Genomic DNA, 58728 nt, shown 5'->3' on the forward strand with positions numbered 1-58728 from the left:
AGAAGTGTGTGTTTGTGGGCTATAGTGAAGAGTCCAAGGCATACAAGCTCTACAACCCACTAACTGGCAAACTAGTGGTTAGTAGAGATGTCATCTTCAGTGAGGAAGAGACATGGAAGTGGAACAACAAAGAAGTCAGTAAAGAGAAGATCGTCTCCACTGATTTTGAAGAACCAGAAGTTGTACCACCTATTGAGCAACAGCCTACTCAAACAATCACAACAACTCTAGTGCACAAAATTGCAAGGAGTGGTCCTACATCTAGTGAGGAAAGCAGCTCCTCAACTCCAGTGAGGTTAAGGAGTCTCACAGAGATTTATGGACAAGAAGAAGAAGAAACCAATTTTTTCTGCTTCTATGCAGACCATGAGCCTCTCTCATTCAATGAAGCTGTGGAAGAAAATTGTTGGAAGAAAGCCATGGAAGAAGAGATCCATGCCATCGAGAAGAATGACACTTGGGAGTTGACAAAGCTTCCACCAAATCAGAAGGCTATTGGTGTTAAGTGGGTGTACAAGATCAAACGCACTGCAGATGGGAGTGTAGATCGGTACAAATCAAGGCTTGTAGCAAAGGGCTACAAACAGAAGTATGGAGTGGACTATGATGAAGTCTATACTCCAGTTGCAAGACTTGACACGGTAAGATTACTAATCTCTCTTGCCACTCAGCATAAATGGAAAATTTATCAATTAGATGTCAAGTCAGCCTTCCTTAATGGAGTTCTTGAGGAAGAAGTGTACGTGGAACAACCGGAAGGCTTGCAAGTACAAGGAGAAGAAGAAAAGGTGTATCGTTTGAAGAAGGCTTTGTATGGCCTCAAGCAAGCACCACGAGCTTGGAACTCAAGGATTGATAACTACCTTCACCAAAATGGATTTCAGAAATGTCCATACGAGCATTCAGTTTACATGAAGAATGGTGCAAAATGGGAGTTCTTAATTATTTGTCTCTATGTAGATGACTTGTTGTTTACAGGAAACAATGAAGCAATGTTCTGTGAGTTCAAGCAATCCATGTTCAGTGAATTCGAGATGACTGACAATGGATTAATGTCATACTTTCTTGGCATAGAAGTGAAGCAAGGAAGTGACGGTATCTACATCTCTCAACAAAAGTACATGAGAGATATATTGGAGAAATTCAATATGGACAAGTGCAACATTGTCAACACTCCAGCTGCAACTGGATTGAAGCTGTCCAAGGAAGGAGAAGGTGAGTTTGTAAACTCAACCGTGTACAAAAGCTTGGTTGGAAGCCTAAGGTACCTTACAATCACAAGACCTGATATAGTTTATGGTGTTGGACTCGTGAGTCGATACATGGAAACACCAAGGGAGTCTCATTGGCTGGCCGCCAAGAGAATTTTGAGGTACATAAGAGGTACTCTAAACTATGGTCTATTTTATAATTTTGGTGAAGATGCAAAATTATTTGGTTATTCAGATAGTGATTGGGGAGGTGACCAAGATGAAAGGAAAAGCACAACTGGCTATGTGTTTTTTCTAGGATCAACAGCTTTCTCATGGACTTCAAAGAAGCAATCAATTGTTGCTTTGTCATCATGTGAAGCCGAGTATGTTGCTGTAGCCTCAACCGTGTGTGAGGCAATTTGGTTAAGAAATCTGTTGAAGTCAGTGCGTCATCCACAAGTGAAATCGACTGTGATTCATGTGGATAACGTGTCTGCAATCAAACTTGCAAAGAATCCTGTTCAACATGGAAGGAGCAAGCACATTGATACCAGGTTCCATTTTCTAAGGGACCATGTGAAGCAAAAGACAATTGAGCTTGTCTATTATCACACAAAGGAACAAGTGGCTGACATCTTCACTAAACCACTACCAGTTGAATCATTCCGGTTATTGCGTGAAATGCTAGGCATGAAGGCGTTTTGATTTGAGGGGGCATGTTGGAAATTCAAATAAAAACAAGTTGTAAAAGGTTGCTTCTAGCTGTTAGTTTCTTTACAGGTTGTATCCACACATGCTGCAACTACAAAGACTAAAGTTTCCTCCATGTGCTAGCTGAAATGGTGATGAAAGACAGCAAGTGTGCTGCCACGTGATGTGCTAGCAGGAAGACAGCAGTGTGCTGCTGTGTATTAGCCGAAAGAGTGTTGATTGCGAGCTGGAAAGATAGCTGCATATGTGTGCTAGACTGTCCAAAGTTCTTGCATGTGTTTTAAAGGGTGTAAAGAAGTTAAACACCCCATTCATTGCATGTGTTGTTGCATTGTTTATCAATTTCTGTTTTGTATAAATAGGCCATCTTGCTAAGCTTAAATCATCCCATCCAAATCCCATTTCCATTCTCATTTTCAGCTTGTAAGCTTTAAGAGTTGTAAACTCTTCTAATATTTCAAAGTGTTTGTTATCACCAAGCTTGCTACTTCTTTCATATATCAAAGTCCAAGTGTTTTACCAAAGCTTGTTGCTTCCCTCCTTTCTCTATTTCTTTGTCCAATTTTATTAAGAGTGAAAGTGAGAGGTGTGATAGAGTTTGTAAACTTATCACCCACATATTTTGGTATTGAGTTAGTAAACTCTTGTGAATACCAACATAACTGGCATCACACCAGCGACGGGCGGGGATGGTAATAGTGTCATTATTTTAGTTCATTGATAAAGAAATTCTGGGATGAAATCTATACAGATGATAAAAGATTGTAAATTGTCTTGTAAGATATTCTGCTCGAAGCTCTGTTGGCATGGTAAAAATCAGAAAAATGATTTAAACTTTTTTTTACCCACATAAAGCTTGATTTCATGGCAAAAGTTTTGACAGCGTTTGAATGTTTTACCGAAAGAAGAGAACAAAGCCTTTCTGACTTTTGTTATTCCTCATTACAGGGAGGGGCTTCTGAAGGTAATCATTTCGCTTTCTACTTTCTTGTATATACTTTGATTTAATGAAAATACTATGAATGACTTGTTCTTTACAGAAGTCTCAGGTACGAAGTTCGCAGTTTTCTACTGTTCTTATTCTTTGGATTTTACACGTAAATTACAATTTGTCAAGAATCTTGTATATATATACTGCTACCTTTCAAATAATCGAAGTCTAGAAACAGCCGTTAATTTTGAATCGGTTTGGTGAAAGGTTAGCCATCGTTTGATGTTTCTTGGAAAACAGAAGAGAAACGTGTAGGTGTTGCCTTCTAAAAGTCAAATCAGCCAGAAAATTTTATTCAACATATGGCCATGAATTCAAACTTAGGATTTGTCGATTATTTAAAGACTGTTGACCTTTTGGTTGCCTTCTGATGGTTAAACAATGACCATTAACTCTACAAAACTAGTTGATTAGTAAGGATAATCTCCCATGAAGCTAGTAGAGATTCATGGAAACGGATTCAGAGCTGCCGAGCGAAATTATTGGCTTTCAGATACTTTCGAGGATATCCGCGAAGTCTCTGATGCGCTTCAAATCCGTATGCAAGTCTTGGTCTTCTCTCATCCGCAGCCCTTCCTTTGTCAATGCCCATCGAAAATTCTACCGCAACAAGCACAGTCACCTCCTCCTCACCACCTGGGACGAATCTGCGAGGCAGCAACACTTCTTTTCTGTACAAATCAACCAAGAAGGAAGTCCAACTCTTGTCACCCACCTTCTAAAACTTCCAACACCGCCAGGTAAGAATGTTGAACGTCTCTACGAAGCACTGAGTATCAACGGCTTAGTCTGTCTTTACCTTTCTGACAACTTGTTTCCCAATCAAACCGATCACAACCATCCTGTTCGAATATTCAATCCGTGCACCCGAGAGTGTATAGTTCTTCCTCATGATTTACCTGCGTACCGCACCATCCGTGTTACGCACCACTTTGGGTTCAGTTCTCACACGAACGAGTATAAGGTCCTTCAGGTGAAAAGGTTTCAGCCTCTAAATTCGACAAGGGACATGAGTTTCATGGTCAAGATTTTCAAACTAGGTACAAGTTCATGGAGACGGATAGAGGCAGACATTCACGATCTCCCATTTGATCCGCTGAAGTGCCAGTTTGAAAGGAGAAGTGTGTGCGTCTATGGAGCCATACATTGGATGCATGACTCAACACAAAATATTATCGCGGTTTTCGACCTTAAAGATGAGAGATTCAGAGCCATCCCACTCCCTGAAGACTACGATTGCAGAATTCATGGTATTAACGATAAGCTTGGGAACATATTTGAAATGGAAGGGTGTTTGGCTCTAATAGGTGACAAACAGTTGAGGCAGATGAATACAATGGAATTATGGATTTTGAAGGACTACCAAAACCAGGTGTGGGTTAAGGAAACTATCACCTTTCCGTTTAGTTGGAGAGAGTTAGTGTACCCTGTTCCTTTCTATACAATTCACACCGGTGAGCTCCTCCTCCTCCAATCTTCAAGATTACTCCGACAAGATTCGTCAGAAGCGAGGGTGCTTTTTTACAATTTGAAGAGTAGAAGTTTTAGAAGTGAAAGTGTTTTTCCAGAATCGATACTTCCTAATGATATTCGGTTGAAGTTACTTGCTCATTATGATGACTGTATTGTCCCTTTAAGGTGAGATGACTTATTTCATCCTCACTTCAATTCAATATTTTTCTTTTGAGTTGCAACTTTGTTCATCTGTTAAAAAGAATGCATTTGAAGAAAAAGAGGACCTAAGGTTCGGTGTTTTAACATTTTGTTCAACAATTGTCGTTTATGAATTATGAATGTAGAACTTCCCAACAAAGTGGAAGCTTTGGTGTCCAATTAGTTAAGATACAGTAACGTAATGGTATTAGAGTTAGCAATTAGACCAAAGCCAAAAATTGAGAGCAAACAAATGCAAAGTAAAATCCATGTGGTTTTCGAATGAACAACTGAACGTTTGTACCGCTGTCATTCTTTAAGCGAGCTCCGCCACTGTGGATGAAAGTATGATTACACACAATATAAAAGGAAATAGGAAAACAGCAAAAATACTACCCGAACATAACCACCCAAAGTTCATTTACGTCGTGGTAATTGGTACAAAACTAACAATTTGCCACCTACGTCTACTCTCATCTAGCTTAAGGTGTAGGTGTTGGTGGAGCAAATGGCTTCTGGTACCCTAGTCGGAAGAAATAACGAGAATATCCTAAACACACCTCTATTCCTTTTTTTTTTTTTTTTCATATGCATCTCCGTCAAGGTTTTTATCGAGACCCATATAAAGGCACCATATCCTCCTGTGTACTTATTCATTCGCTACTTTAATAAATATCGTACTCTTTCTTTTCAAAGAAAAAACAAAAGGAAAGAAAAAATATCTTGATTCATTGGCATCAAATAGAGAATCAGAAGTAGTTTTATATGTTCTTGTTTTACTCTTCAAAGTTTTGAACAATTCAACAAAAATGAAAACATAGCTGAAGTTACATTTTGTTGTCTTTTTTAGAGACAAGCAAACAAACCAAAGCAGCTTACTCTATAGCCTACATTCTCACTTAATTCTTAGTCTTCTTCTGATAAAAACCAGGAGTGTTCCAATTCCCATTCACCATCGATATGCCGATACAAAACTAGCTGCGACTAGTAACATGCAAGGATAACTTGCATCCTAAGAAAGTAGTATAGAATATAGATCAATATGTGAGAATGTGAAGGTAATTAAAGAGTCCCACATTGGTGAAGGAGATGTTGGAAAATTTAATAATAATATTATTATATTAAATTTATTAATTGAATGAAAATTAGAAGTTGAGCCTTTTGGTAGAAAGATGTGTCTACTCAAAATGAAGAGTTGCAACTTTTGACTCTTCATGAATAGTCACATGCTTTCCAAAGAGGTATCTCACATTCTATAAATAGGAAAGCCCCCTATAATCACAAAATAACTTTTCATTGTTTTACATGATCAAACCTATAGTGCACTAAATATTAGAGTGTCTCATTGAGTTAATATGAAAGAGTTTTCAACACAATCGTGGTTCATGGAGCCTTCTGATTTGGAGTGCTACTATTACAAGGACGTAGTCGTTGTATCTTGGGAAACATGTGCCGATCAACGGAGCGTAAACTTGTCTTAAGGACAAAGTATCCAACACTAACCTCGACCGTATTTTCTAGGTTTTCTAATCCATTATGTCATGTTCATTTTGTAAGAATAAACATAGGCTTTATGTTAATATACTTAGCCAAGAACACAAGAATTTACCAACTAAACACAACCAACACATCAAATATGTTCTACATATGCAGATATTGAAGTGATATCTGCAACACATACCTATAGACTGCTTCACGAAGTCTTTCCCATGTGTGCTGTTAGAAGACAGCAGATGGTGCTATTCCATTAAGCCAAAGGACGAGGGGTTTCCGAGATGACTGTCATCGTTGAAAAGCAAATGACCAATGTTGTGATTTTTGGTGACGGTCCAACCATGACCAAGATCAGCGGAAGCAAGAGCCACGCGGATGGTGTCACAACCATGAACACCGCAACCTTTGCTGCACTAGAAAACTATTTTGTTGCCAAAAGGAACTGGGTTCAAGAATACAGTAAGACACGTAAAGCACCAAGCCGTGGCACTACGTGCGCAATCCGAGTTCTCCATCTTCTTCAACTATCACATGGACGCATACCAAGACACCCTCTACACACAACCTTCTCCTCTCTACAAAACTCAATGCTCTCCAAGTTATAGGTATTTGGAACAATAAGAGCGTATCTTTGTGAGAGCAGGGGCTTGTGTTTTTATACTACAAAATCTGGATTACCCTATAATAATCCTACAAGGAATACAAGACCAAATCATTGTACAAGTATGAGTTCTATTCTCAACCCAACAGTAGAGTTTCAATCCAAACGAAAGTTGAATTAACTCTTATAAACACATTAAGACCTCTTTATACCAATCTGAAATAACAATGATTATTACTAAACTGTGAGAATCACACTCATACTCTAACACATTTAGCATTAGTTACTCATGTGCATGCATTACTTTGATATATAATTGCAGAAATTATTTCTTGATTTTTCATGTAATTTAATATAGCAACTAGACCCTATTTTTCCAACAAAAGATACCTCTTTGGAAAGCATGTGACTATTCATGAAGAGTAAAAAGTTGCAACTCTTCATTTGAGTAGACACATCTCTTTACCAAAAGATTTCACTTCTAATTTTCATTCAATTAATAAATTTAATATAATAATATTATTATTAAATTTTCCAACAGGAGAAACATTGCAAGGGGTTATAAGAGGTTGGGTTACTCCTTATATTGCCAATTGGTTTTATGGTGGAACCTCAACTTTCTTCGCAATATAAATGGAATCATCAAGCGGTCCAGAGCTCATCCCCAGCCAAATTACATGCTTCGAGATACTCGCAAGGCAACCATCTAAGTCTTTGATGCGATTCAACTGCGTATGTAAGTCTTGGTCCTCTCTCACCCACAACCCTTCCTTTATTGACACTCATCACCACTTGGGCTTCAACAAGCACACTCACATCCTTCTCACGACCGGGGACAAACCCACAAGGCAGCACACTTCTTCTCCTTACAAATTAACCAACAAGCAAGTCTAACACACGCACCTAGAATAAATGTCTCTACACTGCACAGTGTTTCAACAGTTCGGTCACCTCACCTCCCAATCAAACAGATCTAAACCACCCTGTATGCATATTTAACCCCCGCACACGAGAGTCTATATCTCTTCCCCACACTTCACGCGTGTCCTGCACAGCACATGTTACACTCCATTTCGGGTTCAATCCTCTTACAAATGAGTATAAAGTTCTCCGAGTAAAAAAGCTTATCCCTGCTGTGGGAGATGTGCATTTTATTTTCAAGATATTTAAAATGGGGACAAGTTTATGGAGGCACTTAGAGGCAGACCTTAACGATCTCTCTTTTGAACCTCTTAAATTCCTGTTTCACAAGCGAAGTATGTGCTTAAATGGGGCCATACATTAGATGCACGGGACACAGTCCCATTGTGGCTTTCGACAATGGAGATGAGAATATTGATCCCACTTCCTGAATATTATACTTGTTTTACGCGTAGTGTTAGTTACTGTGGGAAATATAGTTGGGGTGGGTGGATATTTGGGTCTAGTAGGTGGCAGGAGGATGATGAATCATGAAACGATGGGGTTATGGATTTTAAAGGACTACCAAACGCAGGACTGGGTTCATGAGACCATCGTTTTTCCTAGTTGGGCGGAGTCAGAGTACGCTGTTCCTTTTTGTATCATTCACACGGATGAGCTCCTCCTCCAATCTTCACGGTTGAGCAGACAGAACCATATGGGGGTGATTCTATACAATATGAAGAGTGAAAGTTTCAGGAGAAGTGAAATTGTTTTCCACGAATGGGCTCGTTTGGGTTCAAGTAACTTACTAGTTATGAGGATAGCATTGTACCCTTAATAAGATGAGAGTTATGAGCAATAACAAAGCTAGAAAATTTTTACCGGATGGACTAGCTTAAAATTTAAATCTTTATAAATAAAGATATTTGATACCGTATTTTTCATAGTATCAGCTAGCTTAAAAAAATTTCACAAGGTGAGTAAAAAAATTTGTGATTAAACAAATATGTGTTAAAATTAAACAAATCCAAACTTGTACATGTACAAGAAGCGATGAGAAAAATAATTTAAGAAAAAAAAATGGTTTGTAAACTGTATTATATAATTTTATATAGTTAAACCTAGAGAATTTGAATTAGTGACTAAATATATGGTGGGCTACATTCGAAAATCAATCAAAATTACATGTAAAATTTTATTTTTCTCGAGAAGCCACCTGGGCTATAGCCCATGGCAGCCCTTAACCTGGCTCCGCCAGTGGTTATGAGGAGCAATTTGCGTTGCAAGTATGTTTCAATTTTGTGGTTTGGAGTCCATTATTTGTTAGGTTGTCCTCATTATACATTTAAATTTCTCGGTTTCTCTCATCCTTAAAGTTATTAAATTCGATTTAAGCATGGAAGCATATAATTCTTGTAGTACAGCATTTCTTTAGTTCTAAATTTGCGCAAGTCCACCAATACCAGTTAAATTTTAGTTGGTCGAGTGAAAAGTTTTCCAATTTCTTTAATTTAAAGTCTAAACATGTTTAAGCTGCATTGTGCCCTTACTATATGATATAGGTGAGAATTTTTTTAACATTGGATGCATGACTCAACACAAAATATTATCTCAGTTTTCGACCTTAAAGATAAGAGATTCAGAGCCATCCCATCCCACTCCCTGAAGACTACGATTACAGAATTCATGGTATTAACGATAAGCTTGGGAACATATTTGAAATGGAAGGGTGTTTGGCCCTAATAGGTGACAAACAGTTGAGGCAGATGAATACAATGGAATTATGGATTTTGAAGGACTACCAAAACCAGGTGTGGGTTAAGGAAACTAATACCTTTCCGTTTAGTTGGAGGGAGTTAGGGTACCTTGTTCCTTTCTATACAATTCACACCGGTGAGCTCCTCCTCCTCCAATCTTCAAGATTACTCCGGCAAGATTCGTCAGAAGCGAGGGTGCTTTTTTACAATTTGAAGAGTAGAAGTTTTAGAAGTGAAGGTGTTTTTCCAGAATTGATACTTCCTAATGATATTCGGTTGAAGTTACTTGCTCATTATGATGACTGTATTGTCCCTTTAAGGTGAGATGACTATTTCATCCTCAAGCTTCAATTCAATATTTTTCTTTTGAGTTGCAATTTTGTTCATCTGTTAAAAAGAATGCATTTGAAGAAAAAGAGGACCTAAGCTAATTAAGGTTCAGTGTTTTAACATTTTATTCAACAATTGTCGTTTATAAAATATGAATGTAGAACTTCCCAACGAAGTGGAAGCCTTGGTGTCCAATTAGCTAAGATACAGTAAGGAAATGGTATTAGAGTTAGAAAGTAGACAAAGCAAAAAGTTGAGAGCAAACAAATGCAAAGTAAAATCAATGTGTTTTCGAATGAACAACTCAACGTTTGCACCACTGTTTTTCCAGATTCTTTAAGCCAGCTCCGCCACTGTGGATGAATGTATGATTACACACTAACTCACTCAAACTAAATATAGAAGGAAATAGGAAAATTGCAAAAATACTACCCGAACATAACCACCCAAAGTTCATGTATATCGTGGTAATTGGTACAAAACTAACGATTTGCCACCTACATCTACTTTCATCTAGCTTAAGGTGTAGGTGTTGGTGGAGTAAATGGCTTCTGGTACCCTAGTTGCAAGAAATAACGAGAATATCCTAAACATCACCTCTATCCTTTTTTTCATATGCATCCCGGTCAAGGTTTTTATCGAGACCCATATGAAGGCACCATATCCTCCTGTGTACTTATTCATTCACTACTTTAATAAATATCATACTCTTTCTTTTCAAAACAAAAACAAAAGGAAAGAAAGGTAATAATATCTTGATTCATTGGCATCAAATAGAGAACCAGAAGTAGTTTTATCTGTTCTTGTTTTACTCTTCAAAGTTTTGAACAATACAAAAATGAAAACATAACTGAAGTTACATTTTGTTGTCTTTTGTAGAGATAAGCGAACAAACCAAAGCAGCTTACTCTATAGCCTACATTCTCACTTAATTCTTAGTCTTCTTCTGACAAAAACCAGGAGTGTTCCAATTCCCATTCACCATCGATATGCCGATACAAAACTAGCTGCGACTAGTAACCTGCAAGGATAACTTGCATCCTAAGAAAGTAGTATAGAATATAGATCAATATGTGAGAATGTGAAGGTAATTAAAGAGTCTCACATTAGTGAAAGGAGAAACCTTGCAAGGGCTAATAAGAGGTTGGACTACTCCTCATATTGTCAATTGGTTTTATGGTAGAACCTCAACTTTATTCACAATATAAATGGAATCATCAAGCGGTCCAGAGCTCAACCCCAGCCAAATTACATGCTTCGAGATACTCTCAAGGCTACCATCTCTCACCCGCAACCCTTCCTTTATTGACACTCATCACCACTTGAACTTCAACAAGCATACTCACATCCTTCTCACGGCCTGGGACAAATCCACAAGGCAGCACACTTTTTCTCCTTACAAATTAACTAACACAGATTAACCAACAAGGAAGTCTAACGCACGCACCTAGAATAAACATCTCTACACTGCAGAGTGTATCAACAGTTCGGTCACCTCACTCTTACAAATGAGTATAAAGCTCTCCAAGTAAAAAAGCTTATCCCTGCTGTGGGAGATGTGCATTTTGTTTTCAAGATATTTAAAATGGGGACAACTTTGTGGAGGCACATAGAGGTAGCACTTAATGATCTCTCTTTGAACCTCTTAAATTCCTGTTTCACAACCGAGGTATGTGCGTAAATGGGGCCATACATTGGATGCACGGGACACAGTCCCGGTTGGAATTTTTTTAGATCGACGGGGTCGGGGGCTCTACTCTAACAACATCAATAATGTCCCCACATTATCACCTACTTAATCTATCATGTGTGATATTTTATCACAAAATGCCTCGATATTAATTAGAGTGTGGTTTGCCTCGATATTAATTAGAGTGTGGTAATCATATTTAAACCAATTGATACCTGCACAATCCCTCATGTGTGATATTTTATCACAAAATGCCTCGATATTTGATTTCTTTTGCACCCACCAATGTAGGATTTCAACACTCCCATGTAACCCCATTTAGTGGTTCACACAGGGAGATCCACGCGTTTGAAACTCAGATCCACACATTGGCCGGCTATTGAAACTCAAAGGTCGGTTCTATGTTAAGAGTCCAAACTTGTTTTCAATGAAACTCAGAGGCCAACTTTTCAGTCTTGTTTCCTTCTTGGTGACAAACTCATTGGCTTGTATGGGCCCCAACCTTGGCTTTGAAACTATGTTGGAATTTTTTTAAATCGATTGGCCCCACTTCAACAACATTGTCCCCACTTTATCACCTACCCAATTTGTCAAGTGTGAGGTTTTATCGCAAAATGTCTCGATATTAATTATAGTGGAGTAATCATATTTAAACCCATTGTTTTCTTTTGCACCCACCGATGTGGGATTCCAACAGTCCCATTGTGGTGGGGGGGGGGGTTGGTTTGTGTGGGGGGTGTGGATATTTGGGTCTAGTAGGTGGCAGGAGGATGATGAATCATGAAACGATGGGGTTATGGATTTTAAAGGACTACCAAACGCTTTACCAAAAAAAAAAAAAAAAAAAGGACTACCAAACTCAGGACTGGGTTAATGAGACCATCGTTGTTCCTTTTTGTATCATTCACACAGATGAGCTCCTCCTCTAATCTTCACGGTTGAGCGTAGAACCCTGCCTGTGCTTCTATACAATATGAAGAGTGAAAGTTTCAGGAGAAGTGAAACTGTTTTTCACGAACGGGCTCGTTTGGGTTCAATTTACTTATAGCACTGTACCCTTAATAAGATGAGAGTTATGATGAGGAGCAATTTGCGTTGCAAGTATTTTTCAATTTTGTAGTTTGGAGTCCATTATTTGTTAGGTTGTCTCTCTATAAATTTAAATTTCACGGTTTCTCTCATCCTTAAAGTTCTTAAATTCGATTTAAGCATGGAAGCATATAATTCTTGTAGTAGAGCATTTTTGAGTTCTAAATTTGCGCAAGTCCAGCAATACCAGTTAAATTTTAGCTGGTGGAGTGAAAAGTTTACCAATTTGTTTAACCTTTAAAGTCTAAATATGTTTAAGCTGCATAATTAGTTGCATTGTGCCCTTACTATATGATATAGGTGAGAATTGTTATAGCAATGATACTTCATGTTCGTTACAAGAAACGAGTTATTCATTTTCGTCGATCAGCTACAACAACAACAAAAATTCCCTCACACAAGGTTTCTTCTTTTTTCACAAACAAGAAGAATGTTTTTATAGGTGTGAGAAGGGCATGATTGTTAACACGTTATTTGAATGAATGTTGCTTGTTCATATCTCGTTGAATTCATCTCTAACTGGTTTTTTTTTTTTTTTTTTGTTATAATAACAAAATATTTGGATAAATGATCCAAGGGTTTCAATGACGTGAATTTTATAACAAACTAACTGAAATAAAACCAAATAAGATATTGGAGAAAACTAAATGTCTCTCATAAGCAATGTTATTTGGAGTTCAGAAGATTTAGAAATGAAAGGAAATAAATTGCTCTGTGGCTGTCAAGCAATGGTTGTTGTTCTGATTGTATTCATGTTGTATAGGTAAAAGTATTAATATCACAGTTTGACACCAATGATGTGAGTTTTGCTTAACAAACATTTTTGTAGGTTGGATTGCCCAACCAAGATTACAAGGGAATTTGAGAGGGGTAGAATGCAACTAAGGGACAAGAAAGCAGGAGGGTTTCAAAAGCGCTCACAAGTGATATAGTCAAGTGAGGGTATGCATGGTTCGGAACATTTACTGTTTGATGTATGTTACAATTGCATTTTGTACTTGTCTTTGTGATTGTAAATTTGTAAATAGCAATTAATCTAACATAATCTTTGATATATGTTTCAATTGCATGCATACTATACTTGAAACTATAATCATGTTGTTAATTCAATCTAAGCTATTAATTTAGCTGTCTTATCATGATTTCAATAAATTTACCTATAGCTCTTATTGCGTGAGGATAAGTTTATGGAACCTAATCCTTTAGGAAATATTTCATTAAAGTCAGCAGCATAAAATTAACAAGACACGGTTCCATGTACTAATAATTTTCTTCGACATGTTTGAAACCTTGAATTTCCACCTACAATTAAAAATTTTGTTACTTTTTTGTGTAAAAAAAGAAAAAAAAAAAAAAAAAAACCCTAATCTAAAGCAAAATTATCTAGTTTTATTGACATTGATCATTCTAGTCCTATTTGTAATCAAAATTAAACTAAATCTTTTTGTTTTTTATTTTAAGGAAAACTAATGAAAAATGTTTGAAAACTTTCAGTTTTAACAATAAGGACAAAATAAAGGGTAAAGTGAATAGTACATGGATTAATTTTTTAATGTAAAAATGTGGTTTTTCATTAAAGTGAACAATACCAGAAGTTTTTCGTTAAAGTTCCTTTTTTTTTTTTTTAATACAACAATATTACATAAAGAGATGATTGACTTGAGCTAAGCCACAAAATGAACCGGCTATAATAATTTGATATCAAACTTAATCTTTGATTTTATGAGTGTAATTTTGCCAGACAAATAGGTGGACTCATCTCCATAATTTTCTAAATTATCCAATGCCTATTATCATCAATATGGGTTATAGAAATTTGAATACATTGCCTTCTTTACTGACTCATACAACTATACGTAGGTTAAAGAATTTAAGAGATGGAGATTGTGCATAAACAAGGAAGAACATCCAATAATCAACCGAATATCAGCAGTGCGCGACGATGGAATCTTCGAAAAGGTGTTAGATACCCATTATTATCAAATTTGGAATCCAATGTTTTACTTGCAATTTTCGAACAATCTTATCAAGCACTACATGTAAAGGTGAGTTTTGTTAAGGTCAGTTTGTTTCAAACTTTGATAATGATTAATGTAGTTTCAATTAACATTTTGTGTTTATTGCAGCATGTGCTGGTGTAATGAGATATTGATGCTTTTCTGAACGGTTTGTTTTCGTGGAGGTTGAGCCAACCTTTGATCGTTGAATACTAAGAAATTTTGAATATCCTGTAATAAGAAATTTCTTTTGACTCAAAATTTTCATACAAATAGTAAATCAAAATTCTGCAGTAGGTGTAGATAGGACCGTATTCGCTGTGTTTCGCCAGGCCACAAAAGGTATGGCGCCAGATAACAATGGACAAGATACTACGACAAGGCACAATAAAACAGCTTTAAGAAACAATGAGATGAGCCGAAATAAAAAATAAATAAAATATCTCAGCTAAACTTCTTTTATATATATTTTATTGTCACATCCTTCGCGATATCCACTCACAAGAAATAAAACGGCCTATGAAGAATTGTTGCACTTCAATTCTAGTTGGAGGAGCATCTTGGTTGATGTATCTCTTAGTTTATAGTTTTGAGTCACTTATTTGTTAGTCTGCCATTATTATTTTATACTTATTTTTTTAGAGTTGATACGTTGTTTCTGTGTAAGCGAGGAAATATCTAAATCTAGTAGTAATACTTCTTAAATGTGGGGCAGCAAATTTCCATGTCCAGCAATATACAACAATTATTTTGTAATTTTATGTTGGCAGATTTTTTTTTAAGTTCAAAGAATAATAAGCAAATTATAAGAGAACTTGAACTTAATTATTTTGTAATTTGAGGACTTTTTCAAGCTATGAACACAAAATTGTACCTTGTCAATTCTTTGTTAAGACCCCTTCAACAATCAATTAAACTTCGAATCTCAGCAGTGTGCGGTGATTCTTTGTTAAGACCCCTGATGCGCTACAAATGCGTATGCAAGTCATGGTCCTCTCTGCACAACTTTGTTTGAAGAGTTAATTACAAAAAACTACCTTAAGTATGGGTCAAATGACACTTTCATACCTCATCTTACGAATTTGTGTCAATGTTATACCTTCCGTTAGCTTGGCCGTTTATTTCTCAGTTAAATGCTGACGTGGCTTGATCCGGGACCCATTTTTATTAAAAATTTATTAAAAACAAAAAAAAATCATTTAATATTATTTAAATATTAAAATAATAATAAAAAAGTACATAAAAAAATAAAAAACATTAGCCATCATCTTCCCTCTCCTTTCGTGCATCTCCCCCCTCTCTCTTCCCCATCATCTTCCTGCAACCCAGCAACCCAGAAAAGAAGGAGAAAGAAGAAGAAGAAGAGAGAAAAAAAAAAAAAAAAAACCCAAACCAAACCAAACCCAGTTCATCCCCCCTCCCCCCACCACAAACTCAACCCCCTGCAACCTAGAAAGGAGGAGGAAGAAGAAGGAAACAAAAACAAAAAAAAAAAAAAAAAAAAACAATTGGAAACCCAGTTCGTCCCCTTGCAGAAGAAGAGGGAAGAAGAGGGAAGAAGAAGAAGAGAGAAGGAAAAAAAAAAAAAAAAACAGCAGCAAACCTGTCCCCTCCCACCCAACCCCACCCCCCCCCCAACCTAACCCGCAGAAGAAGAAGATGAAGAAGAGGGAAGCAGAAGAAGAGAGAAGAAAAAAAAACAATTGGAAACCCAGTTCGTCCCCCTGCAGAAGAAGAAGAAGAAGAAGAAGAAGAAGAAGAAGAAGAAGAAGAAGAAGAGGGAAGAAGAGGGAAGAAGAAGAAGAGAGAAGGAAAAAAAAAAAAACAAACAAACAGCAGCTTCGCCCCCCTCACACCCACCCTCTCCCCTCCACACCCATTCCCCCACCCCCCACCCCCACCCCCCCCCCCCCCCAGTGCCCCCGGCGCCCATTTTCTCCTCGCCCAGGAGAATGGGTTTTTTTTTCTGGGTTTTTTTTTTTTTTTTTTTTTTTGGGGTTGTAGATAGTGGGTGCGAGGTTGGGTGCAGAGGGTGGGGTGCGGAGGTGGGGAGGTTGGGTGCGTGGGTGTGGGGAGAAGAGGGGGTGAGGAGCAAGGAAAACAAATTGGTTTTTTTTTTTTCTCTTCTGTTTTTCTGGGTTGTAGTTGCAGATGGGGAGAAGGGAGAGAGGGGGGGAAGGGACGACGTTGGTTTTTTTTTTTTTTTTTTTATAAATAATTTTTCTTTATTATTTTAATATTTAAATAATATTAAATGATTTTTTTTGTTTTTAATAATTTTTTAATAAAAATGGGTCCCGGATCAAGCCACGTCAGCATTTAACTGAGAAATAAACGGCCAAGCTAACGGAAGGTATAACATTGACACAAATTCGTAAGATGAGGTATGACATTGTCAATTTTAAAAGATGAGGTATGAAAGTGTCATTTGACCCATACTTGAGGTAGTTTTTTGTAATTAACCCTTGTTTGAATGACAATGAGATTACAGCTGGATTACTTGGGTGGCACTTAACTAGTTGTACTGATTATGTGAAACACAAGGAGTCTGACAGCCTTAGTAAGATAAGAGTCGTGGAGTTTTATATATTGCAGCTGATCTATTTAAATCTTTATTGAGTATATACTAATCTGTAGAGTCATGATGGGACTTAAACTTGGTAAACAGAGGGATTATCACTCTTTCTGATAATAGGTTGGACCGAGTGAATCTCTAACCATATGAATGGTTGTATAAATAGATGAAGTTCATGCTTCACACACGCTATTCACGTGAAGGAATGAATGTTGGGGGAGACAAGTGGATTGGGAAAGAAGGGTGAGGGTGATGGGTTTGTAGATGGTGGTCCCACATTTTTTTATAAAAATATTTAAATAATTTTTTTTTAATTTTTAATATTCAATTAGTTTTTTAATCCAATCGGGTATGAAGTGAGCTCCGCCTCAAGCCACGTCAGCATTTAATAGAGAAATAGACAAAAACTAATGGAGGTATGACATTGTAACAGATTTGTAAGATGAGGTATGACATTGTAATTTTTAAAACATGAGGTATGAGATTGTGGTTCAACCCATAGTTAAGGTAGTTTTGTGTAATTTATCCTTTGTTTTATGGTTGTTCGTAACTAATTTTGTTTGCTAGAGCGAGCCCACAAGTCTTAGCAAGAATATGTAGTTTCTTTTCAATTTACTTATGATATTATACATGCAAGTTTTGAATTATTAATCATCGGTTTAAACTATCTAATTGTCTTGATAATTGGCCACCATTAGAATATTTAGAAAAGTAATTTGATGCAATTTTGGCAAAGGTTTGTCCCTGGAATTGACTAAGGTTTCTTGTGGTTAATATGTGTAACTTCTTAGGATGGACAACATGTCTTAAGGGTTATATGGTTTTTCAAAAGGTTTTCACAAAACTTAATGAGTCTTGCTTGTTCACGTTCAATTTGGACGACACGGACGGGTTGCATATTTGATATACGTTGTATGTTGGAGGTTCCAAGTAGGACATATTTAAGGAAAACCTAACCTTTAAAATATGCGTCTGTAAGTCATAAGTAATTAGAAGAACTGCATAGGATTGTTAAGGTGACAAGAGAACCCTAGTGCTCAAATTGATTCTCAAAATTATTTTCTTTTGTTTTCTTTACTTTGCCAATTTATTTAATTGTTTTTAATTAAATTCGTTTTTAATATTTTAGGTCATAAAATCATCTTTTTCCAAACTTTGTTTTCAAATAATTAATTAAGATTTGGTGTAATATAAATTATTCATTCAATCTCTGTGGAGAACGACCATACTAGAATCGACTATACTACAATTACCTTAGACTCTTGCAAGTATTTTAAGTGTTTTTATATCTGCAAAAAGGTGGTAAAAATCCAACCGTGACAATCCTCTTTGCATGTTGAACTTTGAAGAAGCGGTTAAGGGGGTGATTTTAAAGTGGGAGACGTGGGTTTAAAGAAAAAAACGTCCCCCATTTTTTTTATTTTTTGTATTTTTTAAATAGGATATGTTACTTTTATCTGGCTGTGAGGTTCGTGTAAAAAATTGAAAATTTGAGTGGTATGTAATTACTAAATTGCCATGTCTTTTAATTTTGTTTAGCTTTGATGAGAGGGTTAGAATAGTAATTTCAAAGAGTTTTGGTTGACAAACAGAGTTTTACTAATAAGTAGCTTCGATTATGTATTATTTCTAAATTCAATGGAATTGGATAGTTGTAAATAGCCCCACCAGGATCTTTCAAAAAATAAATCCCTATTCGAAAAGTGCATAACTGCTGCATCTCTACAATAAGAAGAGTAAAAGTTTTAGAGAAAGTGGCAAGTGGCCATTTACCACAGTGGTGAAAAAGAGTTGTACTTTTGCATTCCGGCGTGAGTTCAAGTCGCATCCGCTTCCTAATCTAACATCTAACCGCTAATGCTATTGTCTTATCAAAAAAGCATTAGGAAAAGTGAAATTGTTTTATCCTCTGTGGGAGCCAAAAATTACTCCACTAAACAAGCCACTAGCATGTCACGCATGGGAAGTGGAGCTACAATCGAGCAACTTAATACCCATTCCATAGAACATGGAGAAATAGAAGGAAAAGTGGGGTTTAGAGCCCAAGTGTTTTATGTCTATAAAGAATCTAGAATCCCACAAGAATGAGGGAAGAGAGAGATATGACATCGTTCTATATTTTACAAGCATTCTGAATAAACACTGACTTAAGTGTCGAGTGTTATATTGTAGGTTCCCCTCCTTCCTCATTGATGGCGAGCGAAGATGGTGTCTAAAACTTCTCAACTTGTTCAAGATTACTTGTTAGTGAAGAATTGGAGTACTCGAAGTTTTCCGCTCCAACACCATCAGAATGAACATTTATTAGTGATGCTAGATTGAAGTTACTTGCTAGCTATGATGATAGCATTGTGCCCTTAAGATGAAATGGTTTATTTCATCAAGTTTCAATTCAACGGTTACTTTCCAAGAAAGGGATCCGGACCTACTCCATTTAGTCTGAGATCTGGGCTGTTGAAATTTGATTCAATGGCTATAAACAGGGAGCTTCTTTAAAAGTGATAATAACTATAGCCGTTAAATCAAATATTAATGACCTGAATCTCAAACTAGATGGATTAGGTAAAAATTGATTTGTAGGGTACCGTTTGGTACGTGGGACGGGACGGAACAGAGTGGGACAAGGCGTTCCGTCCCACGTTTGGTGCGCCTAAAACGGGTGGAACGAGCTGTTCCACGGGACGAGTTTTGGGTGAATTTTCGTTCCACCTCACCCCCTAGAACGACTCGTTCCACATCCGTGAAACACAAAATTATAACCTCTCCGTCTCCTTCTTCTTCCTCCTTGTTTCCATCCGAGAGCATCTTTGCTCCCGCTCCATTCCGTTCCATCCTGTCCCGTCTCGTCCCGTCCCATTCCGTTCCGTCCTGCCCCGTCTGCATACCAAACGATACCTAAAGGATCCCTTTCCTACTTTCCATTTCCATTTCTCCTTTAAACTTTTGGAGTAACGTGACATTTTTTTGCCCCAGTAATTTCGGGGCTGTGATTCGCTAAGGTACACAATACCAAAACAAGTACGGAGTTTGCCTGTTTTGGAACCGAGGGAAACAACAGGGTTACGGGAGGAGAAGGGACGAGGGCGAGTAAAAATAAACACTCAGAAGACCAAAACGAACAGTTTCATTTAAGGGGGATGGGACTAAAACGACGTCGGCTTAAAATTTGAGTTTTTTCTTCTTCTTCCTCGCGCAGCTTCCTGCTTCGTCTCACGCAGGTTTCAGGTCAGTCTGGGTGGGCAAACAGAGTTCCGGTCAAGTGGCTTTCCGGCCTCTGGAAGGCAGCTGCCCACCCTTTCCCCAAAACGTGTGTCTTCCCAGAATCTTGGGCATAAACTGCCAAGTTTGTGATTATTTGAACAATCACATCCACAGGAGAGCTTCTTCTTCGTCTACGAAAAGGTATGCTTTCCAATTTTCCATCAATTTTCCATCTTATTTTTTGCTGCTTTTCGAGAATTGATTAAAACATTAAGGAATTAGAATTTTCGGTTAAGAATTTTTCTGGTCCCTCTGCTTAACTGGTGGGTTTCTAATATTTTCTTTGATAAATAAAATTTTTATTTGCAAGTGGTTGATTGCTGGTTAGGGCCTTCCTCTTCGACGTTCCGTGTTCAAACCCTACCTCTGCCGCTTAGCGTAGATTATTGTCGAATATCGTTTCGACCAAAAATAAAAAGATTAGTGTAGAATATCGCCAACTTTGAATCAATCTATGTTTTCAATTTTTTACATTTGATTATAGCAATTAAGAAGAGAGAATTCCAATGCTGGCAGCAGAAATAGGTTGGTTTTCGGGGTGCATTGAGCAATGCTTGTAAACTGAATTCTGGGTGTCCCTTTAGAGGTCGTCAGCGTGTTTGTAATTATATATTTTGTTCGATCCTGTTGTAGGTCGAATGGGGCCTCGATGGAAAGGAAAGGGCGCAGAAGCTAAAGCGCTTGCAAATCCGAACAAGCCCTTCTCCTCGGTCGTGCCTACTTTGGTCATCCTGTTGTTAATGCCGATAAGGATAAACACTGGTTTCGGTTGGGCATGGAAGAGGCATTTTTCCTATGCTATTCTTTTAAATGCCTCAAGATAGCTGGCGAAGATAAACACCTGAAGGATGATCATGAGCTTTGGCAGTACATGAAATCCCAAAAGGCAGCTTTTCCTGTCTTTTACAAGGCGTATTCTCACCTTCGAACGAAAAATTGGGTTGTGAGACCCGGACATCAATATGGCGTGGACTTCGTTGCTTACCGTCACCGTCCGAGTTTGGTCCATTCTGAATATGCTGTGCTTGTGTCATCAGAAGGAGATGCTGTAGCAAATGGGAGATTGAATGTGTGGTCTGATGTTCATTGCACCTTAAGGCTTTGTTTAGGTGTTGTAAAGACATTGCTAGTTCTTACAATTAGTAAAAATGGTGATGATGCTGCCTCTCCGTCATGTTTGGCCAATTACACAGTTGACGAGCGCACAGTTACAAGATGGAATCTGGAACAAAGCCGCGAGGAAGATACAACAGATGATGTGGAATCACAAGCAATGGACTAGTCGAAACTGGAACTAGGTCAGTGGCCAAGTAGAATCGTATTTCTAATATTACAATTTCCATGTTCATGTTGCAAGTTAAATGAATGTGTTTCACATCTGGGGAATTTGATTGAGTTGATTTTCTGCGGTTCAACATCACCTGTGCAATTTACATAAAAAGTAATGCAAACTTTGCTTTTCTTCATACGTATCTGTACTCTCTGGATACTTTTTCACATTGTCGGAGTAAGTACAACACAACACAACACTTCCACGTCAAGCACCTACACTACCAGTTTGCGCGTTGTGTTTGCAGTTGGCGTAAACACATACCGAAGAAAAAAATTTCTCCAGTAGATGGTTAATACAGTCTCTACAGAGACTATAGAGTGTCAATAATTCACATAGCCAAATTATCAAAAATAAAACCAAATTCATGATGTTCACTTGACTAAGACAAATAACCCTATGACTGCAACCCCGAAATGCCTTTAACATACACTTTTCACATAGTTTTTCCACGTATTAAATTCTCTACCATTATAATTAAAGTTGGAAAGCACTTGGTTGTGATTTTGTCATCCGCGCCTGCCCGTAGGGTTCATCGTTGTCCATCCGACGGTTGTTTCGGAATGCTGCACAACCTATCACATAGAAGATAACTAGGATGATTAACACAACAATGTTGATCACAGAGACCTTCCTCCAGCTCTTCTTGATGCTGGCCAAGACACCAGCTTTGCAAGAGTTGCAGGAATAGCAGAGTTGCTCTTGGTCATTGTTCCACATCGTGCAGTCCGGATTGGTCCCGACCAATCCTCCTCCGGTGGTCCAGACTGTCTCGTTCACATAGCTATAGCCACATTCTGTAGGGGGCTTGCAGCAGCCAGACTGTAGAACAAGTGGGGAAAAAATTGGTCTTTCAGTCACCATAGTAATACAAATACACTCTCGCGCGAACACACACATATTACATGTATATCTTCTTTGGGAAAGAAACGTTTCTGTTTTATGTGATTTTCAATTACGTTTCCTTCATATTTTCCTATGTTCTCCTAATAACTACAGATTCTAACTTGAGCAAGTGTAACAGATCACCCTTAAGTAATGTCATTAATAACATATATATACTTCTAACTTAACCCACCCCCCCCCCCCCCCAATAAATATCCGTCGTGTGGTGGCTTTATTGTGGTTAACTAGTAAAAATCTTAGGATTGGAAGCGATCTTAGAAACCAATTAGGCCCCAGTAAAAAAAACCTTTGAATGAAATAAATGTCTCACATTTCCTACATTATGCAAGCAGCACATGACCATGAATGTGAGACAGGCTTCTTACTTGAATACAAACTTCCTAGTTTCCAATATTTTTATTTGTTATGAAATATGGTTATGTGAAATTAAATCAGTTATCACAATATCGATCCAATTAGGTGTCTTGCTTAAACTAAAGTTCCTCTTGTTTTTAAATTTTGGTTTAATTAGCATAATCCAGAATTTGGGGAAAATAGTATGTAATGGGTGAAAAGTTTTATTTCTTTATTTATAGAAAATTATTTATTTATTCCCTTGTAATTTTAAAATTGGATCAGGATGGTCCAACATGTGAAGAAAGTATGGAACATGCTAAAGGCATGCAATAATTTCTGGAACATTGTAATTCTTTCCACCAATAACTTGGACACTTTTTCTTCTTTACACCAATATTGTGAACTTATTTTTTATGCCGATAATGTGGACCTATAGACAACAACAAAAATTAAAATAAAAAAGGAAGTGAGCCCAAAAAAAAAAGAAATTTTTCAATGTGCCGAGAACACGACTCAGTGCACCAAGTTTACTAATACAATTGGTTGGAATTCTTTTTTTTTTTAATTTTCAACCAATTGTATTATTACACTTAGTGTACCGGGTCGTGCTCCCAGCACACCCTGATAAATCTCTCCAAAAAAGATGTGGGAAAGGAGGAGCAAACTTTAGGTCAATTCCAAGTTTGTTCTAAGGTGTACCAGACAAAAAACTGAGAAGGGGACTTCCACCTAAAAGAAATTCTGTTAGGATAAAGCAAAAAAAGCCATCCAATTTCCAAACACTCCCAAAAGAGAACATGTGAACGTTCTTTCTTAAAAGATTTTGAGGACACTGACTTCATGTAATGAAGTACAATACAACTACTACCATGTTGTAATTAGTACCTAAATAACTTTTAAAATGTGAAGGGAAAAAAAAAACAAAGATAACCCAAACCCAAAGAGTTGCTTAAATTTAAGTTAAGTTGGTTTTTACCGTCTAACTCTTTATTTAGTGGTATTTCTCTTTCTAATTATATAGACATCTCAAATTTGAATCTTGTTCTCCGTTGGTCGGTAAAATGTTTTCTACTCTTGTAATGAGTCTTATTAGAGTCTGGTTTAGGGCTGTTTTAATTTTTCTAAGCAGTGTTTTTTTTAAGTTGAGGATAAAATTGTGTGTGTTTATGAAGAAAAATGTTTTTTTTTTCTTTTCAAAATCATGGGTGTAAAACAGCATAAAGCAAAAGCAGCTTTACCATGCTTCTAAAAAAAAATGTTTTTTCAGGAGGCAGGTGAAAAATACCAATTAATGAAACTTTTATATTAACAATCCTACCTCCGTCTTTTATTTTGCCAAAAGCCCTTTAAGCACTATGATTTAGCAAACACTTGTTTTTTTACAACTGTTTAATCTTACCGCATAACAAATGCAATTTATATAAAAATAAAAATAAACTCAGAAATCTCAAACTAGCCCTAATATCTTAAGATAAAGTGTAAACCCTGCAAGGCTACAAGTATTGTATCTTGTAAACATCATTTCCATCATTTCCAAGTTACACCGCATTAAACAAGAGACACAATTATTGAGATTAGCTATTTCTCGATTACGGTCAACGCCCCATTGGGTTTTGTGGTATCAAAAAATCCTTTAATATGTCAATAATTTTTAATAATCCAAAGTTTAATTGATGGATTTGGGCTTAGAACCACAATGTTATTCTTTTTGGTCTAAAGAAAAATTTAAAATAGAAAAAAAAATTATCACAAAATGAGCCATTTGAATCACTGATCAATTTAAAGCACGATTTTTGTTTTTTTACCATAATCATATGATTAGATAGGATAATGCTAGGAAGCACAAATTTTTAAACAACATTTATAAATCAAATGATATATCACCAATAAAAAATAAGTACATTAATTAATAATTGATTAGTAATTTAATCAACAACCATATTATTTGATATACAAAATTCAATTTAAAATTTTGACATCCCGAACGTTACCCAATTGGATAAGCACACTGGGTGGGAGCACTATTGTTCTATTTGTTGGTGGTTTTCCATCATTATCAAAAAAATATAAAAAACCAAAACAAAACAAAACAAAGGATGGCCAACAAAAGGCAAATTTCCATTGGTACAATACAAGAATCCCGTAATATATTAATGTTTAATGGGTATGAATATAATATAATAAGATGGAGGACTCAACCTCAAACCCCACCCCTGGTTGTCACATTGTATCTGCCCATGTGCCATAAACTTCCCTACCAATTTTGAAGGATCTCATCAATCCACTAAATCCTAAACCAGATCTACCACTAACCCACAAATTAATCATCTTCAACTTCAACTTTAAAAACAAAAGTGAAATAATCTTGCCCCATGCAATAGAACCCTAAATTTTTAATTCAACTACTCTTCCTCAAAACTTGAAACTAAGTGTCACTAAATCAAATAATTATTCGAACAGTACTAAAGCTTCAAGTATTACAGGCTTTGACCTTAGTCAAGTCGGTTATTTGCTCCCCTTTTGGACTCCAAATTTGACTACCTCTTTGTAATTTAAATAAATTTAGAGTAAATTATTATTTGCATGAAAAATCTCCAACTAATATGAACATAACCATAAAAATAAAGTTCCTAAATTCACATACCTGGATAGGATTGAGGTTTCTGTTGTAGAACATGTCAGCAGTCTCAGGCACACCATTCATAGTCCTCCCCATCTTTTTACAGGTTTTTGAGTCCCTCACACAAGAAGCAATCTTCCCCCAGTAGCTATTATCCGCCACGCGCTCCTCCAGCCAGCCGGAATAGTCCTGCAGGAAGTAGTCCAAGTAAGCCCTATTCGTCTCCGCCCTGCCGGAGCCCTTGTCAGTGACGGCGTAGGCGAAGATGATGAAGCCGATGAGGGCGGCGATGATGAAGAACATGACGAATAGATACGCCCACATAAGAAAGGTGTTCCTGTAGCACGCACCCGCGAACCCAGCAAGGGAAACCACCATGATTGCGACCCCTATGACGATGAGCGGCCATTGGAGGAACTTGAGGCAGTCGGTGTTGTTGGCGCGGCTGCTCAGCCAGATTCCTCCGCCCAGGATGGGGATCGAGAGGAGGAAAGTTATGAAATTTAGTAGTCCAATCAAGTGGTTGCTAGCCCTCATGATTTTTTTACTTTTTTTTTTTTCTAGGTTTTGTTTTCCTTTTTGGAAGGTTTGGAGATTTGGTTTTCTTTTCTTCTATCAGCCGCAGCTCTGCTTTGAATGTGCTTCTGAAGTTTGGAGTTTTGATGAGGTCGTATGGTGGTGTTAGTTTTATAAGGGTTTTTAGGTGTTGAGTGAGGGTGAGAAATGTGATCTGTACTCTCTCTGCGTTGCTGACATGTATTAAGTTTGTGAAATGACATGACTACCCTTGTGTTTTATTGGTCGTACAACTACCTAACTACCTTTGTGTTGTCATCTTGCTTTGTGGGAGTGTTGGTGTAGTTTGGCTGGAGAGCTCATTTTCAGGCATCTTTTTGTTGTTGGTTATCAAATTAAGTAATTTAAATTCATTTTTAAAACAAGTTTACTTAAGACCAAACCCAATATTGGACTAAATGCTATCTTTTAGGTTTTATTCCCCCCCCCCTCCCCAAACCCAACCCAATTCATACTAAATATGTCGGCTAAAAGCTAAAAACCAAACAAAAGCCAAATTCCTCCTGGATTTAGCCTAGAAAATGGTATGGGCACCACCAGAGGGACCCCACCCACATGGGCATGTCTTCCAGGATTTATTGAATTGAACGCCTAAGATTGAATATAATCAAATCTAATGGTAAAAGAAAAAGATCTAACAGCCCAAATTTAAATACAACGGCTAAAATAGTTTAAAAAAAATTATTTAACTCAAAATTCACCCAAATTTAGTGACTTTTCAATATTTATCGGAATTTAAATATTTTTAGGTTCAAATGTTCATAAAATAAAACTATGATAGTGTACATAATTTTTTTTTAATAAAAAAAATACTTTAAAAGAAAAAATTAGCCTAAATTTATTATTTAATAATCTCAGGCTAAAAAATTTAAGCCATAAGGGTTGGAGCAGAAAAGCTGTTTTTGGGCTAAAACCTAAATTTTCTGGTCTAAAAATTTTAAGTTTTAGCCCAAAAGTTGGAGATAGTCTAAGAAAATAGATTTGTAAATAATATTGTTTATATTCATACGTATGTTAGCAATTAATGAAATGAAAAAGGATGTGACTCTCATTGATTTTGAGTAGTCGCAATTAAAATTGAAGGTATGAGATAACTAATGGATTTTCTTTTTATCCAGACTCGGCTCTTCTCATCATTATTCATTTTCATCTTATAAGTAAACATGTCATAAAAGTATATAATCTCCACTACTAATTGCACCAAAATCTTTTGAGGTGAAACTTTTCACCTAAAATTCATTTGGCCTCATTTTACTAAGTATATCAGACCTAAGAAGTTAAAGTGTGAAACCACCACCACAATATAGCCTAATGGTTGAGACAAATTCTAAACTCGTATTCTACACGGCATGTATTGGGTTTGATTCCTAACATTGTAAATTACCTAATAGTGATCATGTAGAGGATAAAACATCTCTGTAAATCTTTCCAACTTTCGAAAAAATTAAATGACCGTGCCAAAACCACTAGCTGATACCCATTTTTGAACCAAACAAAAAGAGATTAAAGTGTGACAATATCGGTCCATGGTTTGGACTCGTGAACACTTGCGGAATTCGTGACATCACAAAAATAATGGTGTATGGGGGCAGAATGGGAAAACCAATGCTTGATTGCAGAGTACCCCAATTGAATATCCTGTGAAAGTAGTTGCCTACTAGAGGATCTACTGTTTGACTATGTGGGTTGCTTGTGGTAATTGAGTGAAGATATTGATTTGCAATATATGACTTAATTAATTTAGTTAACTGTTGAGTTTTGACAATGACCTTCAAATTTTATTCAGCCAAAACAAAAAAAAAACAAAGAATTTGAAAATACACGAGGATGACTTTTTAGGGTATGTCTTGTTCATCAAGCTCCTAGTTGCCAACTTCATATAATTCGAGGAAAGCCTTTATAGATTGCGGTTTGATTCCATAAGAATTGTTGACCGCTAGATTTTACGATGCATTTTTTGAAATGTGATTGCACATCTATTTTTATTTTTCACACGTCATTCTTAATTTTTGACAATCAAATCGAATGAATTGAAAAAAATTTAATGATAAAAAATTAATAAAACATGTAAGAAGTAAAAATAAATGTATGAAAAACACTATCCTTTTTTTAATTGCAATTTAATTGTTTGACATTAGGACAATTATATGACGTTCACAGTGTACGACACAAACTCTATCACAAAGATCAGTTGTTATGCGTAGGTGTGATTATATTACATAATTATTGCTCAAATTAAAATATTTTTTACATGGTGCAAAAAAAAATCTTGATGGGACCTAATAGTACAAAATTCATCCTTTCATTAAAATCGTGCGTGTATAATTGATCTCAATAATAATTTTGTTCAACACATAGAATGAAATTACGTCGTACATATTATCGTATACTCTACCAATTCACAAGGTAAAAATGTTCTTCTTTTTTTGTTTGTTGACAAAGAAGCGTAAAAATGTCGTGAAGTCAAGCGATCTCTGTTATATCAACAACTAGAAAACGTGGACAAAACAACGGAGCTTGCTCATAAATAATGAATAATCAATAATATTTTGGGATGAAAATCCTGGGAAATTTTGCATGAGTCAAAGTGATAACGTAGAGAACAAGTAAGCACAAGAGAAGCTGATAATGGAATATGCAAAGAAGGTGGTGGGTCCATGATGAACGTTACAACTTACAATTGGAACATGCAAAGGAGGAGAAACTGCCTATTAAAGTAGAACGTGGTCGGTGCCTCGGTGGTAACGTTCTCCTGGACTTTGGTGGTCAAACTCTCCAAACTTATCTGCTCGGTGCATTTTTTCTCATCATCTTAAACTTCGGTATATGTTTAATATGTAATTATTTATTTATTATGTATTCTTTTACTTAATTTTAATTAATTTTCTCTAAAATTAAAAAGGTAACATTTAATGTAAATATTAACTATAATTAGATAAAATTACACATAATAAATAATTAGATATATAATAAACATACGCTATGATTATCAAGAGGACGTAATAATAATATATGATATTGTTATAAGATAACGTGCCAATTTGGAATTCTTATGAAGGTCGGTGGAAATTCAACTCCATTGAAAATTCAAGTAAAAGACCAAAAGAGGACAAGGCACAGATGCCCATGTAACAAAAGCATGTCAACAAGCTCTTTTTTTACTTCCATACTCACTCGTATAAGAAATAAGGGTTGTATCGTATTGAGAAAACATTTTTTTCGCTAACATAATTTAATAGATATAAAGCTGGACTATCAAGTAGTTCGACCATCGAGGACTTATCCCTAAGGAGCTCCATTAAAAACTGCAATATAGTGCTATTCTTTTGTATTTGTACGTGAAAGATTTTGACACATCTTGTGATAACAAGTTCGATGCCAATTAATTATATCTGAAAATAGAAAGGCCCGCTGAGAAAACACACCGGTAAGCAGCAGCAGTAAAGAAAGCACTCCAGTTAGGCTGAAAGGCCACCCAAAGAAAACCCAACAAGAGAAACGGGAGCCGAAGCCCACTGATTCCTATTCTCAATTAGACCCAAACCAATAATGACATGTTTATTTATTTAAAATTACTCTTTTGTGCACTTTGCACTTCTTTACTTCATTTTTCTCTAATAAACGATAGCATTAGTACGGTAAATTGTTAGTTGTTAAAAAGAAAGAGAATCAATGAGAATCGAATTTGCATTAGGGTACATAAGCATCAATGTTTTCTACCACTGCTATTAAACGTCATCTGCATGTTCGTTACTTCTCCTTCGTTTATTCATGATGGTAAAAACTAAAGAGAAGTGTGCATGAAGAGAAAAAAATGTTTGTATTTATGATTTGCATTCTAATTAAGAATGGATATGCAAGGTAGGAATATTATTTTAGGGTTAAGTCTAGGTAACTACTTAACTTTTTAGGGTGATCCCTAACATTTTAAAACATCTTTAATGACTACCTAGCGTTTTAAATGGTGGACATATGTTAGATCCATTAGCGTTAAATGATGATGTGAACAATTATTAAACTAAGTTTTTACTATCAAGTCATCTATGGAGTTTTGAATCTCCAAGTCGATGCAATTTAGCTAAGCAAATTTACTGCTTAACTTGACTAAAAGGAGTCGATTTAAGGAATTAGAGCTCCAAAGATGACGACTAGTACATACGAACTTTTGTATTTGTTTACCTCCTCAATTAATGCTAGAAACAGCTCCAAAGATGACGACAACTATTAAAGCTCCAAAAACAATGTCTAATTTTTAAAACATTAGGTAGTTAATTAAAATATTTTAAGGAGTTGAGACTAATTTAAAATCACCTTTACAAGTTGGATAATTATCCATACTTATCCATCATTTGAATTCATGAAATATCATTTGTTCACTAACATCTAAAGAATAAAAATAAAAAGAAAATCTGTATCCATAAACAATTAGGTATCAAATCATCAAATGGGTAGTTTATCTTAAACCAAGTATCATTTTGATTCACAACTTCTTCGATTTCAAATAATTAAACATGTCATGATAGAATGGTGCGCACAATTAATTTTTTGGTGTTTCTAGATTTATACACCATTATTTCTATAACATTAGAGTCACTCGCACTATGAATAGTGACAAGACAAATGTGTACACATCCAGTTACAAGATATGTTGTCTCAAAATTACCATGCTAGAATGAAAAGATAAAAAATGTCATGACCAGTACCAATTGTCAACAATGTCTAGCTAAAAATGGTTTCCCTATTAACACGTGTTGATTTCAAGATGTTATATTTGAGCAGACAGATATTCTAATTTCATGAACAATCCCTACAAGAATCTTCATGTAACGCAATGAGTAGCAAGTCAATAACCATGCTAAAACAATTAAAAAAAAAAAAACTAATGAAAATAGTTTGAAAACTTTAAGTTTTAACGATAAGGATAAGATAAAGGGTAAAGTGAATAGTACCAGGATTCACTTTTTAGTGTAAAAATGTGGTTGTTCGTTAAAATGAACAGTACCGGGAGCTTTTCGTTAAAGTTCCCAAAAAACATGTTGTAACACAACCTTTAACAGCTGATCCAGAGTTACGTGCCAAATGTTTTCTAGCAATATTGTGGTAACCACTAGAATTAACTTGGCTCCTCAATGAACGAAGAGGAGTTTCTCCTCAATTCAGTACATGACTGATGTAGATAACTTTATGTTTATAATTGGAACCGTTCATATTATAAAACAAGTTGAAAAGTTTACAAACTTTAACCACCCAAGATGCATTTGGTTATTTACTAAAATCTTATGAATGATGAAATAGGGTTTAATGTCATTGTGTTTAATGTTATTGTGGCGTTTTGAACCACTAATACAGTACATGGTTTTATATTAATTGCCTGAAAAATCATGGTCATGGTAAAATCGTTTCATAGATCTCTATTCCCATTTGTACAAAACAACAATAAAGTCTTATCTCACTAAGTGGGGTCTGTATGAATCCTATAACGCCTCTGTATTCAATTTTATGTCAAATCTTCCATTAACTCAAAGTATTTCATGTCTCCCTATTTCCATTTGTACATTAAAAAAATTGTCCTACAAGATTCCAAGTAATCTTATTTTTTATTTTTTTGATCAAGGATTCCAAGTAATTTTAAATCCGGATAAATGCTTTCTAGTGGCCAAACCAATATTGCCCATAACGATTCCACTAGGACCACATCATGATTTTCTGAATAGAATGGGATGGATTGCAATGGTTTTCCATAAATGCCAAGAAAAAAAATACAATTTGGCATGGAGGATTGGCGATGGAGGCCTTCAGAGACTGAGTTGGTGGCCACCAACAACACACCCAACCAACCTGAATAATGAATGCAAATCACATTGTGAAGAACATCACATTCTTTTAAATAGATGATCAATAAATTCAATTTCCTATGGACCATGGCAAATAGTACAGAGTTTAAATAAGGGGGTGTGATATCCACACATCTCATTTTACTTCTCACACAACTTTTTAATTTTCTACCATCAAATCAGATGAATTCAAGAAGATCAACGGACATAAATTATCAACGGGTGTGTGAGAAGTAAAATGTGGTATGTGGATAGCACACGCCTAAATAAGATGTGTTTGATATGCATGTTTGTCAAGCCAAAATGGAGGAGAAAAGGAGAGAGTAATATTTATATAGTTCCCCATCGAGAAATACAAAAATAATATACAATTTATATGTGAGAGTTCTACTTCTAATATCACTAAGGTTTTTATGATAAAACTGCATACCTAGCAATAGGTCATAAGCGGTTAAGTGAGGTAGTGGCGAAGCCAGAGTTATATATCACGAGGGGCTTAAAAGTCTCACACTAAAACGCTCTCCTAATCTAAGAAAAATAAAGGTTTTCCGTGACCTAAGTTACCGATCGCCATCATTTGGGTTTGGTATGACGTCATTCTTGTCATCCTCTTCCTCAACTCAACTCTCATGCCTAGTATCATGACTCAGATTCAAAACAAAAGTCCTTTTAAGCAGAAGAAGGAGGGAAAGAGGGGATAGATAAAGGCAAAAGCAACTGTATTAATCTATTTCAAGGAATAAAATAAAAGGATAAAGCAAAAATAAAAATAAAAACTAGCCCTCTCGCCTACTTCATCTCTCTCCCTCTAACCTCCTGAGTCCCTCAAAACGCATAGTGGTTTCGGTTAACTACACATGAGCCACCAACCTCAAATTGAACCCAGTGAAGAAAATAAGGAAAAGATTATGGTTGGGGCTCTAATCCTATGAAAATCTTTGGAAAGCAAAGTGATCTCTAGATTGTTTTGTGTGAAGAAGAGGTCAGAGTAGGCCCAAGACCATTTTGGTCCCTTCATGGCTCTACTCTTAAAGTGAGGACGACATCGGTGATGCTGGTGGTGGACTATGTTAAATCTGAAAACTTTATCAACTTCAATAATTGTTGTTGAGAAAAAGAGCAACTTGAGGCTTAAGGTTTCTTAGCATTGTTGGTTTCACATCAAATCGAACCAATGATGAACCATGAAAACACATTGCGTTGTTGGTTTACTCTCTGCTCAAAACAATTTTTGACATCCACAGTTAGTCGTCAACTGTATAACCAGCAACAAACGTCATGCTAAGTTTGATTAGCAACTCTCCATTAGCCTTCTACTCTTTCCCTTTTCATATATTTTCGCTCATCCTTTGGTTTGGTCATTACCTAGTGACCAAAACTCTGTGTCCGTCGTTAAGTGAGTTTATCTTTCATCGCGATCTCCTTACTTTCTGATAAAAAAGAAATGAAAAATGACTACTACAATTATACACCCTTTTGTTTTTGGTTAACAGAATCTAACACATCTAAGATCTCATAACTTTTGTCCTTTTAAGTTTTGAAATGTTGTAGAACCAACTAAAAATAAAGAATAATTTCTTGTTCATATTCTTCGTCTTTTCCAGCATCTCTCTGATTTTTTTCCCCATTTCTCGGACCTACTCCATAAATGCACATGTAGCTAGTATAAACTTTTTGGTCTTTTATAGTGATATATGACAATAATTACATACTAAATTTTTTAATTTACTTATATTATAATACGTCAAATGATATACAACGAAATAATACAGAATTATTACACATAAATTTGTTCTTTTTAACGCCAAATGGTCATAGAAGTTTGAAACACTCGAGACGGATAATATATCTAACTTCGGACGTAAAGCTGGAATCAAATCCAGTTTTATGATCCTTATCTCATGAAACGACAATTATGTCCTCTGTTTTCTCTGCTTTGTAACTTTACATTTCTCTCCCTCTCCCTTCTCTCTCTTCTCTCTCTCCTCTCTCTCCTCCGCTCCTCTCTCTCTCTCTCTCTCTCTCTCTCTCTCTCTCATACTCAAAAACAGGGTAAACAGTCCACTCCCTCCACCCTCCAAAATCTCCCAACACACAAGGCACAAAATATCCAAAAATTTAGAGATAGAAAGCCTCGGAAACTGCAACACCAAAGCTAGAAAAAGAAAGGAAGAAAGTGAACAGTTTTCACACTCATCACTTCTCTGCATTATCAAAATATACTTCATCCTCTCCCACAAGCTCACCAGGTAAGTCCATTTTTCATGTTTTTTGGTATTCTCTCATTTAATCTGCTCTCTTTTGTCTGCTGTGAAAATGTGGAGAAAACAGAGGAACAAATCCCATTTCTTTGTACATTTTTCAGCATTTTGTTGTCTGATGTTTAATGGGTTTTCTGTTTTCAAAATTGGGGTACTCTTTCTTTTTCTTTTCTCACATTTTCTCAGCAACCAAACAGAGATTTTTGGAGTTGTTTATCTTCATATTCTACTGGTTTTTTTTTTTAAGAAAAAAATATTTTTGTAGTCTCAAGGGTAATGATGTTTCTTTTTATCTTCTTTTCGGATGAATTCTGAGCATAAAAAGAAGCTCCTTAGCTGATTGATAACAACGCAATGCAGCAGCTTCTCTTTTTCTTGCTCAAGTGCTTCGACATTTGCAGGCTTTTCTTTGTCTTTTTCCGGCTTGAAAAAAAGCAAAGTCGAATCTCAAAAAGTTGTTCTATACAATCAAGTTTTCAACTTTCGCTTTTCCTCTTCAATTTTGTTTAGCTGCATTACTTGCTTTTTTCTGCAGATTCTGATTCCGTATTATATTTTATTTTCTTGGGTTTATGTTGTCTTTGGATCTGTTTCTGTTTGTTTGTTTCTCGGGAAAAAAAATGATGCCTTCCGAGAAAATAATGTTTTGTTTAAAAAAAAAAAAAAAAAAGCAAGAGGCAACCTTTGAGAAAAGATAACTATTTTGTGTTCATCACTTCGAACTAGTCCCCTCATTTCACGGCAGAACTGGAGGAGGCAACTTTCTTTTTAGTTTTCTCTCGCATCCGAAACTACCCTTGTTCCGAAACAAAACTAATAAATGCTCATTGCGAGGATTAGGGGTATTCCTGTAATCATGACTGGCTAGCAGTGCTTACAATGATGGATCATGAGCACGATTAGAAAACTGTGGGACTTGTTAGTTGGTACGTGGTTACGAGCGATATTACTACTATAAGCTACACTAAAGGAGAGGAGGAGGGTTTGAACCGGAAACTCCGGACGTAGTTGTTTGAAGGCAATTGGTACAACATTTAGCTTTTAGTTACGAGTGATATTACTACTATAAGCTACGCTAAAGGGGAGGAGGAGGGTTTGAACCCAAAATTCCGGACGTAGCGGTTTGAAGCAGTCCACCACTTGCAACTTGGTACCAAGCATTTAATTGGGTTTTTGAAATGCTTTTTTCGCTTTTTCTTTTTTGGGTTGGAAGAAAATGGTTGGTTGGATTTGTAGTTGGCACATTTTTGCCATAATGTCATTCTGTGTGAATGATAAGGAGCACATGTCCCTCATGAAACCAATTTATTTCTTTGAACATTTAAGACATTGGATTCCCCCCGGTCCCGGCTTGTGATCTTGCTTCAACTGTTTCAGGTCTTGGTGGGTCGAGGGCATTCAAGTAGCGAAGCATAAATCAGTTCCGTCTCGTTCGCAACTTTTGCTGCTAGAAAAGGCAGTTGCATTATGCAGACCCCTAAAGCAAGGTAACTTTCACGTGCCCTTTTATGTGATTGGCATCTTGTTCTCCTCTTTAAAAGCTTGTTCGTGTGCTTGCTTGTTCGAATGCAGCGTTGTTTTGGTTTTTTTTTGAGACAAAAGGTAACGGTGTTCTATAATGTTGCGTACTTTTCTGTATTGCTGTGTATAACCTAAAGAGAGTAGTAGTACTAATGCTCACCAATGCTGCAAAACCGATGTCATAGCAGCTGCTCTTTTTTGTTCCAATAAATTCAAGTTCTTACATCTGGTTTAGGGGTTGTCCTTGTTCTGTGGATGTCAGACTTGTAGTTGTATTTTATGTACCAATCGATTCGTGCACTTCCACCGCTGACAGTAGTGGACCAGTTCTGTGGTAAGGCCCTTGGTAGTGATATCTGTCTATCTGCATCATCATAAATATTTGGCAACTTCTCGTCTCCTTCCTTTGAGGTAATTTTGGGGCCTCTTGGCAGCTACACAGCAGCATTCAGGAACTACTGGAGCTATCGAAGGAGCGTAAAGGGCTCCCCTTGAACCAATTAACCGACCTTAGTTGCATAAACTCATCCGCGCATTAGATTAAGGATTGATTTGTTGTGAAATTTGTTTGCTTGCTGTCTTTGATTTTTCGTTCAACATGGGAAAAGAATATTATCATTACATGCTATCAGTATCATTATTTTAAACATCTTAGCTAATGAAGGGAAATCATGTCACCATGTTGCATTTATTTGTCATCAATTGGCAAACTCAAAATTAAACTTTCCTGGTAGCCAATAAATCTCATCACAAAATTTTTGTAATTTTCCCCACCATTCTCTGTGGTCGTTGCAGGGAAATTTTTCTTGACAGTTCAAAGAAGTGTGCAACAAAGTTTATGTGGTTTTTCTTAGTCTTGGTTTGTGTAAATTGTTCCGTGTAATGTGTGATTATTACTCAAGGACATTGGCATTTTCCATTTCAAAAATTAGGATTCTTAAACTTTGAGATTTTTTTAATGGAAAGATAGAATCCGAGTTTTCGTTGTAATTCAAACTGGATAGAATATAGAATTAAAACGTTTCGAAGCCAAAAAAAGGAAGTTATAAGGACGGTATATTTGTTGGACAAATGACAGAAACTCCGGACTGCTTTTATAGGATCTGAAGCTGAGAATTCCTGTTGCCATTTTAAGTGATAATATTTGACTGATATATTTTTTTAATTTTATAGAAGTGGCTCCTCTGAAGTGCCTCAAAGGGTTTCTCCTCCTCAAAAGGTCTCTCCTTCCCAAAAGGTCTCCCCTCGAGTTGCTCGCCAACTCAGGCCAACTGCATTGGAGACCACTGACTCTGCATCTACTTCAAGTCAAGCTAAAAGAGCAACTAAAGATAGAAGCCCAAAAGTCACTGAGCGTCGGTCACCCAGAACTCCAGTGTTTGAGGTACTTGTAAACAAACTCCACGAGTCCTTCTACTCTTTCACAACCTATAGAATTATATAACCACTGGAGGTGAAGTGTGGATGGTCTAAACTCTAAACCCTTGGGTGGAAATTTTGTTTCCATCTTAAAGTTCTCCAACACAATTTGACACATTAGCTTGGCCTCAGTAGTTTTCTTTGTCTTTGTCTTTCCCAAAAATTACCTTCAATTGGGTAATTTTTTTGGCTGTGGTGGGATTTGCAAGTAAAAATGCTTGTGTTGCGTGCATTGTCTATGTCTTTCTTGAGATACAAAAAATTCTAAAACTTAATCTCTGTCCTTGACGCAGAAGAAGGGCCCAAGTAGAATATCTGAGTTGGAATCTCAGATTTCTCAGCTCCAAGAGGATCTGAAGAAAGCAAAGAACGAGCTGCAATCTTGTGAATCATGCAAGAAGCAAGCTCAGCAAGATGCCGAGGAGTCCAAGAAGCAAGTACTGGCCTTGTCCTCAAAGCTCGAAGAATCCCAGATGCTGCTTCCTGAGCTTTCTATTTCTGAGGAAGCTCGTGTTATCAAGCTCCACAAGATTTCACAGGAAAGAGACCAAGCGTGGCAGTCCGAGCTTGAGACTCTGCAGAAGCAGCACTCAGTTGACTCAGCTGCCTTGGCATCTGCTGTTGATGAGATTGAGAGGCTTAAGGCGCAGCTTGAAGTGGTGGCTGCATCTGAGGCTGATCAGATAAAGCATGCAGAATCAACAAACGCTGAGCTTCAAATCTTGAAAGAAAACTTGGCTGAAACACTCTCTCTTGTGGAGAACATGAAAACACAATTAAAGGACTGTAAGGAATCCGAAGCTCAAGCACAAGCAATGGTTAGTGAAACCCTACTGCAGCTGGAGTCCGCGAGAACAGCAATGGAGGCACTCAGGTTCGATGGCATGAAATCGACAGAAGCTTACAAATCCATTGCTTCAGAGTTAGATCAGTCAAGGGCACGTGTAAATTTACTAGAAGAACTTGTTAGCAAACTCAAGGCTGACCTGATTAATGCAAGCAGCAACGTTTCACAAAATCAGGCTGGTAACAATGAGCTTCAGCAAAAATTTGAAGAAAAGCAAGAGACTATGGAGCCAAACCAGACTGAGGCAGAACTTCATGACTTGAAGTCCGAAGTGGCACGGCTAAGATCTAGTCTTGAAACTGCTGAGACCAAATACCATGAAGAACAAATTCAGAGCACCGTGCAGCTAAGAAGTGCCCATGAACTGGTGGAGCAGATAAAATCTGCATCTAGTCAGAGAGAGGGGGAACTGGGAGCGTTATTGACGAAAACCAAGGCTGAAGTTGAAGAGTTGAAGGCCCACCTGATGGACAAGGAAACTGAATTACAAGGCATTACAGAGGAGAATGAGGGGCTCAATTCGAAGCTTGAGAAGAGCCTGTCATGCCAGAGAGAGTATGAACTGGAAAAGGAATTGAAAGAACTAAAAGGGCATGTTACGGATTTAAAGGCTTATTTGATGGACAAGGAAACGGAACTGCAGAGTATTTCAGAAGAGAATGAAACACTGAGGTTGGAAATCAACAAAAGCCAAAGTAAAGCTAACGATAAGGTAGAGGCAGAAGTAGAGGCTGCAAAGTGCGCAGAGCGAGAGGCTCTCGTGAAGCTTGGCATTGTGATGGAAGAGGCAAACAAGAGCAGCAAGAAGGTAGCAAGAGTGGCGGAACAGCTGGAGGCAGCACAGGCAGCCAATGCAGAATTGGAGGCGGAACTAAGAAGGTTAAAGGTGCAGTCCAACCAGTGGAGGAAGGCAGCGGAGGCAGCTGCTACCATGCTTTCATCAGGAAATAATGGCAAGCTGATGGAGAGAACTGGATCACTGGACAGCAGCTATAATCATGTCAGCGGGAAGTTTGGCTCACCTGACTCTGAAGATATGGATGATGATTTACTGAAGAAGAAAAATGGGAACATGCTGAAGAAGATTGGGGTCTTTTGGAAAAAGCCACAGAAATAAAAATGCTCCTCGGTAGGTTGATGACTTGATCCATCCATCATCAACTATATGTGATTTTCATCCTTGGAAGTATAGTTCTTCCTCTTCATTTCTAACTACCTTTCTGTGTTTCTTTTGACAGAAATATGGTTTTCGTGGTATGCCTATCTGGTTTGTTTAATTGGCAATCTTCCTAGCTTCCATTACTGGTGCAGTGGCTGCATTGCAGAAATATTCTGGTTCATTTTCTTTTACCCCGGAATATTAAACTGATAAATTTAGATGTGTTATCCGAGTATTGAGCGTTGCTGCCATGAGTGATGGAAGGTATATCTGCACGTATTGGTTAAGGACAAGATTTACTGTTATGTGAGACAATATATACTTGGTAAAATATGTGGGTTAGTTGTCCTGCTCTTTTCTATCCTTTTTGAGCTTCTGTTTGCTTAGTTCCTCTGTTAATTGTTGAATGGATATTTCCTGTTTGTAACTATTTGAGTTTGCCCAATTAACTGAGGATCCCAACTTCTTACCAATGATACGCCACGAGTTATAACATGGCACTCCACTCCACAAATTAATCTGAGACGCCGTCACCTTAGAGTCTCACTAATATTTGGGGAAAAAATATCAAACTGGGACTATTCCTATACTAAACCAAAATACTAAGTAGATGGTGTTTTTATAGCAGTAACGAAACATAATAGTGCTTATGCATCTTGGTATGGATGTGGTTCCAACTAGTCTCCATCCCCTCTAACATGTGACGATTTAACCTACTAACACTATTGCCTACCAAAGAAAAAGATATTGAATGTCCTGTTAATATTAATTTGGCAATTTAAAAACTAGATAATCTTTGGTAAGAGCTTATAGCTCAGGTGGATACGAGTTTTATCTTTCGACTTGAAGTTGGGTTCATGTACCCCTCTCTCAGTATTCAGTATTACTTGTATACGAAACTATGGAAATTCCCAATTTTGTACATAATTATTGCACACCAAAGCTATGTTCCGGGGCACACCAAATAGCAAACACCTTAGTTGAACTTCATACATAAAAGAAAGTGCTTTATATAACTCAACCATTTTGTTAATTCTGAAACACAAAATATTGTGAGAACCAAATCCTTTATAATGTGGTATTTACAAAATAATTGATTCAAATTTGTTGATTCTTATCGGAAAACGCTTGGCTCCTTACATGCAATAACTCATTCATTTGTACAGAGAAACCACAGTTTCACATGTGCCTTTAAATTTTCTTAAAAGTTAGTTAGAATACTTCTCACATACGCATTTTTTTATTTCTTTTTCTGGTTTTGAAATATCTCATAATCTAATATTAAGAAAGAGAATTCGAATTCAGGTGAATAATTAGGAGTAATAAATCACAAATGCTAAAGTGACTATGATTTCACTTGTAAGTGAGAGGTTAAGTTCGATTCTAGCCAAAGGAGAATTTTAACCATATTATTACTAGTCCATTGTGAGGCTTAACCTAATCTCTCACAATGCCGTTTGTTAAAAAAAATTTTGAGGATGGTTTATAACATAGTGGGCCCTTTTTAGGTTCCTTACGATGGCCCATTGCCATTCAAAAAATATTTTATGTCAAACTTGTAAGCCCAAAGAGAAGGCGTATATTTAAAGAAAGCGCGATAAGCCCTTAGGGTTTCTCATTGCTGTTAGTGACCTTGAAGGCTTGAAGCTATTCTTCCTGCGGCTCCAAATCTCTCCCTGCGAATCGCCCACTTTCTTCTTGTTCCGTCGCCATGGGGTAAGCTTCTACTTCCTTCGTCAATTCTTTCCACTCTTCGCTCTCTGTTTGTTTCCTCTGAAACTATTTTCTCGATTGAATTTCTCGCTTAAAATCTGCTCTAAATCTCTGTAAATTTGTAAACTTTAGTTGGACGAAGTAGATTATGGAGAAGATTGATTCTTTTGCGACTCAAATTGTATTATTTAATGGAAATTATTACGCACCTGTTTGGATCCGAGTATCGACTGCATAAGTGCATATGTTCATACTGCTAAGATGATTTCGATTAAGTTCTTGATGTTTTCATGGGATATGTTTAATAAGTTGGAATACTTTTGTTTGGAGGAAGAGCTTTTTTTTTTTCTTGGGATTTTTCCAGGAAGTGTTTTGGTGGTAATAAAGATGGAAGTTCTATACACTTTATGATGATTTAGGTCAAAGACCAAATTACGGTCAAGAAGATTTATTCGGAAATATTTCATTTTTATGATGTATCGAACAGGTGTAAACTTTTTATCGAAAGTTTGTCAGTTGAATGCATTTATCGAAATATTGATCTTCGGTTTTGATGAACGTGTGTCCCGCTACAACTTATCTTCAAAACGAATGTATTCAGTGAGCTTGAATTTGTGCCTGGATGCCATCACTTACTGGCTATTAGATTGCAAGAAAACAATCAAGCATTATACAGTATTCATGTGAAGTAGCTTTTGGTTGGATGTGATTGTTATAGATTATAAGTTGTTGTAAGATAAAAAAAATGCCTTAACCCTGCTGCCAAATTTTTACAGGAAGACACGTGGAATGGGAGCAGCTCGCAAGCTGAAGACCCACCGCAGGAACCAAAGGTGGGCTGACAAGTCTTACAAGAAGTCCCATCTTGGAAATGAGTGGAAGAAACCATTTTCTGGATCTTCCCATGCAAAGGGCATCGTTCTTGAGAAAATGTAAGTAAAATTTAGCTAGATGCCTTTTCCTTTAAAAATTTTAACCAATCCATTTTAGACATGGATTTTACGATATTTGGATGTTTAATTATGCAGTGGTATTGAAGCTAAGCAGCCTAACTCTGCCATTAGAAAGTGTGCTCGAGTTCAGCTTATTAAGAACGGAAAGAAGATCGCTGCCTTTGTGCCAAACGATGGTTGCTTGAACTACATTGAGGAAAATGTGAGTATAGTGGAGAATAACTGTGTTGCCAGAATATGGCATTTATGTTAAATGCTGCCCTTGCTATTTTAAGTTTTTTGGATTGTACTGATTATTGTGGCCGCTTGCAGGACGAGGTTCTGATTGCTGGATTTGGTCGTAAGGGTCATGCTGTTGGTGATATTCCTGGAGTTAGGTTCAAGGTCGTGAAGGTTTCAGGTGTGTCCCTTCTTGCCCTCTTTAAGGAGAAGAAGGAGAAGCCAAGATCTTAAGTTTGTTATAAAATGTTTTATCTGTTGTGCTACTTCGACATTTTGATTTAGAGACAATTTTGTCAGCATTTTATGCACTTTTTGTTTCCCTTTTCCCTTACGATGCTTATGTTTTAACGATGGAAATTTCTGTGGCCAAATATGATTTTCATTTCCTTAGTAGTGAATTGTTTGTGTTCATCGTTCTTGTTCTCTTGATTGTCTGAATGTTCCATTCAGGTTCTGAGTTTGCGGTTTTATCGCAACAACTGTTTTAACTGGATATGCTGTTTGTTTTATGTTGAACCTTGTGGATTTGGTATTGCTGTAGTTTGCTGGTTTCTTGACGCTGTATCTAAGTTAGCATTTTGCTGGTTTCCTCGTGCCCTAGATGTGTTAGCTTCCGATGCACTCTCTGAATAACAGCACCGTGATTTCTTCTCCCAAGGACTTGGGGTTGTTATTCGAAAACTTGTTATTTCGCCTCGAGTCTTGTTCTTCTAGACTTCATGGTCCAAGAAAATTGTGGTCACCCACAAGTTAACGGTAGGTGACAATTTTTTTGGACCATGGAATCTGAAGAGAATGGGTTTGCATTCTCATTGCACTATCGAGTCTTGAATGTAGAAAATGGTTTGTTTGGTGACCGTGATCTTACATCTGCCTCCCACTTCCATTAGCAATAGATCTTTCAGTTGCACGAGTTTGTTTTCTTTTACCTGGCAATATTTTTATTAATTACTTTAATCCACAGGATCGGAGATTCGAATTAATTTGCGCGTATGTTTATACGATTTTTCAGAAAACTAAAGGCTTGTTTGGAAGTGTTTTTAAAGTGACTAAAAGCCCTTTTGTGAAATTGATTTTTGGTTTCAAATTGATTTTGGGTTCAAAAAGCATTTTAAATGCTTTTTGAAAGAAGTACCAGAAATGTGCTTTTTGCAGGAAGCATTTAAAATGCCTTTTTAGGATCCACTTGGATATTTACTAATGATTGGATTCAAAAACATTATCACCAAAAACACTTTTGTCATTTTAAAAGCATTTTCAGATGAGTCCCAAGTCATTTGTGATAATTTTATATAAATTACACCACTCGCAGGCTCTTTTTTTTTTTTTTTTTTTTCAAGCTATTCGAGAATCTGTTCTGTTTGTGTGTTTGACCCACTTCCACCAACCAATTGGGAGGAGAAAAAGCCCAACATTGGAACCCGCAAATGAAAGGCCCATTTCTTCTGCTGCTTCGTATCTCAATGCCCTTATATAAAACGTAACCTCCCTATTGTTACATGTGACTACAGTCCCTCAATTCCATCTTGACCGTTGATCTAGGCATCACAATGCAACATTCTTGCTCAAACCTCAGGCCCAACAGCTCTGCTTACTTTATCAGGAAGCTCTGCCACTGAATCAAACACATATGTGCATTCTCGTTTATATGTACTAATTAAACCTCTCAATCTGCCTAACGTATCCTCGTCATGGTTTGTTTATTGATTGCTTTCGGAGTCGTTATTAACACTCTAAAAAAATCTGGCAGTCCTCTAGTGTAAAGATACAAGGGTAAAATTTTCACTTGAAGTAGTGCGGATGACATTTTCGGAGAATCATTTTCGTTTGAGAAACGCTAAGGGGCTCTCTCAAAAGTAGGATTCTTCAAAAACTCTTTACCAACTCACAGTTTAACTTCAATTCCTAATCAACATTATAAAATATTGTGTCAAAAACATAAGGTGTCAGAGAGTTCCACTTTTGAGAGAATTCCCTTGTCATTGTTAGAGTATATACTCAAGTCATTAGGATTGTGACATCTGTCAACGTGTGAAAGGCTAGATTACAAGAGTTGGTTGGTTGGTTAGTTAGTCCAAGTTATATGGATTTAGAAGATAAGGATAAAATGTAACAGAATCTTACACAAGATATATGGGTGATTGTATTGATCAGATTCATTAAGAAAAATATATGCAAAGATTTCTTTAGAGTATATACTCAAGTCATTAGGATTGTGACATCGGTCAATGTGTGAAAGGCTAGATTACAAGAGTTGGTTAGTTAGTTTGTCCAAGTTATATGGATTTAGAAGATAAGGATAAAATGTAACAAAATCTTACACAAGATATAAGGGTGATTGTATTGATCAGATTCATTAAAGAAAATTTATGCAAAGATTTCTTTCTCTCTCTATCTCTCTCTCTCTTTCTATCTCATTCTTCGATCTTCTTCTTCATAAGTCTCTCTAATCTTCTTTGTACAATACAGAGCATTACTGTACTATGGATAACATGGTATCAGAGCCAGGTTGTCCCACGTGTGAAGCCAAATGGCTACATGCGCTCCACGTTACCCTATTGTGTTGTCTATGTGTTAGACTTGAAAATTCACTACATGTGAGGGGGTGTGTTGAGAATGAGTCCTACATTGATGGGAGGGTAGTTCTTGCACTCCAAGTGTTTGTTCTTATTCCTCAGAGAAAATTCTTCACAATGGTTATTGCTTCTCAACTGCAAATTTTTAGTCTCCGATTATTGGGTTGATTTCTTCTGTATTATCTTATGTGTCGGTTAAGTTGGATGACTCCAACTATCTTCAATGGCATTTTTAGATGCAATTGATGCTTGAAGGATATGGGATCATGGGCTTTATTGATGGTTCGACTTGCTGTCCGCCTCAATTCTCGTCTACTTCTTCTATTGATTCTAAAGTTTCATCAATTGGCATTGATTTAAGAATTGAGTCAGATGATTACAAAGTCTGGAAGATGCATGATAAAGCTCCTATGTAGCTTATTACTGCAACTTTATCTTATGTTGCCATTTCTTGTGCAATTGGTAGTACCAGTGCTAGATATTTGTGGGTTCGTCTTCAAGAACGTTTTTCTACTATTAGCAAGACTTTAATCTTTCAACTCAAGTCTAATCTTCAGACTATCAAGAAAGGGGCAGATTCTGTAACTCAGTATCTCTAACGGATTAAAGAGGCAAGGGACTATCTTGCGGTTGTAGGGGTTAATTTTGAAGATAAGGATATTGTTATCTTGGCTTTGAATGATTTGCCTGCGGAGTATAATACATTTCGCTGTGTAATTCATGGCAGAGAAAATGTAATTTCTCTTAAAGAATTTTGTGCTCAATTGCTTGCAAAGGAAACCATTCTTGAGAGCAATCAAAGTCTACCATGTTCTACTACATTGTTTGCAAAAATAAATCAACGTTCTAATTCTAGGGCTTCATCTTCTGAGTCTCAGGAGTTTTTCATTTTGGGTTTCAAGCTCCAAATGGTTTCAATGGTAATTCTGGTCGATCTCATTTCTTTAATAGGGGTCACAAGTCTAAATTCAAAGGTAAAGGTAAAGTTGGAAATTTTCAGGGCCAGAAATACTATAATAATCAGGGGCAAATGTATTACAATTCAAAACCTATTGTTCATGATTTTACTCCTGGAATTCTTGGTCATGTTTCCGAATTTCACAATGATTTATCCTCGTCCACTATTATCTGTCTATTATGTTCTCAACAAGGTCATAGTGCTGCTACTTATGTTTACAGAAACACTGACTCATCAGAGTCCTTTGAGAACTGTCAAATTTGTGATTGAAGTAACCATACTGCTAAAACTTGTTTTTATAGAAATAAGAACATACCTCATCCTTCACAGATGACTACTATGCCAGCTACTTTTCCTGGATATATGCAGCCTCCGTATATGCTCTCTATGATGCATATGGTTTTTCCTAGTATGCCCCCTATGTTGAACATGATGTTTTCAACTGTTTCCCCAAATCTCAATTTTTTCTGCACATATGACTGGTTATACTGCATATGCTCCTGCCACTATGAATGTTTCTACTTCATATGCTCCTGCCATGTCCGATTCTATATCCTCACAAGTTTGGTTGACAGATTCTGGTGCATTCAATCACATGAGACATGACCTCAGCAATTTATCTCTGGCATCTCTATATCCAAATAATGAGACTATTCAAACTGCAAATGGGGAAGGTTTCCAAGTTTCTCATATTGGGAATTCTCTTATTCGGCCATCTTCACAGTCTCTCAAATTGAATTATGTTCTTTACATTCCCAAATTGTCTCATAATTTGTTGTCAGTTCATAGAATATGTCTTGACAACAATTGTTGGTTGATATTCGATGCTTATTGTTTTTGGATTTAGGACAAAACCACAGGGAGAATCTTGTATAAAGGGCTCTGCAACAATGGACTGTATTTAATTCCTTCCTTACCAGGTTCATCATCTCACCTCAAACTAGGTCACCCTTTGAATTCCATAGTCTCTCTTATACTTAGAAAGTCTAAAGTTGCTGTTGAACCAGATGTGTCTCCTATTGTTTGTTAGAGTTGTTTAGAAGGCAAATTTGGTAAATTTCCTTTTTCTCATACTTCTGCAAAATCTGTAATACCCTTTGAAGTTGTGCATAATGATTTGTAGGGACATGCACCTAGTGTATCTGTGGATGGTTTCAAATACCATGTCCTTTTTGTTGATGAGTGTACCAAATTGTGTTGGCTATTTCCTTTAATCAATAACTCTGATCTTTGTTCTGTATTTGTTACATTCTACCACTTTGTTTTTACTCAATTCTCAGCAAGAATTAAGATTTTACAGAGTGATGGGGGGTGAATATATTAGTAAACCTATGCAGTCTTTTCTTGCTAAACATGACATTTCTCATCACAAATCTTGTCCCTATTCCCCTGAACAGAACGGTTTAGCTGAGAGAAAGCATAAATATATGGTTCAAACAGCAATTACACCTTTACAGAATGCAAATTAGCCTTCTAAGTTTTGGACTTTTGCCTGCCAAACAGCCATCTATTTGATCAATCGAATGCCATCTTGTGTTCTTCAAAATCAATCACCTTTTGAACTCTTGTACTCTGCTATTCCTGAAATCTAGCACCTAAGGGTTTTTAGTTGTGCTTGTTTTCCACTTTTAAAACCCTATAACAACAACAAATTACAACCTAAGTCTACCAAATGTATCTTTTTGGGATATGCTTCCAACTATAAAGGTTATATATGTTTTGAACTCAACCTTGGGAAATATATATATATATATATATATATATATATATATATATATATATATCAAGACATGTCATTTTCAATTAACTTGATTTTCCCTATAGTGCTTTAAGTTCTAAGTCACAATGTTCAAAGCCAGATAGTAGTTCTACCATACTACAATTTGTGATGCCTACCTTGTAAAATGTATTAGTTTCTTCATCATCAGTTCTTCCTTCAGTACATGTACCTGATTCAGTACCACCTCAATCTCCCCAAACACAATCTCCTCCATTATATATATATATATATATATATATATATATATATATCCCCTCAGCCATCATTACCACCTCAGTCCATTGCTGCCCAAGATTCTCCAGCTCATGTGGTTCCTAAAATATAGTTATGAAAGTCTTCAAGTGGTGCTTGACATACCACCTTTGAATTTACATCCCATGCAAACACGATCCAAGAGTGGGATTGTTAAGAAAAAGGTTCTTTTTGCTTCTGAAAACATCTCCATAGTGGTTGATTTGCCTACTACTGAACCTGCCATATATAAATATGCATTGAAAGTTCCAGTGTGGTTTAATGCAATGAAGGAAGAGCTTAATGCTCTTTATTCATAGAAGACATTGAGCTTGGTTGATCTTCCACTTCATAAGAATTTAGTTGGGTGTAAATGGAATTTTAAAGTCAAGAGAAATGTTGATGAGAGTATTGCTAGACACAAGGCTCGTTTGGTTGCCAAAGTATTTAGTCAAGAAGAAAATTTGGACTATGGTGAGACATTTAGCCCGGTTGTTAAACCAATAACTGTGAGACTCATACTTGCTCTTGATGCTCACTATAATTGGCCATTGAGACGACTAGATGTGAAGAATGTTTTTCTTCATGGCATTTTGAATTATGAGGTTTATATATCTCAACCTCCAGGGTTTGAGGATTCTAAGTACCCCTATATGGTTTGCAAATTGCATAAGTCTTTATATAGACTTAAATAAGCACCAAGGGCTTGCAATGATAGGTTTACTCAATTTTTACCATTGTCGGGTTTCAAAAACACCTATTCAGATTCTTCGATGTTTGTTAAACATGTTGATGGTTCCATTGTGGTTCTTTTCTTATATGTGGACGATATTATAATTACTGGGAGGGCATCTTCTGTTATTCAATAGGTTGTTGCAAATTTAACTAAAGAGTTTGATCTTAAGGATCTTGATCCTTTACATTTCTTCTTGGGTATTCAAATTTCCAGAATTGCTAAGGGGTTGTTTTTGTCACAAGAGAAGTATATTGTTGACTTGTTAAAGAAGACTGAAATGATAGATGCCAAACCTGCAACCACACCATGTTTGCCTTATAGTAGACTTCTCAAAGATGATGGTCAGCCTTTCAACAATCTTGCCCTTTATTAGAGTGTGGTCGGTGCTTTGCAATATCTTCTTTTTACTAGACTTGATATAACATTCTTTGTGCATCAGGTTAGTCAATTTATGCAAGCTCCAATGATATCTCATTTCACTGCAGTTAAACGTATTTTGAGGTATCTCAAAGGGTCTTTGTCTCAAGGGATTACTTATAGTAAAGGAGAGTTGTTTCTCAAAGCCTTTAGTGATGCTGATTGGGCTGGGAATCCCAATGATAGGTGCTTTACTACATGTTTGGTTGTTTTTCTTGGCAACAATCCCATCTCTTGATCTTCAAAAAAGCAGCAAACAATCTATCGTTCATCCACTGAAGCTGTATATAGAGCTTTGTCCTCAACAGCTGTTGAATTGGAGTGGATTCAACAGTTATTTACATTTTTGTAGCTCAAAATTTCTAATCCTCCAGTACTGTTTTGTGATAATATGTCTGCTATAACACTCTCTTTTAATCCAGTAAACCATCAACGGACTAAACACATTGAAGTTGATGTTCACTTGGTGCGAGAAAGGGTTGCAAGCAAGAACCACTGGTATAATTTGTTTCTTCTTCAGAACAGTTTGCAGACATCTTAACTAAAGGACTTAGTACACCTCTCTTCAGTACACATTGCAGCAACCTTATGCTTGGTTCATCCAAACTTGAGCTCGAGGGGGGATGTTAAAGTATATATTTAAGTCATTAGGATTGTGACATTTGTCAATGTGTGAAAGGCTAGATTACAAGAGTTGGTTAGTTAGTTAGTCCAAGTTGTATGTATTTAGAAGATAAGGATAAAATGTAATAGAATCTTACACGAGATATATGGGTGATTGTATTGATCAGATTCATTAAGGAAAATATATGCAAAGATTTCTTTCTCTCTTTATGTCTCCTTCTTCAATCTTCTTCTTCATAAGTCTCTCTAATCTTCTCTGTACAATACAGAGCATTACTGTACTATGGTCAACACACATTTCTCTTCTCATTTTTAGGCAATAATTTCAATCCCCTTTTGTCTTTTTCTTTCCTTTGGGGGCAACAATCTCATTCTCAATCCCCTTATGTTGCAGGATCCCTCAAATAAGTTTATCTGAGGCATCTTTCATGGGGCCAACTGCACATTGTATGATTCAACCTTTCACCTTTAAGGTTTTCCTTCGAATATCATATCTCTACCAAAAATATTGAAATCCAAATCCTAAAATACAAAAAATATCCATGTTAAACAAAGAGAATAAAATTGCATATATTGTGTGCTCGATTCCTCGTAATGTCTCTCTTTTTCCCCATCCCCAAGTTCGATTCCCACTTGGGTGGTTCAAGTTTTTCTTTTCTCAAAATTATTTGAGTTGAAGCCTATATATTTTTGGCAGAAAAGCTGGTTTCAGACTTGCAAAAGCAAGCAAGGGTATTTCGTTTTTGTTTTTTCTAATATTTTATTCAGTACAATATGATTTTGTTTAACTCGACAATCCATATATCCTTCCCATATAACAACCCTTTGTCATTGAAGATCCTGCCACAATCCAAACATACCAAATCATATAAAATAAAATTAAAGTTGTTGGTTCTTCTCATCTTCTATTTTTAAATGGGAAAATTTTTGAAATATTAATCTTAAGTTATTTGTCATATTAATTTTTTAAAATTTTCATATTATTTCAGCTTACTCTGTTAAGTTTTTTTATCCAAATAAGTTGTGTTCAAGGTTATTTTAGGCTTTTAACCTCTTTTCACATTTTTTGTACAAAAATATATATACACACTAAAGAGTGAATGAATAAATTGATTTTAGACTTTTGACCTCTGTGTTCAAAAGTCCTCTATGATACGAACCTTGAAATTTTTGCTAGTAGAAAAATATGATGATGCATTCGTTTCAAAAGCATATAATGAACTACTTAAAAAGTATATTACTCTAAAAAAAATGAAGTTTAGCTAATTGCAATATTTGAGAATTCAATGTGGTTAATCATGTAGATAAAAGAAGTGTTGAAATGTCCAAAACTATCTTGAAAGGTAGCGGGGAGTTGAAATGTCAGAAATAACCTTATAACAAGTCATGTGCAAAGTCATATCACTTATTTGGTATGGAAAACTTAAGGCAGTTAGTATGAGATGACAAATTAATGATTTAGAAAAGTTGATATAACAAATTGCTGAAAATTTTTAGTCTATATGACAAATTGAAAAAGATGTATAAGTTCATATGACAAATTGAAAATTTTCCCTTCTTAAATTATTGTCCCATTCCAATAAAAATGGGTTGCAATTTGTTGTCCCCGTTTTTGTATTTCATTTGTGTCTAGTCCTTAATTGGTTGAAATGCGTCCATAAACTTAAACCAAAACTTAACACCAAGTTTAAATATACCAATACAAAAATAAAAATGCACAAACAAACAGGCAACATCACCAGCCACCTCCACCACTCGTGTCCTCCTCCTCATCCTATAGAATTATTAGAGAGAGGGGCCAACGGCCTACTCTAACAACACCGATATTCTCCACAACTTGGTAATTACCACATGTCCAGTCCGTCAAGTGTGAGGTTTTATCACAAAAGGCCTTGGTATTAGTTGGAGTGGGATTAGGGTATTTAAACTCTTCTTTTCTCATAAATATGGTCGATGTGGGACATTTCAACACGCCCCCTCACGTGGGACCCAATTAGTGGGTCATATGTGGGAGATGTACACATCGACAACCACGTGGAGCCAAGGGGACTCACCCAACACGCGGGGCTAAAGGACTCACCCATCACGTGGCAGTACGATACGAGCCCGCTCTCTGGCTCTAATACCATGTAGAATTATCAAAGATACAGGTCAACAACCTACTCCAACAACACCAATACTGTCATTAACTTGGTAATTACCACTTGTCCACTCCATCAAGTGTGGGGTTATATCACAAAAGGCCTCGGTATTAGTTGGAGTGAGATTAGGGTATTTAAACTCTTCTATTTCTCATAGATACGATCGATGTGGAACATTTCAACACCCTCTCCCATCCCAATGATTCCTTATACAACCACAATTTACCACACCAATTCTTTCATGTAGACTGCACCACGGCTTCTCACTCACATAACATTATTCCCCGCACCCCTGTCCCAAATAATAATAGGAAGATGAGTTATTCATGTATCTTATGAATTAAAAAGAGATAAATTAGATTGAGAAACTATCAAAATTGAAACCAATAAACCACAATTAGCAAACTCAAGTTTGATGGACGATCAAGAAGCGGAGGAGACGGATGATGAGGAGGTGGTTGTGATGGTGGTTGAAGGAAAGGTGGACAACTGAATGGGGGTTGGATGTGGCTCATGTGATGGTTGGACATTTGTGAAGAGACGAAGGAATAGTGAACGGTAAGGTGCGGTGACCATCAAAGTCGTAGGAGGGATTTGAGTGGCAACCATGTTTCCCCAGCCTTTTATTTTTAGTCTTTATTATTGTTTTATTATTTATTAACAATGTTACTTTCTGAGTTAATGGACGGAACATGTGTCAAATAATTAGAAAGGAGACACAAAAAGGGATAGCATATGCGCAATCATTCAAATGTCTGTCAATTTTCTCAAATAAATAAATAAATTATTTATAAAATTAGAGAAATGTTAAGCGACTATTTCAAAAGTAGGACTCTCTCTTACCTTATGTTTTTTGCATAATGTTTTATACTGTTAACATAAGAATTGACGTTAAATTGTAAAATGATAGAGAATACATAAAAAATCTCATTTTTAATAAAGCCCCCTTAACATTATCATAAAACTATATTCTAAAATAAAAACCAGACACAAGTCACACAACTGCTCTTTGAAATTTTCACATAGACGCTGTTGTGCTGACTAATTCTTTCACGCCCAAATCCTAGCTTGGATTTGGTTTGCTATAATACAAATAAAATATAAGAAAGGCTTTTTAGCCAAAATGGTCTCTAAGATTTGCATGACACATCACTTTGGTATCTGAGATTGAAAATCAATAGGAATGGTCCCTAGGATTGTCTACCATCCATTATTTTGGTCATTTCGTTAAAAACTTCATTAAGTGCCCCGGAGCTCTTGGTCGAAAATTTGGACAATTTTCAAAACTTCGTAACTCAATCGTTTCTTAACCAAATTCGACCCATAATATATCAAAATGAAGATAGGAAAGTGTAGAACAATTATATCTATTTGGAAGCCTAATGGTTGCCAGAGATGGCCGGAAAATGGGTAAACTTTAAACGTTCTTAACTTCTTCAATACTCAACGAAATCGAGTGATTCAAAAACCAAAATCATACTTCTTGACGACATGAAGAGAATGGTACCTTTCTCGATGGCTAAATCGCCGTGGTTTGGCCAAAAATGGATCGAAAGTGGCTGTCTTGGTCTCGATTTAGCCACTTTTGAGCCTTTTTTTGGGCCAAACCACAGAGAATTAGCCATAAAAAAAGAAAAGAAAAAAAGTACCATTCTCTTTGTCTCACTGAGAAGTATGATTTTCTTTTTTGAATCACTCAATTTCATTGAGTATTGAAGAAGTTATGAACGTTTAAAGTTTACCTTGTTTCCGTCGAGTTTTTCAGTTTTCCTGCAGACCAGTCACTATTTTCCGGCCATCTCCGGCAACTATTAGGCTTCCAAATAGGTATAATTTTTTTCTACACTTTCCTATCTTCATTTTGATATATTGTGGGTTTAATTTGGTTAAGAAATGATTGAGTTACGAATCTTTGAAAATTGCTCAAACTTTCGGCAAAGAGCTCTGGGACGCTTAACATAATTTTTAACAAAATGATCAAAATAATGGATGGTAAACAATCTCAGAGACCATTTTTATTGATTTTCAATTTTAGAGATCAAAGTGATGTATTATGCAAATCTCATAAATTATCTTAACTAAAAAGCCTATAAAAAAAATAGTGTTTCACTGAAATTTGTATCGCTTGAGAAGAAGACAAACCCTACCACGTTTCAATTATAATTATAATAATCAATTTATTCCTAGGTAATTTAATAATAATCCCGAGATTAAAATATTCCAAGAATATCTACCTGAAAATAAGAGGTAATGATAGCAGAATATGTTGAAAACTCCACTCACTCGAAATCCAAAGCCTGCTCCTGCTGCAACAACTTTGGCTTTTACATCACTCAGACAGTTCAGATTGCACAATCCATGAAACATCACTGTCCCTCTCTCTCTCCTCTCTCTGTATCTCTCTCTCTCTCTCCTTTTCTCGAATACGGAAATGAATGAATGATTCTTTGGCAACCTCGCAAGTTTCTTGGCAAGACAAATGAGGTAATCTTTGAAAAATAAGATTTTCTATAAATTTTCCGTTAATTTATATTTTTTTGCATAATTTTTATAATATTAATATAAAAATTAATGTTAAATTGTAATGTTACAGAGAATATACAAAAATTCTGCTTTAAAAAAATCTCTTTAATATTTATCTTCTCGATAAATAAAGAGGAATTTTGTCTCACAAAAATTATAGTCTCGGAAAAAAAAAATTTCAATTGTGTATCTTGCTTAAAAGATGTTTTGTTTGTGTTAAAAAATATCGATTGGTCTAAGAAATGTTCACCAGGTGATGGAATGGTGAAACAAAAGATTTCACAAATATAAGATTTCATTGGTTTATCAACCAATAAAACGTAGATGGAGAAACAAAAGATATATAACTTAGTACAAGCTTAAAAGCACTAAAACTGACATTTAAGTCTCTGATAATTAAGTGAACAAATTAAATTGAAACCTATGCTTTTCTCTTAATTTTTGTTTCTTGCTGATCACAAACACACTAATTAAAAAACCTAGCTGCTCGAGGGTTTTGTTACACTAGGGGAGTTGTGTGCAGAAGTCCATGCTGCCAAGATGAAGCGATCCCGTTCCAGCTATCTCTTCCTGAATCATACTCGTGATTCCCATTCCCCACCATGTTTGCATGATGATCTCCACCGTTCATCTGCCATGGAAACCCCCACAAAACTCTGTTGCTGCTCTCACTTTGGGCATTGAACAGTTCTTGCTTCATTGTTGTAACCGTCACTGCGGTGGTGGTTGAGGTGGTGGTGGCTTCTTCAAATGGGTGGTGGATTCCCATTCCTCCGCCACAATCTTCCACCTCACCCAAATTCCCATTACCATTCCCAAACCCATAGTTATACAAGTTCTGGAAATTACCATTGTGCGACTCAAGAAACCCAGTCCTGAGTCCATCAAGAAACCCAGGAGCTGAATTAGGGTTTCCAAGAATGTTATGATCATCAAACCCTAACTGCCCACCACATGACTGCTGCCTTTGGAGCCTAGCAAATGCAAGGGTGAGGTCATTTGAGTCATAACCTAGAGCAGGGAGTGGGTTGGAATTGGGTGTGAGCGGTTGCTCCTGAGCTCGCTTCGCCGCCGAAGACGATCTCTTGTTCTTCCTGCACCCTCCACCCACAGGAACATTCCTGAGGGTACCACCTTTGGTCCAGTACCTTCTGCAGGACTTGCAGAAGTACCTAGGCTGAGAGAGGCTGTAGTTGTTGTAGTAGCAGAATTTTGTGTTTGTGGAGTCACATCTCGGACATTTTAGAGCTTGTTCTGGCTGAGGCCTGGGCTTCCTGTCTTGCTGCTGCTGTTGCGATTTTGAGCCGACCAGCATGTCCATTGAATGAGCTGACATTTCCTGAATTATCGAGGGGTAAATTCAAAAAGTTAGAAAATTGGGAATTTAAAGGACAATTACGTGTCAAGAAATAGTGTGCTAGCTACATAGATATATTCTAAGCTTTGCTTTGAAGTTACATATCTTGCATTCACATGTACTGTGCAGGCAAATGTGTATGATGATGATGAAGGCTTGTGACGGTTTTAGACTGTGAGTCCAAATTGAGAGAGGATGAACTCATAGAAGGTCATACAAGTGAATGTAATTATTAGCAGCAACATTATTTCATGTTTGCTTGCTTTTTCAGTTTACTATTTCACCAAAAAGAAACAAACAAAATATCATGATTCCGATCAAGATGAAAATTCAAAAATAACATAAGACACAACTCAAATAAAGATAAAAAATTATTTTCTGGAAAATTTAAGAACTAATCCAACTCAAAGCGCTTCTTGTTTGAAAATTGTACCCAAAACCCAACAGAATCAGCTACCAACTCATAACAATCAAGGTAAATTAAATTTATTTAAAAGAGAAAATCAATTTTAAGTGAAATTTTAAAGAAAGTAAAGACTACCATCCTATAATATTATTGGAAACTATATAAAAGAAGCACAACAAAACAGAAAGCAGCTTCTGAGAATCCTCATGAAATATCCTACCTGTTGTTGTTGTTGTTGTCCACTTGAAGGATCCATTAGTTCATGCAATCAATCAAGCAGTCCACAATTTGCAAGAAGAAAACTGGCTTTTAGAGAGAGAAAGAAAGAGATAGTGATTGAAGAGTAGAGAGAGAGATTGATTGAAGGGTAGAGAGAGAGAGAGAATTCACATGCAGGTGAGGTAATAGAGAAGCTTAAGTCACACCCCAACTCTCCAATCCAATATATAACAAAGCAAACCCAATCTGGAGAGAGAAAGAGGGACAGATAGAGTTTTGATCCGTACAAGAGGGGAGATAATCGATGAGGGCGCAGAGAAAGTGTATGTGTTTCGTGTATGCAGTGGGTGCGTAGAGAAAATTCGAGTCCCACCTTCTGTGCTCTGCAACGGTTTCATATATAGCGAGGCCACACCAACGCACCTCACAGTCTCTCAGCTGCGCCAGCCCCCACTAGCTTCAGCTGCTACTTCCATCCCATTCTCCTGTGGGCCCCGATCTCGCGTGGATGCAACTATTTTTGCAGTGCCCCCACCACCACTACTTCTATTTACAATTTTCTTATTGCTAAACCGCACCCCCGGTCATATCGTATATCCACCGCTCACCCCCCAATACGTCGCCTCCTTCTCGAACTCGTCACTCGTTTTCCTGCAGTGTGCTGCTGCACAATCCTCGTGTTCCAAAAAACATATTATTCATACTATATTTTTATATCATCTTAGATGATATGATGTGGCTATTCACACTGAAAAATTTACAAAAATCAAGGAAATGAAAGAAAAAATTTTTTCGTATACCACAATTATTATTTAATTAACTAGTTTTTTTCTTAATTATTAATTTATTAAATAATGAACTAAATTTAAAAATCTGATTAATTCAAATGATGTGGCTGTTCACATCAAATACCATCTAATATGATATAAAAATATGATATAAATAACATTACTCTTAAAACAAATTCGTTAAAAACCAAGAAAAACGGAGATTTTGGGTAGGTGATTGTGGATTGTAGTGGTGAAGGGTGGTCCCCACAGAACAATGATGCAGTTTTTTTATTCCTTATTTTTTAATACGAATGACTTATATGGTATATGATTATTGGTATTTTGATACTTTCCTATGTGAAATATTACTCAGGATATGATATAGTTTGATATTACTGAATTAGAATGTTATACGATAGAAAAATTCTTTTGCAAGTGAAACTCACATGGGTTGATAAGTTTTAGTTTTATTCAAGAAATAACACAAATGATAACATAGATATGGAATAAATATAATTTTACTCAAATTCGTACGACATTATTATTAAATTCCAACGTCTTATCTTTTTTGGTAATTTGATCTTGTAATAGTGAATGGTTGTTGGTGCCTGTTTTTTTTTAACTGTGGTTGTCTTCGTTGAAGGTTCTTATGATATGGACCGCATGATGAGGTTGGGACCGCCCGGCAGGAGAGAACACTAGTGATTATGACACACAGAGAGTAAGGATCTTCGTTTCATTTTCTTTTGTCTTATTACTAAAGATTTGTTTGAGAAGTGATTTTAAATGGTTTAAAAAAAAAATTTAGAGAAAATTTTATCACGATAGTTAAAATTAATCGGTGAGGTGCCTAAAATTAATTGCTCATAGCTACCTAAAGAGCGTGTTTTTTTTATTTATTTTTTTATTTTTTAACTAAATAAAAAGGGAAAAGAATAGGTAGCTAGATTTTTGCATTTTTCTGGTTGGTCTCGTGGTAGTTGTGGTCCAATTTTGTGACAAGTCGTAATCAACCCTAAAGCAATAGCACTATAATTAACAAGCATTATTTTGTACCCACTGGTACTTGTTTTACGGCTGGTTTGGCATCTGTCTGTGTATTTATGTCTAATTGTAACGCAATTAGTTGTACTTTGCTTACTGCGTGTGCAACCTAGTTTGACAACCATAGATTAGTTTGATTGTGGTAATATAAACAATACAGCTCTAATGACATTAATTCAGTAGAATTATGTGCATTGAACTAAAACTTAATGAAGAAGAATTCAAGAAAATGAAATCGACAAGTGGTGGATTGTCCAAGTAAATATGGTATTTCTTTTTATTTTATTACATCTTGCATTTGAAGACTTCTCTCCCTTAATGTCAAAATGATACTCTTACCATATATTTGTATTCTCTTTTTAATACAGATGAGACTCATATGATTGGTAGATCTATTAGAGAGATGGTTGTTGAAAATAAGTCTCACATTAATGAAAGGATGGACCTTGCATGGTATCACTAGTTTTAGGTTTCCTCTTCCTGGTAAAACCCTAGCCTCCTTCACCCTTCCTCAATTCTTTGCCGTCCCTCCTAAGGTCCAATTCCTCAAATTTTTAATTTTGTGCCGTGCCCACCTACTCCATACTCTACCGTAAAACAATTGGCAATATGGAGGGTAGCCCAACTTATTTATAAGCCCATGCAAAGTCCCTCCTCCCATCAATGTGGGATTCATTCTCAACACGCCCCCTCATGTGTGGTGAATTTTCAAGCCTAACATGTGGACAACACAACGGGGTGACGTGGAGCGCATGTGGCCATTTGACTTCACATGTGGGACAACCTGCTCTGATACCATGAAGAAAGTTGAGGTTCCACCATAAAACTAATTGGCAATATGAGAAGTAGCCTAACTTACTTTATAAGCCCATGCAAGGTCCCTCCTCCAATCAATATGAGATTCATTCTCAACAATAATACAAATTATCGTACAAATATGTGATAAGTGTAACATTACTCCTGTTAATGTAATTTAGAGTATAAAAATAACTTGTAATTAAAAA

General features: G+C 36.4%; 5 protein-coding genes, 1 long non-coding RNA gene and 2 pseudogenes across 7 annotated transcripts; 6 read left to right on the forward strand and 2 right to left on the reverse strand.

The window, feature by feature from the left end:
- The first annotated feature begins 3206 nt into the window (after positions 1-3206).
- Positions 3207-4587, forward strand: LOC137716567 (F-box protein At1g30790-like). Its single transcript, XM_068456020.2, has one exon. It carries the CDS (start codon positions 3344-3346, stop codon positions 4535-4537), a length of 1194 nt encoding a protein of 397 aa, XP_068312121.1. The 5' UTR covers positions 3207-3343; the 3' UTR covers positions 4538-4587.
- Positions 4588-7276: 2689 nt separating this feature from the next.
- LOC137714979 (F-box protein At1g30790-like) lies at positions 7277-9680 on the forward strand (annotated as a pseudogene).
- Positions 9681-20392: 10712 nt separating this feature from the next.
- LOC137715860 (tRNA-splicing endonuclease subunit Sen2-1 pseudogene) lies at positions 20393-21726 on the forward strand (annotated as a pseudogene).
- A 141-nt stretch (positions 21727-21867) lies between these two features.
- LOC137715859 (tetraspanin-3-like) lies at positions 21868-26108 on the reverse strand. The gene is made up of 2 exons (XM_068455211.2): positions 25462-26108; positions 21868-22397 (listed from the first exon to the last, which is right to left on the reverse strand). Exons 1-2 carry the CDS (start codon positions 25972-25974, stop codon positions 22053-22055), a joined length of 858 nt encoding a protein of 285 aa, XP_068311312.2. The 5' UTR covers positions 25975-26108; the 3' UTR covers positions 21868-22052.
- Positions 26109-33676: 7568 nt separating this feature from the next.
- Positions 33677-39484, forward strand: LOC137716385 (interactor of constitutive active ROPs 3). 2 transcript variants are annotated; one of them, XM_068455832.2, is made up of 5 exons: positions 33677-34096; positions 35486-35595; positions 36803-37013; positions 37342-39024; positions 39134-39484. In XM_068455832.2, the coding sequence occupies exons 2-4, from the start codon at positions 35576-35578 to the stop codon at positions 39010-39012; spliced, it is 1902 nt and encodes a 633-aa protein (XP_068311933.2). In that variant the 5' UTR covers positions 33677-34096; positions 35486-35575; the 3' UTR covers positions 39013-39024; positions 39134-39484. The 2 variants fall into 2 exon arrangements, with proteins under 2 accessions (XP_068311933.2, XP_088547495.1); XM_088691369.1 differs by lacking the exon at positions 33677-34096 and adding an exon at positions 34601-35258.
- Positions 39485-40630: 1146 nt separating this feature from the next.
- On the forward strand, positions 40631-42332 carry LOC137715326 (small ribosomal subunit protein uS12). Its single transcript, XM_068454612.2, has 4 exons — positions 40631-40770; positions 41544-41699; positions 41796-41922; positions 42033-42332. The coding sequence occupies exons 1-4, from the start codon at positions 40766-40768 to the stop codon at positions 42171-42173; spliced, it is 429 nt and encodes a 142-aa protein (XP_068310713.1). The 5' UTR covers positions 40631-40765; the 3' UTR covers positions 42174-42332.
- Positions 42333-46051: 3719 nt separating this feature from the next.
- LOC148698151 (uncharacterized) lies at positions 46052-49470 on the forward strand. Its single transcript, XR_015960892.1, has 2 exons — positions 46052-46396; positions 48709-49470. It is a non-coding gene; the product is annotated as an uncharacterized LOC148698151 (long non-coding RNA).
- Positions 49471-54253: 4783 nt separating this feature from the next.
- Positions 54254-56284, reverse strand: LOC137715736 (dof zinc finger protein DOF3.2). Its single transcript, XM_068455078.2, has 2 exons — positions 55912-56284; positions 54254-55267 (listed from the first exon to the last, which is right to left on the reverse strand). Exons 1-2 carry the CDS (start codon positions 55945-55947, stop codon positions 54428-54430), a joined length of 876 nt encoding a protein of 291 aa, XP_068311179.1. The 5' UTR covers positions 55948-56284; the 3' UTR covers positions 54254-54427.
- Positions 56285-58728: the final 2444 nt, after the last annotated feature.

The sequence above is a fragment of the Pyrus communis genome, chromosome 3 (genome assembly GCF_041283825.1).
Source record: "Pyrus communis isolate YQ-2024b chromosome 3, ASM4128382v1, whole genome shotgun sequence".
In the NCBI taxonomy this organism is placed as follows: Eukaryota; Viridiplantae; Streptophyta; class Magnoliopsida; order Rosales; family Rosaceae; genus Pyrus; species Pyrus communis.

Excerpts from the sequence above, each read along its gene's own strand:
- LOC137716567 (XM_068456020.2), top strand. The coding sequence starts at position 3,344 with ATGGAAACGGATTCAGAGCTGCCGAGCGAAATTATTGGCTTTCAGATA.
- LOC137715859 (XM_068455211.2), bottom strand. The coding sequence starts at position 25,974 with ATGAGGGCTAGCAACCACTTGATTGGACTACTAAATTTCATAACTTTC. Across the intron at positions 22,398-25,461 it reads GAAACCTCAATCCTATCCAG|TCTGGCTGCTGCAAGCCCCC; the intron begins GTATGTGAATTT and ends CTTGTTCTACAG.
- LOC137716385 (XM_068455832.2), top strand. The coding sequence starts at position 35,576 with ATGCAGACCCCTAAAGCAAG. Across the intron at positions 35,596-36,802 it reads ATGCAGACCCCTAAAGCAAG|AAGTGGCTCCTCTGAAGTGC; the intron begins GTAACTTTCACG and ends TTAATTTTATAG. Across the intron at positions 37,014-37,341 it reads CCAGAACTCCAGTGTTTGAG|AAGAAGGGCCCAAGTAGAAT; the intron begins GTACTTGTAAAC and ends TCCTTGACGCAG.
- LOC137715326 (XM_068454612.2), top strand. Across the intron at positions 41,700-41,795 it reads GGCATCGTTCTTGAGAAAAT|TGGTATTGAAGCTAAGCAGC; the intron begins GTAAGTAAAATT and ends TTAATTATGCAG. Across the intron at positions 41,923-42,032 it reads TGAACTACATTGAGGAAAAT|GACGAGGTTCTGATTGCTGG; the intron begins GTGAGTATAGTG and ends GGCCGCTTGCAG.
- LOC137715736 (XM_068455078.2), bottom strand. The coding sequence starts at position 55,947 with ATGGATCCTTCAAGTGGACAACAACAACAACAACAG. Across the intron at positions 55,268-55,911 it reads GACAACAACAACAACAACAG|GAAATGTCAGCTCATTCAAT; the intron begins GTAGGATATTTC and ends TCGATAATTCAG.